Source organism: Chlorocebus sabaeus, unplaced genomic scaffold, assembly GCF_047675955.1.
Source record: "Chlorocebus sabaeus isolate Y175 unplaced genomic scaffold, mChlSab1.0.hap1 unalloc_scaffold_109, whole genome shotgun sequence".
Lineage (NCBI taxonomy): Eukaryota > Metazoa > Chordata > Mammalia > Primates > Cercopithecidae > Chlorocebus > Chlorocebus sabaeus.
The window spans coordinates 568,976-639,830 of record NW_027326846.1 but is presented as its reverse complement, the minus strand read 5'-3'; the positions used below and the strand labels follow the sequence as shown (position 1 = coordinate 639,830).

Genomic DNA, 70,855 nt, shown 5'->3' with positions numbered 1-70,855 from the left:
TAACGAAAATCTGAGCTGTGAAATAAAGCACACATTTCAATGAATCCCAAAATGACTATCCCGAAGGAAGTTGTAACTTGAAGTGAAAAATATCCTCTAAAAGACATCAGCCAGAATTAACTGCCATCATTACTGATCCCATATGATTAATGAATTCTACAGCATCCTCTCAGATATGAACTTAAAACCATGAGCTGAATGCACATGTTAGCACAACCAAAGTTCTGCTTTCATAAGCAGCACAGGCGTCTCTGGAGAGGATTTTAATTGGGACTACAATGCGCACGGTGGTGGTAAGAGGTTTCATGCCGGCTGTTCTCCAAGGTGCAACACAGAAACACCACTAACCTCGAAGACACCTTTGTAACGAGATGATGAGAGACGATGTGGACAGAATACTGGAAATATTTGAAAAGGAGAAACAATGCAAGGAAAGAATCTTATCAGTTACCCTTTAACACGCTTAGAAAAAACCGATTTCTCTTTTGGGATGATTAAAGAAGAAAACGACATTTCTGGATTTTTCTTTTTCTTGTCTTTTTTTACATTTTCCTTTCTGAGACAGGGTCTTGGCTCTGTCACCAAGACTGGAGTACAGTGGAGCAATCACAGCTCACCGTAGCCTTAAGTGTTCTTCCCACCTCGGACTCCAGAGTAGCAGGGACCACAGGCACGCACCACCATACTCAGCTAATTTTTCTGTTGTGAGAGAGATGGGGTGTCTTGCTCTGTTGTCCAGGCTGCTCTTGAACTCCTTGGCCTCACAAAGTGCTGCGATTACATTACAGGCATAAGCCAGCGTGCCCAACCAACCTTTTTCTTAATTCTATAACAATTACGCCGCATTCAGAGGAAGGATAACTATTAGTGAGAAGAGACTTGGCGAAGCAATATGTTGATACGAAAACAAAATGGTAACAATTCCTCCTTGTGACATTTGAGTTTGAAACTGTTAACATACCAAGCAAAAATGATAGCTCAAATCAGGTTTTACAAAGAAGTCCAATAGATGATGATTCCAATTGTATGTTTGTTTCTAGATCTGAGAAAGTCAGTCATAGCCAACTTCTACAGTTTTGTTGCCATAGACCCAAGATTAAATCACAATGTGCGTGCGAACGTGCCCCAGGGTGCGGCAGGGAACCCCACGCCCACCAAGCACGCATATGCAGAAATATTTTGCCCAAATCTATTTTCCAACATAGAATTAAAGAGGTCCCAGATATACTTCTCTCTCTCCCCACCAAGTATGTGAGGTCAAGTTTATCCTAGTATTCGATAAAAAGGCTCATGTGAAAAAGGGAACAGCAACGCTCAGGCGACCCACGCAGGCCCCGGCAGACGCTCTATAGCAGAAGGGACGCGGCACAGGCAGGGCTGTGGGTGCACCTGCACCCTCGCTAACCTCATGGTGCAAGCACCCGAGGCTCTACAGATTCCACTCCCAGAGTTAGTGGGAAACTCCATCCTAGCACCGGGATGCTCTGCGTTGCTAGATGTACCTGCTTTAAGATATGCATGAACTGTCCTTACTCTACACACGAGACTCACTAGGAGATACTTTCAGATTTATCGGAAAAGAGACATTCCAGCAAATGCATTTCTGTAAGATTCTCTACCTCTTTTCACTGGGGGGGGTGGGGGAAGGGGGAGGGGGAAAAGGTAACTTGCCTCCAAGGGTTGGAGACAAAGCCGTTACTGCAAGACAAGAGTGCTGCGCACCCCGGGAACCGCTGCGCCACGAGGCACGAGGCACGAGGCACGGCCGTGCACCCCGGACGCAGGAGTAGCACACGAGGCTAGCACAGGTTGACGCCAGCCCTCTCCAGAAGCAGGCCTGTCCCTTCCTCCTCCCCCTCAGCCCCCAGCTCCCTCCAGGCCTCAGTGGCTGCTGACAGGGCAGAGGCCACAACTAGAGGAGGCTCTCAACTCCACCAGGGACAGGAGCCCCGGACGCTGGGGACTCCGCTGCTGCCCTCCGCGCCCACCTCCCTCTGCTCCGCCCTATCTCAGGAGCCAGGCGTGGCCACTTTGACCCTCTCCTTCCCTTCTGTGACTCCTACAAAAACCAGTCCAGCGAGTCCAGGCTGCCTCGCACGCCACGGATGCCCGGCACAGGCCACATGTCCTCATCCAAGCTCCTGGGGCAAGAAGGCTCTTGCAGTATTTCGCTTTCTGGTTGAGCATCCCCAGCCTGAAATCCAAAGTGCCCCGAAGAGCATTTCCTGCGAGTGTCATATGAGGGAGAGCTCGGAATGTTTCAGGTTTCAGAGCATTTTGGAGTAGGGACGCTCAGCCTGAATTTGAACGTCTTTTCAAGGAGGCCACACACTGAAGCCCCCGATGTCCGCCCCACACAATCCCAGCACACCCTCTGAAGTCCCCAGCAACAAGATTTTCTTTCTTCAAAAAAAATAAAAAATAAATAAATAAATAAAAAACCCCAAGTCACATAAACTCACACGCAACCACTGAAGGGGGTTGTGGACACCTGCACAGACTGGATGAAATGGAACTGTCACATCTTTACCAGGGTAATTTCAAGTCATTCCTCAAAACACACACCTGTTTTACTGAGCTGCATTTTAAGGTGAACACACACAAATCATTTCGGGGAAACAAATGTCACTTTGGGCCGTGTGTGGTTTCTTGACTCCTGGGAATAACTCAGCGTTCACACCCTCACTTCTGGATAAGGGAGAAGATGCAAAGAAATCTGTTAAAACAAAGACATGGAAACAAGTTTAAGAAGGGTTTGAAAGGTTCCTCCTGTCCCCCTGGAGGGGAGAGGAGGACGCCTGGAAGGCTTACGGGGGACAGGAGCACAGCCTCCTCGGTGTGCCATGGACGTCGCCTCGCTGAGGGGAGAGGACGATGCCTGGAAGGCTCACGGGGGTGGGAGCACAGCCTCCTCAGTGCTTTCTACACTCAGCAGCTTCAGAGATTCCCGTAGAAGCAGAACGCGTGAGAACCGAGTCCGGAACACACCCCAAGGAAAGGGGATGAGGGGTCAACAAAAGCATTCGCTCATTACCAAGGAGCACGGGCATGACGCCGCTTCAAAGAACGTGTGAAAAAGTCACTCACGGGTGTTTCAGAAAATAAGGGTAGCGTGAGATTGCTCGATCAGTTCAAACAGGCTGCCATCCCCCAGGCCATGAAGCCCCTGAGATGAGCCTCTCACAGTGAACAGAAGTCACTCGCACCTCTGCCAGAGAAAGTCCTACAAGCCGACACGTGACCTCACGAAACCTGGCCTACAGCCCGTCGACCACAGTGAGTCTGACACGGTACATCCCTCCAGATGGTTAAGGACCCCAGCCTTCTCGGCACCAGGGATGGGTATCGCGGAAGACAATTTTTCTGAGGGGTGGTTTTGAAATGCAACTGTTCCACCTCAAGTCAGGCATTGGATCCTCATAAGGAGCACCTCCGAGATCCCTTCACATGCCGTTTACAATAGGGTCCCAGCGCCTAGGAGAATCTAAATGCTGCCGCTGATCCAAGAGGAGGCAGAGCTCAGGCGGTCATGCTCACTCCGCCCGCCACTCACCTCCGGCTATGACCCCGGTCCCTAACAGACCATGGACCAGCACCAGTCTGCAGTCCAGGACTAAGCCCTACTGGCCAGCACACACACACCAGCCCAGGTGGAGACACTACTCGTGACCCTGGCTGGGCAGGAAGGAAGCCTGAGGGCCATTTCCTGACCAGGATGCCACACCCCCGACCCAAATACAGAGGTTCCCCATAAAAACCCACTGTACACTCACCAGAAAACAGAGCCACACCTGGGCAACACAACAAGACCCCCCCATCCCTGCAACAAAGAAAAGAAAAATTAGCCAGGCATGCTGGTGCGCGCCCCAGGTCCCAGCTGCTCGGGTGACTGAGGGGGGAGGATCGCCTGAGCCAGGGATCACGCCACCGCATGCCAGCCTGGGTGACAGAGCAAGACCCTGTCTCGGAAAATATAAATAAACTAAAAACCAACAGAAACTGGCTGCATGTAGGGTGGAAGAAACGCCGCAGGAGACTAGCGAACGGCACCACAGGGTTTCTATCAGGAAGAACAGCACGTCTCCCAACCAAGTGCTCACGCCCTCATGAGACCCTGTGCTTGGGAAGCACCAGCGAGGCCACGTGGCTGGCCTCTTCCTGCTTTAAATCAAGTGGAACCAGACGCTGTGATGACACACAGGGACTATGACAAACCCTGGAGGTTCTAACTGAGAAAACAATGACATGTGTGAGTTCCTATGACAACATCTCAAAACAATGGAAGGAGGGTACCGTTTGCAGATAAGACAACTTCTGAAGTCTATTCAAGTGTTACCTCTTGGGAAAATAGGGAAGACTCATTTTCTCCATAGACAGCGCACACACAGCACTTTGCCACACATAATACAAGGCGGTTTATGGCAGTGGCCGCATATTTTCACGTGTATCACCTTTTGGGCATCTTCTAGGTTTGCTAGAGCCGGCGGCTACTTTTATTCCCCACAAAACACACAGAAATGCATGAGCATTATCTCCTCTCATGGAGCATCTACACTAATAGGAAGAAGAATGTCGTGCTCCAAGTGTACCTGCAAACACGGTTTTCTTCTGAAAACCCAAGTGCATGCAAAGCAAACACGGCATATCACTAAAGCGCACAGGAGAGCAGAGCACCTCTGAGTAGAAAGCATGTAAAGGATAGCTAGTTGGGAACATTATTTTAAAACGTTTCTATGGAATGAGTTATCCCAGGGAGCCCGTTTGGTACCTGCATTCAAAGGCAATTCATTATTCGACATCCAACCTTTAACAGAAGGTTCACAGTAAGATCCCCAGAAACGGCATTCCCCTGGTGACTTTTCAATGCTCAGATTTCAGTATCGATACAGCTTGGTAAGCAGTCAGGAGAGGGGCGGCTCAGAGGCTGAAAGCACACAGGTCAGGGCCCTCCTGTGTCCGACAGCCTCACCTGGGCCTCGCTTTCTGCACTGCCCAGGGCTGCTCATGAGATTGTGCCGAAACGGAGCTGTGCACGCCAAACAGCTCTCAGCAGGGGCTCAACAGCCAGAAGCCGTTCCACCACACCGTCATCCCCCTTCTAACCAGAGAACACCCGATACAGAAACAGGAGAAACAGGTATTAAATGAGTTGGCAAAGCCAAAATCCACCCGGATCTACCACTCCAAAACAAACATACACCACACTGCCCAATATTGATGGGAGCCAAAAACATGGAAGTCCTGAGAGCCCACACTGACCACAGCCAGACACCACTTCTGCAAGAACCAAGCACGCGCCTAGAGATCGCCCGTGATGACCCAGGAGAGCAGCTTGGAGCAGAGACAAACGTGAAGGAGAGGCACAGGGGCCAGGGTGCTGGGTGTGCCCGTCTGTGTGACCTCACTGAGATTGCTGACCTCTGGCCCTTGGTGTCCGTCCTGTGGAGGAGGTAGCCCCCAAATCCCTGCCTCCCTTCAGCGCTGACGGAGGCTGCCCTGAAGCCTCCCCAGGGCTGAGACCGCTTCGAAATCCTGTCAACTGCACACCCACATAAGCACACAAATAAACAAAGTGTCAAGTACGCAGACAGGAAAAGAAAAGTATGCCAATCCTCCCCTATCCAACAGGCATTGAAAAAGGAACAGGAAAATTGTGGTAGTCTTGAAACCACCACCAGCTATCACGTCCTGTTGAGATGTTTTAGCCAATCAGGAACATCTCTTTACCAAGCACCTGTGTGTTTAGGAAGTCCGTTGACAGATTCCAAACAACCTCGGAGCCTGCGACCTGACCCCCATTCTACGCGCATCACCTCTCCGGCGGAACAAGCCCTGGACACCATTCAGATGGTGAGGAACAGGAACAAGGGTAGCTTTCCCTGACCACCACCAAACAAGCTCGACCCCGAGGAGCCCGGAGAACAGCGACGTTTGCTTAGACGCTTTCCCACTGACCTTGTCAGAGCGAACGTTCCCATCCCACGCCACCCAGTGTTTGACTCTCCCTGGGATGCCAGCAGCCGCCAACCCTCACAACTCACAAGCTGGAAACAGAGGCCAAGCTGACAGGAGGGAGGCCTCTCTCCATCCCCTACTGAATTCGCTCAGGACACGGAGGTTCCCAAACACACACGGCCCCGGGTATTCCACACCTGGAGAACATTCTAACAACAGACGCTGCAAAGACGTTCCCCTAAAGAGAAACTCAGTTTCTAACTTCCCTTAGGGAAAAATAGGAGGCCCAGAACTTTCCAGAAAATCAAGCCTGGGAGGAAGCCCCTCACCTCTGGCACTTCCTAAACCTGCCTTCCCGCAGGTGCTCAGGGATGTCCCCGCGCCAGCCCCGTCCACCCAGGACGGCAGCAGGGCTCAGGCAGCCAGCACCTGGGCAGCAGGCGAAGCAACCCCAGGGTGAAAACGTCATCCCAGGCACCACTTCCCGGAGCCCCTCAGCAAGAAAAACAGAGGCGGGACCAGAACCGAGGGCTGACTCGAGGCTGGGGAGCCACAGACCCGCACAGCTCAATCATCGGACACGCTCTGCTGTGGACAGAGGAGCCCAGCCCAGGGAGAGGCCAGCACAGAGATCCTCGTGCCGGCTCCACGGGCCAGCGTCCCCCAGGGCTGCAAGTTTGCGATCACAGCTTCAGAATCGGGTTCCAGAATCTTCCGGAATCAAAGACACACCCAACTGTAAAGCTGCCAGGACAGCAGGGCCCAGGAGCAGGCTCAGGGGAGGAGCAGGTAGAAACCCCACACACAGCACACACGTGTGCATGCTTACTCCACACATGCCACCCCTTCACCCGATACTATACACGCAAACGCCTCTATGCACTCCATACACACCCTCAAATACACTCACCAAATGTGATGCGTGTACACACTCCACACACCCTCCAACATACACGACACACGCATGAACACGCTCACTCCACACACACCTGCTAAATACACTCACCACACACGCACAAACGTGACACACGTGCACACTCATTCCAGACCTCACGCCCCTCACCAAGTACACAGGTGCACACATCCCCAAGTCCAGCACCTGCAGACTCCACAAGCTTTGGTTTCCCCCACTGTTTCTCTCATCACATGAGATCCACACACACACGTGTCATTTACTGACATCTAACACCCGGGGAGGCCCTTAGACAGAACTGCAGTCACAAGTCGGCTTCATTCAGGCATTCATCACCAGCCCCCGGAAGCCACCTCTCCTGTCCCCACGGGGAGGGGGGGCCGAGACCGCAGGCGTCGCTGGGCTTACAGATCCCCAGGCTGGCAACCCAGCGAAATCAGGAGGGCTCGGCCACGGCCCTGGAGGGAGACGGGTACTGGCTCAGGTATGCGGCACACGGGTCCTCATTTCCATGCGGCGTCACCTACGACAGCGTCGGGTGAAAGCCAGTGGGGCTTGGCATTCCTGGGATAGACGGTCCTGGAATTACAAGGGAAGCTTTTTTACTTCTCCCCTCTGATCACATGAATAAGGTCACCTGACGCCCGCCCTTCGCACCAAACATACAAACTGTTTTTCACACAAGACTGTGATGGAGCTAGCTCTCAGCTGAAAGCAAATACGTGAAACTTTATTTTCCCCATTTTGGATGGAGTGTGAAGACTGTCAGCAATCCAGGGCCCCAGTGTGAAGCAGAGAACAGATGATCTGACTCCCGCCTGAACATTTTCTTCCCTCCCCTGTCTTGGATATTGAACACCCTGAGAGCTACTGAGTCACCCACATTTGCAGGTCATTTATCCAGCCACCAAGATAACGTAATTATGCGAGAAAAATGCTTTCTCAGGGCTTTGTCATACTCAACAAGGAAGCTCAGAAGGCTAGGGAAGGCCAAGAAAGGGGGAGCGTCCTCCAAACAGACAAAAACCGAGGAAACCTGTGCAGAGACTCTCTCAAGAGAGCAGAAACAGAGCCCGCTGTAGCCTTTTAGGCCCTGTTGGCCGCAGCCCTGCATTAGGTGACACACTTTCCACAGATGCATCCTGCTGGACCCATTTGAAAAGTCCCGCTGGCGAGACACTGACACCCACTTCCAGCTCCTGCAAGACCGGCTGCAGCCCCACTCCACCCCGGGGCCAAGTCTCATTGGTTGGGAAGGGGATCTCACTGCTCAAACACTCCCTGCAAACAAAAAATCCAAAACCCCTCTTTAAGTATGTTTACTATAACCTCAAAAGACGACTCATCCCAAGACCATGGAAGATACACACACCTGACATCTGGTGGGCATCAGTGTCCAACGCCACGGCTTCCGTGTGGCGTGTGAAGCTGGAGTCCTGTCACGGTGACTCAGGCTGGGGTCTGAATAGGGGTCTTAAAAGCAACTAAGCAACTAGGACGTACACCCCAAAACCCAAGTCCCCACACTCATGTACCTGTCAAATGCTGCGTGGCCATCACCACCAGATGTGAACCAAGATCGATCTGTATCCTGTGGCCCTCATAACCTCCGTACATGCCTGGGCCCAGCACAGGCCTGCACGGTACCCTGCTCACCTCCAGTGGGGCTCTCTCCTGCCAAGGGGGATGGCCCTGAATTAAGTTGAGATTTCCAAAGCTCTACAAAAGTCATCCTTCCTCCTGCTGGTTCAGAAGGCCTAAAGCCCTGAAGACACCAGTGAGAATTGAGCTAGCCTCTTAAGACAGCTCAAACACCTACACACAGAACGCTGGACCTCTCTGCCCTGGAGAGCAGCCGATAACCCACTGGGCTAAACAGAAGGCACAGACATCACACACCCAGAAGCAAGTGGTGCTCACGTTTGCATTCCAGGAGCCGCCCATGTGAGTCCCCCCCTCCAAGGCTTCCAAGTCCCACTTGATTGTTTTCATCATATCTCTATAACATCAGAGACATTATATCTCGTGGTATCTATGAGATCGCCTCTACTTTTACGAGCACATATGCTCCCTGAGTTACCATGGGATGAAACTGTTCCAATAAACCCAGCGTAAGCTGAAAATATCCTAAATAGAAAGTGCATTTGACATAATAGTTTCAACTTACAACGGGTTCATCCAGAGGTAGCCCATCTCGATTCGAACAATGCACCGAGTGTGACTAGTTCACACCATCACAAGGTTGAAAAACAATCACAAATGTAACCATTGTGAGCCAGGGACCATCTGTATTGTGGCTCCTGTCTTCAGAGACAACAGAAACCTCTTCTTAGACAAGAATCACGATTTATAATCCTCAAAATGTTTAACTAAAATTAGTTTAACAATCTACAGGTTCAAACAAAGCCGAAGTAGGCCCACAAGGCCGTTTGTGCCATTCACTAAGACACATGACTCTGTAGTAACCCTCACCACAGCCCCTCATGGTGGGTCCCACAGGTGGCTGAGGCTTGTGGCTACGGACACTAATGAAACCAAAATCAGTATGCAGGTGCAGTCAAGTCATATGACTTCTCCACTAGAATATGCACAAATATTCATCAGCAAATCTGATCTTTGCTTTACCTCCCCCTCCCATGACCTAAAAAGGAGTCCACCACACACACACCCCACTTGAAAAAAAATTCGTCCTTGCATTCAATTCTGGGCATTTGGAATAGACCTAATGGGGGATTAAACCTTTCCTCCAACCCATTGATTAGTCTTCTTAGAGGATGAAGGATTTTGCATAACACAAGTCAGCATGTAAAAGATCTTGTATAGAAACATACTTTCGAGTGGTCGTCATAGTGATTCAATATACAAAGGACCCAACACACAGCACAATGTCTATTAGAAGAATGATTAATTTGTTCCCCTAAAAATCCTAATATCTACATAGAAAAAATACCCTACACACATTTTATCATTCTTTACCAGTATAGTCATACAAAGGAGTATCACAAAAGCAAAAGAACACATTTGGTTTGACTCACAGTTCTAAATTTAATATAAAATTGCAAAAACCACCAAGACAAACATGACTATGAAGTATTTAACGATCTTCACCTAAATTCAAGTCACCATTCAACCACCAATACCTCTGCTCTCCTTACAGGAACTTTCCAAAAGTCAATTCTGGAATTAACAGGACAAATTTTTCTGGTGATAGAAATTAGGAAGAAATTGGTTGAAGACTGTTCCTTGGCTGTCAAATTTTTCTCAATAATATTTTGTAAAATAAAAGCGTCAAACAGGTCTTTACATTAACTTACAATCTATCAAGCAATACTGGAGCAAGCTTTAAATATTAGCCACATTCTCACAAGACAGGGATGCCCTCTCTCACCACTCCTATTCAACATAGTGTTGGAAGTTCTGGCTAGGGCAATTAGGCAAGAGAAAGAAATCAAGGGTATTCAGTTAGGAAAAGAAGAAGTCAAATTGTCCCTATTTGCAGATGACATGATTGTATATTTAGAAACCCCCATTGTCTCAGCCCAAAATCTCCTTAAGCTGATAAGCAACTTCAGCAAAGTCTCAGCATACAAAATTAATGTGCAAAAATCACAAGCATTCTTATACACCAGTAACAGACAAACAGAGAGCCAAATCAGGAATGAACTTCCATTCACAATTGCTTCAAAGAGAATAAAATACCTAGGAATCCAACTTACAAGGGATGTAAAGGACCTCTTCAAGGAGAACTACAAACCACTGCTCAGTGAAATCAAAGAGGACACAAACAAATGGAAGAACATACCATGCTCATGGATAGGAAAAATCAATATCATGAAAATGGCCATACTGCCCAAGGTAATTTATAGATTCAATGCCATCCCCATCAAGCTACCAATGACTTTCTTCACAGAATTGGAAAAAACTGCTTTAAAGTTCATATGGAACCAAAAAAGAGCCCGCATCTCCAAGACAATCCTAAGTCAAAAGAACAAAGCCAGAGGCATCACGCTACCTGACTTCAAACTATACAAGGCTACAGTAACCAAAACAGCATGGTACTGGTACCAAAACAGATATATAGACCAATGGAACGGAACAGAGTCCTCAGAAATAATACCACACATCTACAGCCATCTGATCTTTGACAAACCTGAGAGAAACAAGAAATGGGGAAAGGATTCCCTATTTAATAAATGGTGCTGGGAAAATTGGCTAGCCATAAGTAGAAAGCTGAAACTGGATCCTTTCCTTACTCCTTATACGAAAATTAATTCAAGATGGATTAGAGACTTAAATGTTAGACCTAATACCATAAAAGTCCTAGAGGAAAACCTAGGTAGTACCATTCAGGACATAGGCATGGGCAAAGACTTCATGTCTAAAACACCAAAAGCAACAGCAGCAAAAGCCAAAATTGACAAATGGGATCTCATTAAACTAAAGAGCTTCTGCACAGCAAAAGAAACTACCAGAGTGAACAGGCAACCTACAGAATGGAAGAAAATTTTTGCAATCTACTCATCTGACAAAGGGCTAATATCCAGAACCTACAAAGAACTCAAACAAATTTACAAGAAAAAAAACAACCCCATCAAAAAGTGGGCAAAGGATATGAACAGACAGTTCTCAAAAGACGACATTCATACAGCCAACAGACACACGAAAAAATGCTCATCATCACTGGCCATCAGAGAAATGCAAATCAAAACCACAATGATACACCATCTCACACCAGTCAGAATGGCAAACATTAAAAAGTCAAGAAACAACAGGTGCTGGAGAGGATGTGGAGAAATAGGAACACTTTTACACTGTTGGTGGGATTGTAAACTAGTTCAACCATTATGGAAAACAGTATGGCGATTCCTCAAGGATCTAGAACTAGATGTACCATATGACCCAGCCATCCTATTACTGGGTATATACCCAAAGGATTATAAATTATGCTGCCATAAAGACACATGCACACGTATGTTTATTGCGGCACTATTCACAATAGCAAAGACTTGGAATCAACCCAAATGTCCATCAGTGACAGATTGGATTAAGAAAATGTGGCACATATACACCATGGAATACTATGCAGCCATAAAAAAGGATGAGTTTGTGTCCTTTGTAGGGACATGGATGCAGCTGGAAACCATCATTCTTAGCAAACTATCACAAGAACAGAAAACCAAACACCACATGTTCTCACTCATAGGTGGGAACTGAACAATGAGATCACTTGGACTTGGGAAGGGGAACATCACACACCGGGGCCTATCATGGGGGAGGGGGGGAGGGATTGCATTGGGAGTTATACCTGATGTAAATGACGAGTTGATGGGTGCAGCACACCAACATGGCACGTGTATACATATGTAACAAACCTGCACGTTATGCACATGTACCCTACAACTTAAAGTATAATAAATAAATTTAAAAAATAAATAAATCATGCTGCTATAAAGACAAAAAATATATATATTAGCCACATTCTGTCAGGGCTGACATTAAATCAGCCTCAGTCTCATGTCTTGCAGCATCCACAGCTCATTTTCTCAAAACCACTTAAGATTTCAAAATTAACTCAGTTAAACAATGTAAGTCATCTCCTTGATCTTTGACATGAAGGGGTAATTTTCCCCCAAAATAGTACCTCTTTCCTTGACATGATTTAATCTGCAGTTAGAGTATTTAACAGGGTTTTTTTCCTTCATAGAAAATAAAATATACACCTTTCCAATATGAAAAACACTAACTGATAACACTTTTGACCTGGTTCAGCTATAGTTTGTTTTTTTTTTTTTTAGTTTAAAAAAGGAACCTAACTACATCTTTGGACCTTATGTGAGGTCGTGTCCAGGGTCACTGGGACCCCCGCTTGGTTAGTGCAGCCAGGTACCAATTGAAGACAGAAACCCAAGAGTTCACTCAAAGCCCCTTCCCAGTGGTTCATCCTAGTGGAATCCATGGGCACAAAGGAATACAGCATTCCACGGAGGGCTTTGGGGATAGGCTGCTTGAGAACAAAGAAGTGGCTCACGTCCCCCCAAGTATAAAAGTCAGTGACTGCTCCCAGCTTCAATGCAGCATCATCCACATCAGCCAAGGTCTGGAATCACCCGAGACCCCATCAACAGGGGATGAACGGAACGTGGCCCGAACATACACAGAAGCAATACTCCACCACACAGCAGAGAGCCCTGTCATCTGCGGCAGCATGGATGGAGCTGGAGTACATTACGTTAAGCAAATGAGCCAAGCAAAGAAACAGCGCATGTTCTCACTCAAGCAGGAGCTGAGAGATCTCATGGAGGCCAAGAGTAGGTGGTGAACAGGGCCCAGCAGAGCCCACTCATAAGCAGGATGGGCAGAGGCTGGTAACGGGCACTAACAGCCTAATGGGAGCACAAGACCTACTATTGACAAATCAGCAGGGGGATGGCAGTGGGTCATCTACTGTGTATTTCAAAACAGCTAGGAGAGAATAATTTGAACATTACCAGCACAAGGAAAAGAAAATGTTTGAAGTGAAAGACATCCCAAGTACCCAGATTTAATCAATATAGGGATGAATCAAAATATCACATGCATTCCGAAAATATGTATATATATTATGTATCAACAAAAAGAAAAACTAATGACAGAACCATTTGCGAAGCACGTGCAGGAGAAGAATGGGAAGCCTGACATGGTGGCTGTGTGTCCCCACCCAAATCTCATGCTGAACTCTAACCCTGTGTTGGAAGTGAGCCCTGGTGGGAGGTGATTGACTCATGGCGGTGGTTTCTAATGGTTTAGCAAAATCCCCCCCAAGTGCTGTCCTCGTGACAGTTCTCCTGAGATCTGGTTGTTTGGAAGTGCATGGAACCTTCCCCTTCCAGCCATGTGAAGGCATGCCTGCCTCCTCTTCACCTTCCACCCTGATTGTAAGTTTCCCCAGATGTAGAAGCCTGTACAGTCCACAGAACTGTATGCCGATTAAACCTTTTTTTCCTTATTACCCAGCCTCAGGTAGTTCTTTTATTGTAGTGGAAGAACAGTACAGTTCTCAGGACCAGCAATGTTTTCCTTCTACCCAGTGGCCAACAAGGTCCCACACCCTAGCTGGTTTTCTGAAGCCTTTGCCAGAACACTGAGGCTGTTTTGGGGATACTAACTCCCCATCTCTGGCAAACCAGATGGGGCATCCTATTTCCCTTTTACCACCTTTGAGAGAGACCCCACCTCTGAAATGACCTCTGCCAGGGGCCTCCTTCAGCAGCAGCAAAGCTGAGTATTCCTTGCACTTCCCTTCTTCTGAACAAGTGAACATTTTAAGCTTGTTTTTCCATCTTCCCAGCTCATTGGAAAAAAAAAAAAAAATCTTATGCTTTTTATACACACACACACACACACACACACACACACACACACGAGAAGTGCCATGAGGGCAGGGGCTCTTGTTTTCCCAGATCTGAGCCTGGCCCTCAAACACTAGCTGAATTCCTACTAACATGATATCCAGAGGCAGAAATGCAAATATCCCCACGACTTCAAATACCCTAAGGATCTAACAGGCCTAGTGGCCCATGTAACTATGGTTTGTGCAGGGCCATTCAACTAGTGTCCAAATCCCTGTCCAAGTGAGCTCTTTAATTTTAGGACTTTTCAGACAGCTTTTTTTGGTTGTTCTGTTTTGTTTTTGTTAAAGGGATCTATTACAGTTACAATCAAGAATATCCCAGGCCGAGTATGGTGGCTTATGCCTGTAATCCCAGCACTTTGGGAGGCCAAGGTGAGTGGATCACCTGAGGTCAGGAGTTCAAGACCAGCCTGGACAACATGTTGAAACCCCGTCTCTACTAATACAAAAATGAACCAGCCATGGTAGCAGGCACTTATCTCAGCTACTCAGGAGACTGAGGCAGGAGAATGGCGTGAACCAGGAGGTGAGGCTGCAGTGAGCCAAGATCATGCCATTGCATTCCAGCCTGGGCAACAGAGTAAGACTGTCTCAAAAAAATAAAAATAAACCAATATGCCCACTTACTTCTTCACCAATGTCAGATATATCAGTTAAAACAAAAATGTGAAACATGTTTTTAAATTTCAGTGTTGAATTTAACCATATCTTTTGAGATATGGAGATAGAAGTTCCCCAAGGATCAGGGGAGAAAAAAGTTAAGAAAATTTCAAAACCTCAGGAGAAAAACAAGTATGGGGTAAGACCTCAAGGCAAAACTTTTTCTTTGTACTTTGATTTCAAAAGAACAGAGATACCAAAAATATGAAGTCTCCCATCTGCATTTTATACTCCTCTATGTCCTTTGAAAGGCTGGAGATGGGATCCCAGGTTCCAAAGTGCCCGGCCACGGCTCACATCAGGTGGATCCCTCTACATCCTTTGAAAGGATGAAGATGGGATCCCAGGTTCCAAAGTGCCTGGCCACGGCTCACATCAGGTGGCATCTTTCACAGCCGTTTACTCCCCTGTGTCTAGAGAGCTCTGTGGCCCAATTTACACAAAAAGGTCCTAATTTACACACGTTCATCACTTTGAACAAAGTCTCAAGAAATGAGACAAATATTGATACTCCACAGAAGTATTCTCTTCCGAAAAGTCAAGTGTCAGGCTTCCATGAGCCAGGCAGCTTGGTTACAGAAAGCACTGGCTGACTTGCTGGTTTAATGTTAAATGCATTTAAAATGCTAAGTGATCCGGCCCCCCACAGTGGGTGTGTGTGTTGAGCTGGCTGTAGTAGTGATGCACACAGGACCATGTTCTTTCCTTTGGTTTTGCTTCAAGCAGAGCACCCCACACCCAGGAAGAGGCCATAGGATGGCATCGAGGTCTAGGACAGTTCTAAGGAGAGCTGCAGGCTGACTGCCTCATCCATAAATAGTCTCTCATTTCAGAGGAAATCATTGAACAGAGTTCATAACACGTGAATGTTAAAATTTCTTATTTCTAATTTCATCGCATTAGAACTTTTGAATAACAGATGTGCACCTGCTCCAAGTCAATGAGGATGCTCGGACAGTCTCTCACAGGTCCTCCGCCTCCACATCCCACCTAGAAAACGTCAGCTCAAGCCGATCACAGCGCAGTGCGATTTTCTATAATGTGCACGCCTGCATCTCAGCAGAGATGTGAATGTCTAGAATGTGCCTGACAGGCCCAGGAGGAACTGCAGCAGCTGTGGGGACACACTCCGCTTAGGAATCCGATTTGAAGGGAACTCAAGGCAACTAAAACTAGTTCCACTGTTTTTTCTTGGCAAGGCTTGACCAGGGAAACTTATCACTGTTGCTAATTCATGGTAATTGGGATGGGGACTTAACAGTAATTAGAGCAATTACAGAATTTGCTAGTCAATTACAATGGCACAGATTCCTGAGAATGGAAGAACTGTTGCCCAGGAATAGAGTTCAAGATGTCCTCCCCATGCCCCGGGAAACATGGCATTTCCATGCACCCCTGCTTTGGTCCCCCAGCCACCACCCTCCTGATCTCAGCCATCTGATGGCATCACTCCCCACAGCTGGAAACACCTGACCTCTTGTCACCCTCCCATCTCCCCTGCCTTCTTCCAGCCCGGGGTCTTCAGGGATGCCCACAGAAGGGACCAGGAAACCAGGGCCTGCATTCAAAGTCCTCCACGGCAGGACAATCACCAACGGCCAATACTCCCAGAACCTTCCACCTCTAAAACGCTGCATTCTCTTTGCTATGTACACACGGAAGCATGTCAGGTTCCACCTAAAGGTATCATCAGGTTCCACGCTGGTCAGGAGCCCAAGCCTAGTCACTCTGCGTGACTCAATTCACCATCCACCGAGAAGCCTGCAGTTTGGATGGTGGATGCATTTCCCCTGAAGACTCAGAGACGGGAGCCTGGCCAGGGAGACCCATCAACCCCAGTCCCTGCAAGGCCCGGATATCCCCTCTGCTGTCTGCACAGAGTACCACAAGTCTAGCAGTGCTGGCTCTGTGGTGGGATCCATCTGAACCTGCAGAGGACCCGGGGCAGAACCGTGCAGCCTAGCTGCAGCCAGAGGCCTAAGGGATTCCCACAAGGCTCTCCAGCCAAGGTGCCCTCACCACAGGCAAAGCCATGCAAGAGAACTGCCTGCTGAACTGGAAACGTCCCAATCTGCTCAGCCAACACAGAAAGACAACAGCCACCTACAGCTGCTGAGCCCCGAAACGTGGCCACTGGGTCTGAAGGGCTGAATCTGGAATTTAATCTGTGAAGTACTTTTCAAATGTGTTTAGCTATGTAATCAAATCTTTATTCTAATTAAATTTAAAGGAGCCTCTGGATATGGGCTCCCTTGTCAGGCATCACAGCTCCAGGGAATAATGGGAGAGAGAGGCCCAGAGCCTCTCTGCATTCTCCACGCTAATTCAACACGTCATCATAAGGAAAGGCACTCCAGCAGGAGAGGTGTGCACAGGAAGAAATGGATTGGCCCTGACACAAGCATGACCCCCATGGCATCACAGCTGCCTCAGCCAACAGGCAAAAGACAATGATGCCCACCTGGACAGGCCACCGGATGTGATGACGCAACCCAAGCCCTAGGCCCACAGCAGCCAGAGACCACCCGCTGCTCGTCCCGGGTGAAACACAAGCCCTGGTCCCACAGCAGCCAGAGACTACCCGCTGCTCATCCGGGTGAAATAGGCAGAGCTACCTGAGCCCTCAAAAGCAGGAAGAATTAAGGAGGCAATTCCCGCGATTCCCAGGACACACATGACACACCTCGGAGACAGACACAGGCTTCGCTGTGAAAGTGCAGAGGATGGTGCAGTCCCTAGGTGGGCTGCTTCTTCCAACGATCGGGGAAGAAACCAGATCCATTTCCTTGTAGGAGAACCATTTGTACCGTGATTAGACAGGAGACAGAAGGTGGCTGATGTTATCAGATCACCAAGCACCGCACGGCTGCTTCTCCAAGGAGAGCCTGGAAACTTGCAGCCACCCGTGTAGGGGCTGCAGTGTTTACAATGGAGACATGGGTGACTGAGGTCTGGCTTCCTCAGGGAAGCTAAATTTGAACTTTCACCACTGAGGAATCTGTCATTTACAGTCACTCTCCCTCAGTGCAGAAGAGGGCTCAAGACACTGCACCAGACTTCAACACTCAGGGTCAAATTCACAAGTTTTACAAAATGTCTATTTACTTGGGATGCCAGAAGAGATGTAGCTTCACACACACACACCCCCGGGTTTGCTTAGCCCCTCCACCAGTGGACCTCACCAACGGATGACACATCCACGCCTCATCCATGGCAGCACAGAAAACCACTTGGAAGACAGCCACTCCCACCAATCTTCCTGGTTTTGGTGTTTAAAACCTGCATCTCATACGTGAGATTACACTTCTCCGAACAACAGACATTGCGACTGTCATTTCACCCAAAAGGGCTTTAAGAAATGACACACGGCCCAGATGCCACAGGTCGCAGGCCACCGTACTCTAGCCTAATTCCTTTGTACCTGTATGGAGGCTTCACAGATACAGCCCCGTCACATTAATGACCGTATGAGAAGCTCAGGGCAGAAACGAACTCAATGCTGAATTTTTACATATTTATCGCCCTTTTATCCAGAAGACAATGGAGAAAGGCTGGGGCAGATCACCTCATTGAGTGTAATGACTCCAGCCACTTCTCTTCATCCCAGGTCACTCCCTCAAATCACACGCTTTTGAGAAACCAAAGCCATTCTGTTCTCTTCACTCTGGGTTCCAAGTACTAAATTCCTCCATTTTATATCTGGACTGCAATCTGATACAAAATTTAAAGCTAATTTAGGTTGCGGTAATAGCTCCTATTTACGTTATAGAAAAGGCATGAATGAAAACTTTAATCTGTTCATAGGACCAATTTTGTAAACAAACCAATTATTCAAGCAATGATTGTCTTCAGATGCAAATTAATTTGCTCCTAAAAGATTTTCCAATAGGCATTTTTAAATCCATGGTCTGTATTTCCTGAGCCTGTCTCTGCACCTTCCCGAGTGCACAGGACTTCTCAGGGCATCCCATCAGCAGGCCCACTGAAGAGAACAAGCCCACAGCCCCCAGCCCAGGAATCAAGTCCGAGCCCCAGCAGCCCCTCATCCAGCTGGGGCTTCCTCACCAGCACAGCACCCAGAGGACTCCAGGTTTAATGCCACGTGTGCATGGAAAGTCGAGTGCTGGAAAGACCACAGTGGACATTCTACAAATGCAAATTCCCTCCTCGAACAGCCCAGCAACCCTCTACCTTCCTCAAAGTACCCATGCCAGGCAGGCATAGAGTCTAATGGGGTGCCTAGGAATCAGCATTTAATATGATTCTGATGAATAAAAAAGTTTGAGAGGCCGGTCAGCGAGAGGCTGCCATGGTCTCCACTGATTTGCAGGCTCTGAAGAGACACATCCAGGTAACAGGTCAGACAGGACAAGGATGGGGAGGTGGAGGGCAAATCCCATAGGCCACCAACCACCCCACCATCCCCAGAGACTCCGTGATTTAAGGAGAGGCAAAACCAGGGAGAAAAGATGCCTGCACCACTCGAGGGACTGAGCTTTCACCTAAAGCGTGCAGCATGTGACTGAGGGTCAAAGTTGGGCAAGCCAGGAGCACAGAACGGGGTTCACAGGCCCAGAGGTGCCCCCCACACCCAGACCTCCCAAGCACTGCCTGTCTCCTGCTCCCCTCTATTGTGTTGGTTTCTCAGCTGCCCCCCACCACCTTACACCTCTCTACAAGCTTGGTGAACTGAAAATAGCACGGGGGTGTAAGAGCTGGGCTCTGGGGCCAACATCCTGCCTGAGACATTAGTTCCACCCTACCCAGCTGTGATATGAGCCCGAGATTTCTCAAATGTGAGATGGGAAGGAACTGAACCCACTTCCCAGGGCGGCTGTGGAGACTGAGATCACATATAGCCACACCTCCGCGTCCAGCACACGTGGGACCCCAGCCGCGTTGACCCTGATGGGAATCCCTCTATGCCCCCTCTGCTACCAGAGCCAACTCCCACCAGTAGCTGTGGAGGGTGCGTCCTCTATTCCCACGCCACTCACCTCCCATCACTCCACACAGTGACCTGCCGCGCAGCAGCCACCAGCAAACCCAGCCCCACTATCCAGGCTCCTGTGGATAACCGAACCCTCACCTTGGGGCGTCTTCTACTTGCGGTTCCAAAGGGGGCCGAGAAACCGCCCTCAAGGGCACTCACCTGTTCCTTATTGCACGTAATGACGTGTCACGCAGGTCCACCAGCAAACCCGGCTCCACCATCCAGGCTCCTGTGGATAACCGAACCCCCACCTTGGGGCGTCTTCCACTTGCGGTTCTGAAGGGGGCCAAGAAACCGCCCTCAAGGGCAGTCACCTGTTCCTTATTGCACGTAATGACCTGCCATGCAGGGCCACCAGCAAACCCGGCTCCACCATCCAGGTTCTGGTAGGTAACTTCCCCCACCCCGGCTTCTTCCTAGGTGTCTGGGAGGCTCAGAAACTGCCCTCCAAGGGCACTCATCTGTTCCTTATTGCACTAATACCTCGTTTACAGAAACCCACTTTGACTTCCAGCACTGCAGGTGTGACAATTTAGGAATCCTGCTTGCTTGCAAGCTCCAAGAGCTTGAGATCATGTCCACCTCACCAGCATCCCAGAGACACAGCACTGTCCCACTGTTTAAAATTCCAAAATACTCTTTCAAAATGCTAGTGGCATTTGGTTTGCACATAAAATGCTAAACACCTTCAAGTGAAACAAGTATCTTCAACAGTTTGATTCAATCATAACATGTGAGTTACACATCTGCGAAGTTGTAAAGCCTCATGCATTTATAACATTTTATGCATGGTCAAATGATTAATATAAATTATGAGAATCTCTAACAGGTTTTTTTTCTGACATTAGATGACCAAAGGAAAACTGGGTTCTGGCTGACTTGTGGGCCTGTAGAGGCAGACATCGGCTGACACAACCAAGCTCCTTCCCACTGACATGGCCTCATCCCAGGCCCCTCACCCGGACGCCCGTAGGCCCCTGGAGGAGCAAGCTGACCTGCCCACATTTCTCAAATGCACAGCTGTTGCTCACACTGCAGATGGAGCTCAAGGCACGAGCAGGCCACCACGCTAAAACTACCACGCAGCGTCCACGCCAGGTGATGGTGGTTTTCACTCCATCCCAAAGCCCCATATTTGAGTTTACAGCTATGACTACTAAATGGATTTTTAGACCCTCAAAAAACATACTTTGTTTGCTTTTATGCAACAAAGTTAAAAGTTTATCCCTCAGATACAGGCTCTGAAACTGTGGAATAATTATTTCGGAACAGAGCCTCTGCCAGATCAGGATAAGCACTTGGGACAACACCCCGTGACCTCAGCCCACACAAACCCATCCAGAGACCTCCCGCACTGCTCTGTAATTTCTGTGGATTTCTGTAAACGCGGTATTAGTGCAATAAGGAACAGATGAGTGCCCTTGGAGGGCAGTTTCTGAGCCTCCCAGCCACATGGCCATGTTCAGGCTGAAGCCGCACCACCTGCAGAAACACTGTCCCTCCCCGAGGTGTGCCTGGCTTCTCCCTTTTTCCAGAACTTAACAAAATCTGAAAGGACAGGTCTGTGTAGAAAAACACAAACTACTTGCGATTTCTTTTCCCAGTTCAGCCTGTAGGAAGCTCCTTTCAGCCCTCACCGTTTTCTGACTGTGGCTTGGTTCCCATAAGAAATAAAGTCAGAAGCCGGGCGCAGTGGCTCAAGCCTGTAATCCCAGCACTTTGGGAGGCCAAGACGGGTGGATCACGAGGTCAGGAGATCGAGACCATCCTGGCTAACACGGTGAAACCCCATCTCTACTAAAAAATACAAAATATTAGCCAAGCGTGGTGGTGGGCGTCTGTAGTCCCAGCTACTTGGGAGGCTGAGGCAGGGGAATGGTATAAACCCAAGATCCGGGCACTGCACTCCAGCCTGGGCAACAGAGCGAGACTCTATCTCAAAAAAATAAAAAAATAAAATAAAGTCAGAATTCTAGTCCCCGTCTCCTGGGCGGTGTGGCAGGCATACATACCTTCAGTTACATGAGGAAAGGCGTGGCAAGCCCCCTTCCTTCAGTAAAACTGCACAGTTCCCAGAACCCTGATGCCATCCCCCTCAAGCCACTCTGAACACCTGGACAGAGCACATTTCAATGCGTGCACCTTTGTAGGCTAGTTTTCTATTTCTCCACTAAATCACCCCAAATTTAGCGCCCTAAACACTGACTTATTTTCTCACATTTCTGGAAGCTGGAGTCCAAAACAGGTCCCACCAGCTAACGCCCAGGTGTCAGCAGGGCTGGCTCTGGGGGAAGCGAACATCTCCTTCCCTCCTGTGGCCTCTAGAGGCTTCACACATCCCCTGGTCCATATGGCACCCACCAGTCTTCAGAACCCACAACAGCCCTGATGGCCCAACAGGAAGACGCAGAACGTCAGGAACCCAGGCTCCAGTGCTATGGCCAAGCCTCCACAACCTCCCAGCATCTCACGCACTCCCGTGCGAGCTAGTATAGATTCCACTTTAACTAGTGTCACCTGTGTAAGGGGTAAGTGCCCAGCTGTGAACTGGTTAACCTCACCCACACAGACGCCGGGAATAAACTCACAGGCCATGGACCACTGCACAAGCAATGAGCGACCACCTGTTCGGGGACCTCCATGGCCCAGCAGAGCCCTCCGGTGCCTCCCCATGGGCTCAGGGACCGGCGGCCAGGGTCTGCAGAGCCAGAGGGCCCTGGATTTAAAAAAAAAAAAAAAAAAAAAAAAAAAAAAAAAAAAAAAAAAAAAGGCAGCTCCTATGTTGGGACGCACCCGCCCGTGGTTCAGTTCCCGGTACTTTAAGTAGCCCAGGTGGACAAGCCGCTCCGCGTGCAACCCCATCACCAGAATAACGTCTGCACGTGGCGACTGCACGGGTGTCCACCCCTCAGCCCAGCTGGCCGCGCTAAGCACATCGCCGCCGTGATGCCCAATCAGACTCAGCTGCTGGCACAGCCCAGGCATCGGACCCCAAGAACATTCCGGATCACAATTCACAGTAGTGATTGCGATCAGGGCCACATGTGGCTGAATGTATTTACAGGAGGACGCCACAGCCGATCTATCTGGACTGAGAGCATTTCCCACTGTACATTCTTACAACACCATTTTATTTGCACTTTATTAAACTTTTATGGCTTTTTCTGCCTATCTACTTTATGGGAGTGTTCTTGTTCTTATGACTGCAGTGATACTTCAAGCTACAGCTATCAATGTGTAAAATTAGTTTGGAAGGCGCCTTATCATTAAACATTTCACAAGCAAGCAATCAGAGGCACCTAACCTGGAGGCCCGTTTTCTTCTCTGAGCCAAACCTACCTTGGACTCAAAGAAAACAGCACACGGAGAGGGGCTGGATCTCCAGCACTCATTTCTAGGGGGCCTCCTGGGGAGCAGATATGGAGGGAGAAGCCCTGGGCTACGGCACTGTTGTACTAAAGAAAAGTCCATTTGGGTAAATGCAAGCACCAGACTTAAGAGATTAAGCAAACCATGAAAAGAAACCACTAACTACAGCTTCTCCAAAACAGAACTAAACTCCCTTTAGTTTGAATTGGAAAAGCAGAAGTGATGATCAGGATACAAAAGAAATGACACAGTATCTGAACACAGGAGAATAAACAAGGGCCACTGTCTCTTCCGGTGTCAGTGGGAGCCTCACATCTAAGCTGGATTTAGAAGGTTGCTACTTTGGACTGAAAGTTATCCCCAACCCTAGGTTGTAAGCAAGTGGAGTAGAACGCTTCAATTATTTCAAAGTTTAGAAGTAAAGTTCTGCAACTCTCACAACCATTTTAAATGGTGTGAATTTTAAAGTGACTCAATCTGTTGGCTGGAGTATCTAACGGCTTAACCACAGGGTCATGTTGGAAAATTATTCCAGTTGCTTTTGTTTTTCCTACTGAAGATGTATTTGAACGTTCTTGTAGTTTGCAGTTGGCTGGTTCTGATGTTTGGTCCTGAGGAGGCCCAAGTACCCAGAGAGGAAGAATCTGAAACCTCAAGACACTCCAGTGCTATCTGGGGAGATGGAGACCCCAACCTAAGGGCTACTGACAGACTCAGCATGGGCGCAATCCCGCCTGACGCAATGGGCCACATATTTTCCGCTTACAAAACAACATAAGCACATACCCCCAGGTGTGCACCCATGCTCTGTACACGCTCATGTCTGTCCATGCCAATACCAGTACACACCCCCAGGTGTGCACACACGCTCTGTACACATCTGTCCCCGCCAACACCAGCACACACCCCCGGGGGTGCAAACACACTCTGTACACGCTCACGTCTGTCCATGACAACAGTACACACCCCCGAGGTGTGCACACATGCTCTGTACACATCTGTCCCTGCCAATGCCAGCACACATCCCCAAGGTGTGCACACACGCTCTGTACATGCTCACACCCCTTCCTGCCAATATAAGCACGCACCCCCAGGGGTGCACACACGCTCTGCACATACTCACATCTGTCCCTGCAGTCTGAATTAAACAGTCACGGAGAGGCAGAAGAGGAGGAGGAAAGACGCAATGGGCACTGAGGTCCTGGGCCGGCTCCCCTCCCTACCTCGGGAGACACCCCTCATGTGATCCTGCTGTCACTCACCCTTCTGCCTCCATCCTCCATCCTCCCATATGGATCAGGAGGACGCCCACTGCACAGAGCTGTGATGAGCATGAACAGAAGATGGCAGGAGCTCATGCCAAGGTGCTGAGCACGGGGCCTATGGAGTGCTTCTTTCTGCTGTGGCTGATATCATTAAACAAGAGGCTGACACAGCTTCCGGAGAGAATGTCACTCACTGAGAAACTGAAACGTGTGACCTAGGAGCCTGTGAAGGTCTAAGAACCAACAAACCAAATGATTTTGTTTGTTTTTCAAACACTGTAGCCTGTTTTTTCTTTTTTTAATGCTCTACCTTGGGTATCATTTAGTTTAATTTCAAAGTAAGTCCAATAAATACACAAAATCACAGGACTGAGCATGGAGCATTGCTTCACTTCATGTCCTCCAGCCTTTAGGACACATTAAGGAAAGACATGATTCCAGGATTCCCATTAGAAAGGCTGCCCTGAGGCACCTGCTGGGACAGCCAAATTGCAGCTGTTGATGTTGCCCCCAAGCTGCTTGGATGAAGCAGAAGATTCCTGAGGTCTCTTCTCTTCTGTGCCTCACCCAGGAGAGAAGGTGGAGGGAGAAAGGTGAGAGAAGACAGGAAGAAGGAGGGGGGAGGGAGGGAGAGAGGAGGGGGGAGGGAGGGAGAGAGGAGGGGGAGGGAGAGAGAGAGGAGGGGGTAGGGAGGGAGAGAGGAGGGGTAGGGAGGGAGATAGGAAGGGAAGGGAGGGAGAAAGGGGGGGAGGGAGGGAGGGAGGGAGGGAGGGAAGAGGGGCATGTTCCATCCACCAAGGCAGCTGCACTGCAGAGAGAATGGAGGGTGTGTTGCCTCTCAGGACAGCAAGTTCAAGCTGTTTATAATTGTTAGTGTAAACAGTGACCAGCTGAGGACAGGGCTGTAATTGGAGTTGACAACATTTTATTTTCATAGTTGATATTGGGGACCTGGATCTAAAGCACCGTGCCTTGCCCTTTTGCCAGATGGGCCAATGCCTCTCTATACTTAAGTCTATTTGACTAAATACCTGATATTGACTAGGAATTATGTTGTGTAGGATACCCCTTACCACAGTAACGTCAAACTCACGTTCTCAATGCAATTTGCTCAGGGACTGGCTTCTAACTCTGGGTGGGAATGTTAAACTCAGTCCAGTTCAATTCAATAAGCATTTATCAAGAAAATCCTAGACCAAGAGCTGTGTTAGACACTGGGTAGGGGGTAATGGGGATACGAAGATGTAGAATTAGGACTCAAGAAGCTCAAATGCTCTCATTTAATTCCCTAATGCAATTACCCAGCTTCAACCTGAGGGCTGTAATGTCTAAATTCACTTTTTCTTCATTCCAGTTCTACATAACAAAGCATAAATAATAATAGAGGAATGATTCCGTGTTGGACTATTCAGTGGACAGAGAAGAGCATTCTGACCGGCGTGAGACACTGTCTCCATTTCCAGGGAGCCTGTGACGTGGCTGCACGGAGCACACGCGTGAAGATTCAGGAGCACGAGCGTCAGGTGACGGGAGGAGCACGGAGGCAGCACCAGACAGATGCCTGCCGAGGGGCCGCTGCAGCCGAGCTGGCCGGGAAGGTCACGGGAGCGGGCTCAGGCGTCTCCCTCCAGCCACACTTGGTTTTCATGAGGACGCGTGCAGGGAAGGGGATGACACCGAAATGCTGTGGTGCTGAGGGGAGGAGGGGAGGAATGCAGGGTTGAGGGCTGGCCACCACCCCTTGCGTCCCTGCCCCTATGAATGCTGCCAAAATCAGCCCCAATGGGGAGAAGTGAGGTGGCTGAAAGAGGTGGACAGACTTGGCTTCCATGGAATTCACAGATTCCAGTCATTAAAATTACCTTCTGAGTTTTCATTTGGAAAACTTTGCAAAGGTACTTAGGGACAAAAGGCAGAAGATGAAACCAACACAGTTGGGCTCAAACCGCCGCCCTTCTCCTCTCTGCATCCAACACCCACCCTGAGCCCCTGAGTGCGAGGACCCGGAGCTGCCCAACCCAAGGGCGCGGCCCCTGACCAGAGAAGGGAGCGGCACAGCGGGGCCCCCAGCATGTGGATGGCAGGATCTGTGCTATCTCAGTTCCAAGGCCCCAAGCAGAGAAGGCCTGGGGCTCCCAGCTGAAGCTTTGCTGTCTCCTCTGTCACCAAAGTCGAGAAGGACTGAGTGAGACCAACGCCGGACCTGCCGGCTCCTCAGTGGCTGCTGATGTGGCCCTCAGGCTGCGGGTGAGACTGTCTAGGGGAGCCCAGACAGCGGTGAGAATCACAGCCACGAGTGCTCCAGGGGACCCAAAACACAAGCGCAGCCTGAGGAAGGCAGCGACCGCTCAGATCCCCGTCCAGGCTTGTGTGCCACACTCCAGAGGCACACGGCATCAGAACATGGCGCTTTAAGTGGCTTTGTGGGGTGCAGGAACACAAAGTGGGGCCTCGAGTGGCTCAGAAGTCACTCCCACCAGACAGCGGGGACCTGGGCGGCCCCTCTGGACGTGGCTGGAGTCTCTCCAGGGCGGGCTCCAAAGTTCCACGGAGGAGGTGAGAGTCCGTCTTGCTCTGACCTGAGAAAGGCCCCTAATAGGTATCCTGAACATGCAGGCACACAGCTGGCTGACTCATCTGAAGGGACCTGCTGTTGCCACAAGCCAGGGAAGGCTGGAGAGAACTCGACTAACACAAGAACCTTGCCCAGGCACCCACCTGGGGCGCCCACGAGAAAACTAGGGAAGCTGTGAAGACGGAGGTCTGCACGGGGCTGGGAGAACCCAGGGAGGAGCCGCACTGGGGACCAGGTGGGACGGAGGGCTGGGCCTCACAAGCAAAGGACGGAGGCGCTCAGTGCCATGAAGATCCCGCTGCACCCACAGCTGCAGGCGTGGCTGGCAGCACGAGCTTGGTTGCAGGGGCCCAGGAGCACGTGTGTTTGGCAGGAGCTGCCCTCCTGGAGCCGCACTACGGGTACCGTCATTTTAGAGGCAGGCACCTGATATCAACGATGACAATCAACCATGCCACCCTGAATTATAGCCGTGTCCTCAGCGGGTCACTCTTTACGCTGACAATTACAAAGAGCTTGAACTCGCTGTCCCAAGAGGCGACAAGCCCTTCATTATCACGGCGGCAAGCCTCTGTGCGGCCCTCCACCCCCGCCGCTTCCCGTTGGGGGCAAGTGAAGTCCCGTGACGGTGACTCAGAGCCAGCCCAGTAGCTTCAGTGCAGGAAAAATCACAAACACTCAAACACATCCTAAACATGGGCAGTTGGTAGGAGCCGATTCCTCAATTCAACCTGTTCGGAGGCTTTCTGGGCTAGCACAGCTCTGATCACAGGCTTGCGCTTTCTGCTCCCTGTGAAGGGCGGCGAGGAGGCCGGGCTCTGCCATTCTGCAGGCTCCACTACGTGAAGTCTGCCCGGTGGCCTGTGCCAGACAGTGTGACCGTTGCCCGCAGCGAATACTCGGCACAGCAGAGCCGGCGTGGGGAAGAACAGAAAGTGCCCTGTAAACCCTCAGAAGACGCTAAGCCACGCACGGCCTCACGTGCACTGCGTGTCAATCACGGGAAGCAGGAAGGAGCTCTTAATAGTTCCAGTAAATGCAAAGGCCGCCCTGGAAAACTGCGTGAAACTTTCTGATGACTCACAGGTGAGGAGCCACTGCCTGAGACACAAAGGTAAAGAATTAATCTGAAACTGCATATTATAAAACTTATTTTTAAATGACGGTGCTTAATTGAAAAGACTCCCAAAGAGTACTGCATTAGAAAGTGACAGAGTGAAACCGTGAGGCTGACCACAGGAGTCCCTGGAAAATTCACCAATGGGGACATTGTTTCCCAGTGTCAAAACTAGGAAACAGAAGAACCGCACCTGATAAAACATTCAATTAATCACTTGAGTCCTCCCCACATACGAAGCTATGTTAAAAAGTGTTCCCAGAAGCTAAAGTGAGCAGGAGGGCTGTGAACACACAAAGAAAGAGCCACTTCGTCTGCGGACCACGACAAAAGAAACGCTAATGAGTGCCTATGACATGCTGGAGTCCAGGGCTCTGGGTACAGCTGTGACGGGGACACTCAGGGTTCCACTGTCCAGATGGGAAAACAGGGTGGAAACACCAGGGAGCCTGTCCCAAGGTGCAGAGCCAGTGAACGGTGGTTCATACTGGGCCAATCCCAGCTGCCAGGCTCTGGGGCTCCTGGGGACAGAAGCCTGTTGACTTCGCTCTGGTGTGTGAGAGGCGGCAGCATCCCCCAAAGGAGCCTGGAGAAGTGGTGTTACCCTCCATCCCTCCATCCCCTGTCCCCGGTGTTACCCTCCGCCCTGTTCCCAGAGTTACCCTCCGTCCCCCCATCCCTGGTGCTACCCTCTGTCCCCTGTCCCCAGTGTTGCTCACCATCCTCCTCACCTCCGGGCCCCTCTCCCTGTCCTCCCTCATTTTCCTGTTCACCCAGAGCACGTCACATGACTCTTCCCTTTTCAAGAGGCTCAGCTATACCCAGAGGCATTCCAGCCTATTCAGGACAGGACACACACCCTGGGGAAATGCTAACACAGGGTCGGAAGGGCCTGAGACCCTCACTGTCACCCAGGAAGGATGGAAGAGCCCACGGTCATGCTGCTTGTGAGGCAGGATGAAAACATCTGTGTCCAAAATATTATTTTCACTAGAACTGTTCAGACCATCCGTGAACAAATCAGTTAAATACCAGCAAGGGCCATTCCCACTTATTCTCTGGCTACAGTTTTCCACCCACCAGCAACCACACTTCTAGGAATTATCCCTAATGCAGTATCAGCGCCTTGTGCCTTTAGGAAAACCTCTTTCTCTCCAGCTTTGTCCTCCTTCCACAAAAGGTGCCTCTGACTGCCTCACTCACCGTACCAGGATTTCGCTCGGCTACAGAGGAAAATCTGCATGGGGCTCAGAGGTGGGTGGTCCCCTCATGGGCAGCAGCTCTGTGACATCCTCCGAGGAGCCTGGCCCAGGCCTGCCCCACACACCAGGACTCTGCCTTCTGGCCCTCGGGCCCCCGAAGCTGCTTTCCCTACAGGGGTCATGCCTCGGGCAAGAAGGCCGGACAAGAGTCCAGGGCTGCTGTGGGTCGGGAAAGCCTCCTGACACCTCCCACTCCAGGACCCCCCATCAGCATCCCAGCATCTGGACCTGTGTCACCAGCCGCTCTGCCGTGCAAGAGAATTGGATTTTCAGCTGGGTGTGCTGCTTCCCTAAACAAAGTAGGGTGTTGTTACTGAGGAAAAAGGAAAAAGCTAGCATCTTCCTGGCAACCCCACGACATCCAGCCACTGGTTCTCACCACCCCAGAGATGTCCATCCAGGGCAGATAGTGTCTTCAACCAAGCGCCACTGACCCAGAAGTGCAGTAATTAGTACACTTTCACCAGAATCACCCACTCCTTCACCTTTACACCCAAGAAAAACATGTTTGCCAGGCAAATTAGATGTCCAGGAGGTGTAAGGAAACCCCAAGCCTGCTTTAAGCCTCAGACTTTTGAGACCGTTGAGGGCTGTGCGCACAAGAGCAAGGCTGCACCCGAAAGCTCTGCTCCTGCCGGACGTCATGGACAGACCACACGGCTCAGCCACATGGACCCTTCCAGGACTTCACGAGAGGGACCTCCGTGGTACATGCAATGATGTGCACTTCGTTCAGCCTCGAACAGACCACGCCCTCGTTACAGGGTCAGTGATCCACCTCCTGCCATCAGCTCCCCACCTCACCGAGGGTCTGCATCTGCATCTGTCATAACTTTGCTGTTTTACCCGGGTACTAAAATGCAGCATCGGAATGTTTAAAGATCTTTAAATATCAACCCTCCGGGTGCAGTTCTTGGCACTTTAATGCGGTCACTCGATGCAGGCCTCACTCACAACTCTGAGGTAGCTCATACCTTTCCTACCGAACCAAGGAAGAAACGAAGGCATGGAAGGTGCAGCTCCTAAGGAGCAGATTAGGATTCAAACCAGTGATCTTCGTCACATGCTGAGCTACCTCCCAGGCTGAGATAACATTCAAAATTAACCAGGTAGAACAGCGTTCCATAAATCAGCCAGAAATGGTCCTTGTGGATGGGCCTCTGTTTATTCCCTGAAGAACAAGACCATTCGCCCAAAAATCCACCTGTGTCACACTCAAATGTTTACATATCCAATTATTTTTAAAATACCCCAATCAAGCATGTTCACAGCCATTTAGAGCCATACAAATTGTCTGCTTTGCTGACAATCAACCCAAGACCTCTGTCGGCAAAGGGCACGGTGCCAGGTCCAGAGAAGGTGGGACAGAGACACAAACAGGAACCGCTCCGTTTCTTTGGGAGCCTCGCTCTGATGGGCCCGCGAAGACATGGCGCAGATGGCGGGGCACAGGCAGAGGGCAGGCCAGGAGAAGGGGCTGCATTGCCGGGAGGCAGTGCTTTGAGCTCTAATGGATGGAACACTGCTAACCAGCGAAGGTGGAGAGAGGGCAGCCGTCTGACAGGATGAAGAGGCAGCAAAGCACAGTTGGCCTCGGGGAACCGGAAGCCACAGGGACATCAGGCTGGGTGCTGCTGTCTGCTGGCCACCGGCTGGGAGACTGTACTGGGCCTGGAGGGACATCCCTGACACTCCCCACTGGATGCCAGGGGCACCCCCAGCCCCAGGTGAGAACCACGGATCCCATGGTGAATGAGGACAGCCTGTGGGAAGTAGGGCTGGGACAGCTCTGCACGGCTTAATAGGAAAGTTGGGTTCTATTTTGTGGGGTTTTGGTCACGCCAATGGCCGGTCAGTGCTGTCCATCAGGAAGTGATTTGAGGATAGATTAGAGAAGGGGCTGCCAAGGCCAGCTGGGCATTCGCTGCCTGGGTCCAAGGAAAAGGAAATAAAGGCTGGCGATGTGACAGTGTGGGGGAGCACAGAGGGAAGGAACTGGTGGAGACACAGGACTGGCTCCGCACAGGGCCACGAGCAGCTACCTGGGGGTCGTCCTATTAATTCTCCTTAGGGTCCAAGAGGCGGCTGTGAGGATCCCTCTCCTGAGGACAGAACTGCTCCAGAGCCACACAGCGAGGATCCAAAGAACCAAGATCCCGGCCAGCTCCAAAGTGGGCGATCTTGACCCCTCACCCGTGGTCCTGAGGCAGGGATCAGAGCCCCCTGGACACACAGACCCTCCCAGGAACTGCAGGAAGGGGAAGCAGACGCCCCGGACCAGCGGCAGGACCCAGGGTTTCTGCCCTCCAGGGCACATTTGGACCAGCCACTGCACAGGTGGACACACGGTGCTTTAACCCGCGCTGGGGAAAGGAGCCCTCGCTGTCAGGATGGAAGGGTGGAGACCCCACCCTCGATGGGGACCGGCCTCCCTACTTTAACCCGCGCTGGGGGAAGGAGCCCTCACTCTCAGGGTGCAGACGGCAGCTCGATCGGGCTGGCCTCCCTGCTAGGCACAGCCTGAGCCACATGACGAAGTCCAGAGAGGATTACCATTGTACACCTGGCCCAGCTTCCGGCAGCCCCCGACCAGGCCACTACCCTCACTCCAACAGCCCGGTCCATCACCAAGCCCCACCCTCTTCTGCCAGCCCTGCCCCCACAAGGCCCCTCCTCTCGCTGCAAGTCCCGCCCCCAAGGCTCAGCTTGCCTGCAGCCCCGCCCCACTGGCTCCACCCCATCGCCTGCAAGCCCCATCCCCAAGGCCCAGCTCATCCCCGCCTACGAGGCTTCACTCCTCACCTGCAAAGAGCCACCCCTTACTAAGCTCCTCCCATCACTTGCACAGCCCCGCGCAACATAGCACTACGCCCTCCAGGAGCCCCTCTTTTCACCCGCGCAGCCCCGCCCTTCACCAGGCCCCACTCATCTGCATAGACACGCCTCTCGCCACGTCCCACTTCTCCCTTGCCCACTTCCCCCTCCTTCTACTGTCCACATCCTGCTGCTGGCCCCACCCCGCCCCTTTCGTCAAGCCGGCCGCGCCCCTTTTACCCGTGAGCACGCTTCTCCCCTTGCCGCCTCCTTCGGCATGTCGGCCCCGCTCCTCCCGCCCATCGCCCTCTGCACCGCCCTCCCGCCCGTCCCAGAGCAGTGGAGGCCCGCCCTTTTCATCTACAGCCTATCGCAGAGGACGTTGCCGTTCGCGCTGACCAATAGGAGTGGTGGCCGTCACGGCAAGCCCCGCCCCACGCCCTACGTCGCGTTAAGTGGGGTCCCTCGCCAGCCCCGAGCTGGTCTTACGCCATGTGGCGCTGTGGCGCGCGGAGGGGGTTGAGTTCTCTGAGGCGGCTGAGCGGCGGGTGAGGCGCTGCGGTCGGCGGCTAGAAGTGCTCGGCGTGCTGGCTCCCGGGAGAGGAAGGTCCAGGGCGGGCCGGAGACGTAGGGGTCCCTGCGCCCAAGCCTTGCAGCTCCCCGCACTGTGGGCGCCCCGCACCCCGAGGCCCTGCCGGGGCCTTCCTTGGGCTCCCACATCCGGGATTCTGAGGCCGGAGGACCCCGGGGCCGATGCCCCGGGCTGGGGGCCGGGTCTGCCCGTGGCGCTCCCGGCAGGGCCCTCCTTTGGAGTGGGCTTTAATGGGGGTAGTAAATGGGGCCGGCAGTTGCGGTTCTCGCTGGTGTCTTTGCTCCTAGTTCATTTTTGTTGGAGGCCGAGTCCTTAAGAGACCCGAGGCGCCCACAGCCCACTCTTAAAGTCCGGCTGTGTTCAGAGAACTGAAGCCTCCCGGAATTTAACTTTTTTTGGTTTTTTAACGACTCAGTTTATGGGGGAAAAAACTGACGAAGCGGTTTAGTGCTCATGGTAATCCACGAGCCCGTATTTAATGTAACAGTTCAGCGCTGCCGGCCCAGGCCGGGGGGAGACACGGGGCGTCCGTGGCGTGAGTTTGGCAGCAGGTTACTGGAAAGTTCGGGGGAGACCCTGGCCTTACCGCTCATGGGTTTCCTATCATGTCCTTGCTCATAAGTAACTTCTTAAAATGCGTCTCTGTCCCATAATTCTGAAATTTGCTAAATCAGTAAGCAAATGTTGACTACAGCATATCTTCATAATGTTGACAGTGACTGAATAGGTGTTTTCTTTTCCCCTGTATATATCTTTAAAATATTTTGGTGGGATATATTAATGTAGAAAAGCCCGTAAGACATATAGTACAATTTGAGAAAATAAAGTGTTTTTTTTTTTTTTTTTTTTTTTTTTGAAGAGACGGGATCTTGCTCTGTTGCCCAGGCTGGTTTAGAACTCCTGGGCTCAAGTGATCCCCCTCCTCAGCCTCTCACATTGCTGGGCTTACAGGCGTAAGCCATCTCATCCAGGTGAGAATAATTAGAAAAGAAGTAGGTTGGGCGCGGTGGCTCACGCCGGTAACCGCAGCATGTTGAGAGGCCAAGGCGGGCGGACCACTTGAAGTCAGGAGTTTAAGACCAGCCTGGCCAACATGGTGAAACCGCGTCCCTACTAAAAATACAAAAATTAGCTGGGCGTGGTGGTGAGCACTTGTCGTCCCAGCCACTCAGGAGGCTGAGGCAGGAGAATTGCTTGAACCCAGGAGGTGGAGGTTGCAGTGAGCCGAGATTGCACCACTGCACTCTAGCCTGGGCAACAGAGCAAGACTCTTGTCTCAAAAAAAAAAAAAAAAAAGTGTCCGCATGACCAAGCTGAAGATTTCCCCTAACTGCTCATAACCCTCTCCCTCCCGCTTAGATTAGCACTATCATACAGAAATGTCCTTGCTTTTTAAAAATATTTTACCATCTCTATGCATTCTGACAGTATCTTGTTACCTGTTTGAATAATACCTGTTTAGGATAATACTGTATCGTGTGTATCTTTTGTTTAACATTATGTGACCTTCATCTTTGTTATATGCAGTTGTAGGCACTTTTGTTGGTTAGTTTTTTTTTTAATTGAATGATTAGTCTGCAGTTTATCCATTCGCTGTCGTTACACCTCCAGGTGAGTTGAGTTTGGGACTATCAGAGTTTGTGCTGACAATCTTGTCTGTGAGTGCTGGTGCAGCAGTGTAAGGTGTGGAGGATGTAGACCAAGAGGTGAACGGATTTCCAGTATTCAGATTTTTTTTTTTTTTTTTTTTTTGACGCCCAGGCTGGAGTGTAGTGGCGTGATCTCGGCCCACTGCAACCTCTGCTTCCCGGTTTCAACGATTCTCCTGCCTCAGCCTCCCAAGTATCTGGGACTACAGGCACCTGCCACCACGCCTGGCTAATTTTTGTATTTTTAGTAGAGACTGGGTTTCACCATATTGGCCAGGCTGGTCTGGAACTCTTCGGCTTCCCAAAGTGCTGGGATTACAGGTGTGAACCACCATGCCCTGCCTGCTTAGCTTTCTAAAGAATGCCAAGTGTTTTTCCAAAGTTGTTCCACTTTGTACTCCCTGTGGGACAGGTAGCAGTGTACGTAGCAGTATAAGAGCAGTATGACTAGCAGTGTGTGAGAGCTCCTGGTAATATTAGGCTTTTTAAAAAGTTTTCACCAATTCGGTAGGCATGTAATGGGATTTAACTGTAGTGTGAATTTCTTCCAATATTTTGAAGGCTTGTGAGGATTCTGTGAGGAAAAGAAGCCCTTTTGTTTAAGAGTTTCTTAAGGGGAATTTAAACCATAATTGTATTATAGTTATTTTTGAACATGTATAAAGAAAAGGTTTCCAACACTGAAGCTTTAGGTAAGATAAAAGGTCATTAAAATGGGAAGGGTCTTACCAGAAATTAGTTTTCTGGAATGTGCAAGATTTTGGAAGATGCAGTATTTAATTTTTATCTAATTAATGATCTTTATCATGTAAGAGTATTTTCACTATGTGGCTGAATAATGTTAGCCAGATAATTTTCCTGCAGCTCATCTAACTTAGATGACCTTTAGTCTAGACATGCACACCACAGAGCGTGGCGATGGAACAGTAACCGGGCTTGTGAGAGGGCTCTACACTATCAACTAGGAGACAAGATCCACGGATTCACCATAAACCAGGTATGGGTCCTTCTCGGCACCTCCTCATAAATCCACATACATTGCAGGTGTGGTTTCTGGCATAGGTACGGGCCCTTTAGGGTGGAGACTAGCCTTGTCCTCGTGTCCCAAGGCCCTGGCCCAGCTCCTGTTGCATGATGGCTACTCGGCTGAACAAAGCTTGTAAGAGAAATGACCCCCGGTCCCTTCCTGGAATCCCGCGAAGCCTGATTCTTGTCAGATTTGAGAGAGTAACACTTCCAGCTGGGTCTGTCATCAGACACACTCAGGTTTCTGCAGCCAAACCTGATGATTCGCTGAGTGTGAGCACGAAGACTCAGTGCCCTGATCTGTTCAGTCAGGTTTTGCCATCAAATAGTTTGCTCTAAACTTCTGCAGAATCTTTCAGTTTTCTGAGCCTTTTGGGTTTCAAAATTATAAAGAAGAAATTGTGGACTTATACTTACTTGGGTTTATATTAAAATGGATTCATTTTTGTTTTGTTATTTGCTTAAGTCTTTTCCTTTTTTTTTTTTTTTTTTTTTTTTTAGCATAGTAACTAAAAATGACCACACTTCACATATTTGGCCAGCTGTTGGCTCTGTGCTATGCTTGATGTTGTAGCAAATTTAAAAAACAACTTACCATCTAGAAAGACTGATGCAGCTGTGACTGGAAGCACATGGTGGATGCCATGCGGAGGGCCAAGGACAAGGGTGGGAGCTGCTGCTGCTGCTGCTGCTGCTGCTGGGGGGAAAGGGAAGAGCTCCTGGAGAGGGTGGTGTAAGAAAGCAGCTGCCTCTGGGCAGGGCTCCAGCAAGGGAACCAGCGCAGTGACTAGGGGGTCCCAGGCAAGGTCCAGGCATGGGAGTCCTGACAACAGACTCAGAGCATTTGTGAAATCCTGCAAAGTGAGGGCAAAGACACCTCACTCTGGGTGAGGTCCTTATTAATAGTAGCCAGTACTATAAACTCACTCCTTTATTTTTCAAATTTTATAGAAATGTACTTATTTTTGAGACTGGTACTCACCATGTCACCCAGGCTGGAGTGCAGTGGGATGATCTGGGCTCACTGCAGCCTCAAACTTCTGGGCTCAAGCGATCCTCTCACCTCAGTCTCCCAAGTAACTGGGACAAGGTGCCCCCACGCCTGGCTCATTGTGTGTGTGTGTGTGTGTGTGTAGGTGGAAACTTGCTTTGTTGTCTAGGCTGGTCTCAAACTCCTGGGTTCAAGTAATCCTCTTGTCTTGTGTATTAGTCTAATCTCACACTGCTATGAAGAAATACCCAAGACTGGGTAATTTATAAAGAATGACCTAAAGAGTAAAGAGGTTTAATTGACTCACAGTTCTGCATGGCTGGGGAGGCCTCAGGAAACTTACAATCGTGGTGGAAGGCACCTCTTCACAGGGTGGCAGGGAAGAGAATGACAAGTGAAGGGGAAAGCCCCTTATAAAACTGTCAGATCTCGTGAGAGCGTACTCACTGTCACGAGAATAATATGGGGGGAACCGCTCTCATGATTCAATCACCTCCTACCAGGTCCCTCCCACAACATGTGGGGATTATGGGAACTACAATTCAAGATGAGATTTGGGTGGGGACGCAGCCAAACCATATCACCTTGGTTTTCCAAAGTGCTGGGATTAAAGGTGTGAGCCACTGTGTCCAGCCATAGAAACTTATGATAAGTCATGTTTCTTGTTTGAGAAATAGCTACCATGAGCGCTATTATTATTAAAGCTATATATTGTTAGAAAGCAGACATCTCACTGTATCTGCTGATTTTAAATGCATTGATCATCTGTTACAAAGTACGGTAAGCTTGGAAACGAGTAATTTAACAGCGGTAGATGATGCAGGTCGTAGTGGGCCACTTATGCATGGTGGTTGGATGGCAGGCTCCCTAGATTGGGCTGAGGAGACCCGAGGTCTCACCTCTGCCAGCGACTTGCTGTGTGTGCTTGGCCAGGTGACTCATGGCACCCGGACGGAGTGGGTGGCAAGTGTTGTGATCACAGGGACGTGGTATGTGATTGAGGGAGAGGGCCGGCTGGCATGACTGAAAGAGAAGACAGTTTCTTTCATACCGAAAAGTATGGACACTTACCAGGAGGCTTACCTAAAGTAAGGTCGGGGGCCAGAGTATGGAGCCACTGCCTCATCTCAAGAATAGCTACAACTTACTGTCCTAGGACAAAGGGGAAATGAGGCTTGAGACTCAATAATTTTAGTAGAAATCTGTTATATTTTACAATTTCACTTTTCATTTGTACCCAGCTAGTGATTATACTCTGTATCCATTTTCCACACAAAATCCCAAGGACCTTCAGAATCTCCTCTCGGTGTATTTGGACGCCACCTTTTTCCCATGTTTACACGAGCTGGATTTCTGGTATGTCATGAGTGATTAACTAGTTGATGCAGACTTTAGTATTTGAGTCACTGTCAGCTTATAATTATTTGTCCTCAGGCAGGAAGGATGGCGGCTGGAACACGAGAATCCTAGCGACCCCAGACACCCTTGGTCTTTAAAGGAGTCGTCTTTAGTGAGATGAAGGGAGGGTTTGTAAGTTTTCTTTCTTTTTAATGTTGTGTTCAGCTTACCTTACCCATGTACAGAACCATGATACAGACACATCTGGAAGGTGGTTGATTTTTATATAATATTCTCATTATAGGTGACATGTTCTTGGATTAGCTAGGTCAGTGCTGTGAGCAGAAGCCAGGGGATTAGCAGGGCCAGGATGCTGTCTCAGACCATGTCTGACGACCCCCGTGTATGATCTGCAGCGAGAGAAAAGCTCTTTTCATACCACTATCAACACATTGTCTTTTTCACTCATTCTTGCCCAAGTACATGGTGTACTTTCTAGAGGCTGCGTGGCGAGGTGTGTGACACGCACCAAGCTGCATACAGAGCAGATGGGGGAGTCCAGCTTCACCTCTGACCCAGACACTACAGAGGTTTGCAAAAAAGGCAACACAGCATCACTCTAAGTAGTCAGTTTTTTACTTTGTTATGAGAAATATTTTTCAAACATATTTATATTATCATGTAATGATGGCTTACCTTAATGCATAAGTAGTTTTTAAATGTCTCAGCTTTAATTTAGAATATAGAAAAATTATATAAACACACACAGGCACCTACACAGGCAAAAAAGCCCACATAAACAAAAGCTGCTTGGGTCCTCATTAAAACCCATTTATGCCTCGTGTTCCATTATTGGAATCCTAAGCTTGTGGGAGTTATTTATATCCTACAGCTCAAGGTCATTGCCAAGGTCTGAATTTTTACCAAAAAAATTGCAACCTCAGGCATAAATGGGTTAATTTTTCAGAGTGTAAAGGAGCCTTGAGACGATTTTGGATTAAGAGCTGCTGTCCTGGGCCCGTGTCTTCATGTCCCCTTGTGACTTTGACAACCTGCCTGTGCTGGTGTCCCTGGGGCTTGTGGGTGGCCTGCTCTCTGACTCCCGTAGCCCCCCTCAGCTGGTGAACTATTTCTTACCTTTCATTCTCAATTTGGTGGTCTTTTCTTCCAAGGAGCCTTCTTAAAACTCAAGTTAGGGTGAGAGCTTCTCCCCACTTCCCTCCTGGCTGGTGGGCAGACCTGGTGATCCCTCCAATTTGCAACACACATCAAAAAGTCCATTGTTCTCAATCCTTGGGTCCTGTGCATGGGTGATGAGTGATTGAATACGGTGTTAAACAATGCCTGCAGGGGTGTCTTTTTTTTTTTTTTTGTTACCATTAGAACAGTTTTATTTGCAAAGTATTACAGGCATATGCACCAGAATGTGATCAATTGGCTATATTGTAAGTAATGTATGTGTGTATTATTTTAAATGTATATATTCTTATTTATTTCACATTTCAAGACAGACAATGAGAGGATATTCCCCCAGCACCTTCAAAATAGACTTCTTCCCGACCACACGTACTCAGTGGTCTCCAGGGGTGACCCACTGTGCATCCCGGAGCTTATGTGGGAGAAGCTTAAGCAATTTCATACCACTCACTATCACCCAAGCAATGCTAGGTAATATTTTGTTGGAAAAGTTTGATGGTGGATTGTGGAAAGTTAACTTGTGTGTGTTCTTCCAATTTCATGACATGGTGTCTCTCACATTTAGCAATGCTTAGCTTCGAGCCTCTCCTTGGCATGGAGAAGTGCTCTTCCGATAGTGGATGCAGTCACAGAACCTTCATCACATCCTCACTTTCTGATCTATCGCTTGTTTCTTATGTCACTAGTATAAGGTCATTATAGTAATAATATAGTTATACGTATCCTATAAAACACTAATAATTTACATATAAATGCTAATGTAAAAACATATTTGCAAGGTTAGTTTATATAAAAACAATTATGAAAACTTTCAAGTATACAGAAAAGTAGACTAGGATAATGAGCCCCTAAACACTTATCACATAATAGATATCCTTTTCCTTGTGAAGTTTTTGGAAGTAAATTATAAATGTCATCATTTACCACTAAATATTTGAATTTGTGACCTGAAAACATGATTTTTTCTTACATGAGCTAATGCCATTTTCAGTTTTAATAGAATAAAACATACTTTCATAAAACTGCCTATTTCTTATTCCATATTCACATTTTCTAGTTGGCCCCAAAGTGTTTGCTGCACAGGGTCCCACAGATCACACCTGATCAGCCCGGGTCTCTCCTGGACACCCTCTCGGGGACGGCAGAGGAGTGTGCAGGCCGGGTTTCCTCCAGGCGCTCTCACTTTCCAGGTGTCCTGGCTGCTCCTGTGTGGTGTTGGGTGCCATGTTCCTGTGTTTCCTGAGAACTGGAACTTAGATCCAAAGCCTTAGTTTGAGTCAGGCTGCGCCTTTTTAAGCAGAGTCCCTCGTGGGGAGTTCTGCATTGATGGCCACATCCTACCATCGTGTGAGGCCTGCTTGCCTCCACCGGGGGTCTCACACCAGCAGGGTGCATGCTGAGAGTCGGCCACTGTCTTGTGAAGATCTGCTTTCTCCCTTCAGCCACAGACCATCTGGTGCACTTGAGTTTCTGGTGTCCTGTGATAATTCCTCATCAACCTATTAATGGTTTTCATATTCATTGAGGATTATTGCCTGAATCATTTATTAGAGTTTGTGAAGTTTTCAAATTCTGTAATTCTTCATTCGTTTGCTGGACTTCTTCAAAGAAGAGTTCCACATCAGCTGGGGCTCTTGGGTTATCTTGAAATATGGTTCTGTGGAAAAGGCAGGGGCGGCTGCTCTCCCTGGGAAGTCCAGTTTGAGGAGGAGGGGTGGTGCAGGAACTACCTCTAATGTTGACAGAAGAAGCTGTCTTTTTTTTTTTTAAAGACAGGGTCTGGTTCTGTCCCCCAGGCTGGACTACAATAGCATGGTCTTAGCTTACTGCAGCCTCAGCCTCCTGGGCCACCTCAGCCACCTGAGTAGCTGGGACTACAGATGTGCACCCCCATGCCCAGCTAGTGCTTATGTTTTTTTGTAGAGACAGAGTCTCGCCGTGGTGCCCAGGCTGGTCTCGATCTCCTGAGTTCAAACAGTCTGCCCACCTTGACCTCCCAAAGTGCTGGGATTACAGGTGTGAGCCACTGCACCCAACATGGAGAAAAGAGTTCTTTCTTTTCTTCTTTTTTTCCCCCCAGTCGTCTTTGTTTTGTTTTTTAGTACCACTGTGACCTCACAAATATTTCTGTATATGTATATATTTGAGACCATGTGATCAGATGGAATTTATTTATTTTTATGCCGACATTTGCCACAGCTGTTGGCCCATTTTGGTCTCACTTCTTTGGTTTGTATGCCCCCATCCCCACCTCCCTAACGCAGGCACAGCCAGGCCTTCCTCCTCCAGAGGCTCAACTGTCTGTTTCCCAGGGAGCTCTGATTTCTGTGGCTAGTGGGGAAGGGCCTTTGGAGAGTAGCATCGGGACACTAGGGGTGGTGATTGCTCCTGGATTCTCTCAACCCCGAGAGTGTAAAATTTGTTTCTAAATTCTAGAATGAGAAATTTCTGAAGGTTCTTTAAGATACTAGTTCCCCAAACCTTAACCATAGCTCAGACAACATAGTAAAGAAAAAGATAAATTCTGTCATTGTAACCTTTTTCTTCTGGTTGAATAAATGTGTTATCTTTATTAACATGTATAACCTTGAACTTGTTGCCAAAAATTGACTTTTGTGAAATTGTCAGTTGGATTACTCTATTACTGTACCTAGGGTTATAAAGTATTTTAACAAATACTTCGTTTGGTTTTTGTCACATCTCTAGATGAAGTTTAAAATGAAAGATCAATTTCTGGCTAGGTGTGTTGGCTCATGCCTGCAAATTCAAGCACTTTGGGAGGCTAAGATGGGAGAATTGCTTGAGGCCAGGAGTTTGAGACCAGCAAGAGTAACCGTGAGAACCCATCTCTAAAACTTAAAAATTAGCCCACTGGGCATGGTAGCTCAAACCTGTAATTCTAGCACTTTGGGAGGCCGAGGCGGGGAGATCACCTGAGGTCAGGAGTTCAAGACCAGCCTAACCAACGTGGTGAAACCCTATCTCTACTAAAAGTACAAAAATTAGCTGGGTGTGGTGGCAGGCGCCTGTAGTCCCAGCGACTCAGGAGGCTGAGGCAGGAGAATGCTGTGAACCCGGGAGGAGGAGCTTGCAGTGAGTGGAGATGGCGCCATCGCACTCCAGCCTGGGCGATAGAGCGAGACACTGTCTCAAAAAAAAAAAAAAAAAAAAAGCTGGACATGATACACAAGGTGACCCCAGGAGACTCCTGTGCAGAGTAGAAACACACCCCAGCACTAAACTCAGTCCCTGAAGTCCCTGTGGGATTCTCCCCACCCCCCACCCCTGGGTCCACCTGTACCCACCTGGAAAGAACAGTGACACCGCCCCACAGCAGGAGCACCATCAGCGGCCGCGGCACCCCAGGTAGCTGGGCCACCCCCAGGGTTTCACAGGTGGAGAGGGAGCCTGGGAACCTGCATTTCTAGCAATTTCCAGGTGATGGGGCACCACACTTTTAAAAATACACAATACTAGGTCTTGAAAGGACTTCTATTCACTTGCACGTTGGTGGGATGGAGCCCTACATTGCAAAGGGCTTTTCTTCACGTGTCCTCCTTGAGCTCAGGGGCTGGCAGCACTTGGTGGGACCTAGTAGGGCGTCCCTTGCTGACTGCACACCCACAGCTAGAGCCCAGGCCCGGATGATTCTCACAGGAAGCCCGCAGAGCTCCTGACACCTCCCTGGAGGTATGAGAAAGCTGAGGCTCTGAGGGGGATAAACTGATTACTGGAAGGTAACGACCTTAGTGAAGTGGTGAAGCTACAGGGTAAACCCTAGTTTTATTTCCTTTTAACTTTCAAGACTTCCTGATTTCCTCTATTATGATACCTGTGCCTTAGAGTCACCAATGGGAACTTGAAGGAAAATAATGCCTGCTGAGGCCAGATGCTCATTTAATTGCCTGGGGGTGGAGCCTGTTTGGTTCTAAGCCCTCCCTCTGAACTTCTGAATGGTGAGGACTGCAAATCAGCTGCCTCCTGCTGGGCCCTGCAGGGTGAAACCTGATGAAGCCCCAGGAACATTCAGTGAGGGGTTAGGAGGGAGGAGAACACGGGTGGATGAAAAGCAAGAAGGAAATGCACCAGCATTCACTGGCAGGCTCTGTCACCCACAGGACAGGGATAAAGACGTGCACACCTGCAGTGCGGACTTTCACAGCCTGGCAATGAGGGCTTTCAGCCTCACAGGTAAATGTCACCTGTTTCACCACCTCCTTAGGGCTGTTCTAGGGCCCCGGCACACAGCCATTTGGGACAAAGGGCAGTTTCAGTGTCTTTCACTCCACGCTCAAGCTACAGATTGTCCTTATAGCTCAGGTATCCTGGGGATAATCCATCTTGTTTTGTTTTGGTTTTGGGAGCCCAACCCAAGAATCAAATAACTTTCCTAAGGATTTCCAGGAGAAAACATCTTCCCACCAAAGAAGAACCTTACCATTTGGAAAAACACCTCCTGGTAATTTGCAAAAAAACCCAGTTTTCTGGGAAGTGATAATCTTGTCATGAGAACCAAAGATAAAGTTGGAGATAATGAAGGAGTGGTTACATAGGAAATATGTGGTTATTACTCTGATCAATTAGTAAATCACTTTCTTCATATGATATACTTTTTAACAGCTTCTTACTAAACGACAGTGCAGGTAAGAGAGTCACAAGACAGCTTCTTCCTTGAGTCAGTCATCCCCGGCCCACACCAGGGCCTAGCAAGAATGACTTAGGTCACCTGGCTTATTTCCTGGCTACTTGGAGGAGATGGATTTCCCAGTTTACAAATCTCAGCTTCCTAGGATTCTATTCTGATAAAATCTAAATTGTATTTTTTTAAAAAAAGGAATAGGCTGGACACGATGGCTCACGCCTGTAATCCCAGCGCTTTAGGAGGCCAAGGCAGGCAGATCACGAGGTCAGGAGATTGAGACCATCCTGGCTAACAGGGTGAAACTCCTCTCTGCTGAAAATACAAAGAAAACTGAGCTGGCCGTGGTGGCATGCGCCTGTAGTCCTAGCTACTTGGGAGGCTGAGGCAAGAGAATCGCTTGAACCCGGGAGGCGGAGGTTGCAGTGAGCCGAGATTGCGCCACTGCACTCCAGCCTGGGTAACAGAGCGAGATTCCCTCTCAAAAAAAAAAAAAAAAAAAGAATAGATGAACTCTAGTGAAATAATCTAGATCTATCCTTTTACCTCCTCCGTTGTCTGGAGTAATAAAGCTCCCTGCCTCGCCCTCTCTCACAGCACTGAACTGCTTTTCCTGAATTTTCCCACACTGCTGATCATTCACTTGCTAATTTCGATGCATACATTCTTTTTGAGAAAGTCAGTTTGCCAACTCCTCCCACTGGTTTGTCAGAAAATGAGCTTACACTGCGCTGATCTCACTCCTGCTGCCAAACCTCCTTCTAGGGGTCTCTCCTTTGATAATGCAGGGATTATGTAGGCATGGGGAGGTGGGATACCAAGGGGGGATTCTGTCGACGGTGCTGTTCCCCCCTCCCCAGCCCCGCCGGTTCAAAGTCATCGAGCCGGGGGGCCTCTCTGACTATCTGGACTGTGCAGACCACCGTGTCTTCCGGTAGGGTCAGGGGAGGGCTTGAGATAAATCTGTAGGGCTCAACCACCAGCCACTGTCCACCTCAGGTGCCCCAAGCGCCATCTCTGCCGGGAGCTATGTGGATGCATCGGTGACAAAATGGAAAGCCTCTGGTCCTGGCGGAGCTTGTTCCAATCAGGAGAGACCCGAAAGCAAGAAACACAGTGAACAAATGCATGATGCCCAGGGGTGGATGGCCGTAAGCACTGAGGAGAAAAATAGCAAGTGGGGTGGGGGGTGTTAAGAGGGTGGAGGATGGAGATGGGCTGCCATTGACAATCGGAGAGCCTGCAGACCTGCCTGAGAGTGACGTTTGGGGAAAGAAGGAAAGGGAAGAAGGTGAGGGAGGTTAGCTAAGTGGACATCTGGGAAAGAGCTCAGGCAGCAGAGGGGCTGGGGTGGGGGCGCGCTGGCAGCCTGCTGCATTCCAGGGTCCTCTGTGTGGCTGGGACGGTGTTGGCCCTCCCCTGCCCATCCCTCAGGGCCTTCGCAGAAACACTCACACGGGGACCTTCTATGTACAGGCAGCACACGCCACCCATCGCCGTGACCACACTGTCCCTCAGAGGAGCCGCTGGCCACGTGTGTCCCGTCCACATGGAGATGTACTTGAAGATTCTTTACACACTGGGTTTCAAAGACTTAAGTATGGAAAACAGTGTAAAATATTAATAACACAATAACTGATTGTTATCAAAATAGTGGGCTGAATAGAAAATATAGTTTGTTTATTTATAGATAGGGTCTCACTTTATTTATTTATTTATTTATTTATTTATTTATTTATTTATTTATTTATAGGGTCTCACTCTGTTGCCCAGGCTGGAGTGAACCGGTGCAGTCACAGCTCACTGAAGCCTCCAACTCCTGGGCTCAGGCAATCCTCCCACCTCAATGTCCCACGGGGCTGGGACTGTAGGTGTGCACTGCCACATCCAACTAATTGTTTTGTATTTTTTGTAGAGACTGGGTCTCGCCATGCTGCCCAGGCTGGCCTCAAACTCCTGGGCTCAAGTGATCCACCTGCCTTGGGCTCCCAAAGTGCTGGGATTACAGGCGTGAGTCATGGCACCCAGCGTCCCCCCCTCCGGACCTGCCTTTCTTTAATGTGGCAACTAGATCATTTAAAATTGCATATATAACACAGGCCACCCATGCAAGCCTCAATCCTGGGAGATGCTCCCGTTGGAGAAACCTTCAAGAAGCGGATCTGCTTGGATTTGCAAACGGCCCCTCTGGCCCCAGGGGGATCTGCTGTGCAGAGCTGCTCTGGACTCAGCTCTTCAATACTGCCCTTGAGTGTACTGGGCACCTCCTGACTTTCGACCAGCACAAAGCTCCTTATTAAACGCTGACAAAAATTCCTTCCATTCCAGGTGCCATAATGGATTCATTAATCTCCTATTGATAGTTTTTTGCTGGTTTTCCCACTTTTTGCTATTCTAAGCACTGCTGCGAAGACTCTCCTTTTACCCCACCTGCCTGTGTCTGCTGCAGCTCACATGCTCCGCCTTCCAGCTGTCATAGCTGAGTCCCTGGGTCTCCTCGGCGGGGTGTGTCTGTTGGCACAAGGCTGCCCTGCCACATGCCCCACCCCATAACCTTCCATCTGTGGCCGCTCCTTGTGAGACCCTAAACTCACGACCTCCCCTCCTGTCCTCTCCTCTCCACAAAGCCACCCTTATCGGAGACAGTCAGTCTGCTTCCCAGTTCCCCCAAGGCGAATCCAAAGTCCTCCACTGGCCCACCCACCTCTACCGACTCCTCCCTCACCCTCCGGTCAGGTCAAACGGCCCCAACCAGAGGCTCCCCGGGCCCTTTCATAAGACAGGAGCTTTTCTTCTCAGGTCCGGCTACAGGTACATTGTACCCGCACCTCACCGCAGGAGTGAGAGCCGCAGGGGCGGAGATGGCTTAGTTCTTTTGCCTAAAGCCTGCCCTGACTCACCGAAGGCGGTCGTTAATGTGCGCAATGATTACAGAAACACAGAAATAAGGCTGGGGGTGGTGGCTCAAGCCTGTTATCCCAGCACTTTGGGAGGCCGAGGCAGGTGGAGCGCTTGAGGTCAGGAGTTCGAGACCAACCTGACCAACATGGTGAAACCCCATCTCTACTAAAGATACAAAAAAAAAAAAAAAAAAATCAGGTGGGCATGGCGGCACATGTCTATAATCCCAACTACTTGGGAGACTGGGACAGGAAAATCACTTGAACCCGGGAGGCAGAGGTTGCAGTGAGCCCAGATCAAGCCACTGCACTCCAGGCTGGGCAACAGAGCGAGACTCCATCTCAACGTCCCCCACCCGCCCCGCCACACACACAAACAAAATCTTAATCGTAGTAAGACACAGCTGAAAAGATATGACGGAATGACTCCCCGAGGCTACTGGATGCCACTCCTTCAATCATTTTCCATTCAGAAAACTTCAGATCAGATCATTTACATATGTACATTAAGACAAGGGGTCCTATATTAATGAATCTTCTCCGTCAAAATCCTGGTCAAAGTCAGAAAACAATCCCACCGGACTCCTGGGAGCATCTGATGTTGGAGAAACCTGGAGAAGTGGAGAAGCTGATCTGCAGGATTTGCAAACCGCGGCACTGCCCCCAGGGGGACCCGCAGCACCGGCGCCTCCCCGTGAGAGTCGGAGCCTCACTGAGACCCACACAGTCAGGATCTGCACCTCCAAAGGCTCCCCCAGGCGGCTCTGGGCACACGGAAGCTGGGAAGACAGCAAATGGGCCCCGGGGTTGGGGGGGCCCAGCACAGTCCAGCCTTTTCTCTTTTGCCTCCTGAAGACTTTCACTGTGGATGTGTGTTAGGGAAGGGGGGAGTGAAGAAAGAGACAGGGAGAGAAGATAGAGACTGAGTGATGCCTCCATTCTGCAGAGAAAAACACCGAGGCCCTATCTCAGCACTCGAGACAGTGGGGCCACGGCGGGACTTATTAAGTCTCTGCCTCTCAGTGCTCTGATCTGCCATGTGTCTGGCTGCCTCTTCCATCCTGACAAGCACAATGACTGTAATTCCAAAGTACTGGGAGTTGGGGGTGAAGATGCAGAGAACGGAGGAGTGGGGAGGGAAACGGCAGCCTCTGGGCAGCTACTCTCTAATAAACACGAACACAACACCAGAAAGGGCTTGTAGAAAAGAAACATAAAATGCAACCCAACTACTGACACATGGCCCTCTGTTCCATATTCACCCGCACGTTCTTACCAGAAACGCAACTGTGAACATGCAATCTGGTATCCTGACATTTGCCCTGACCAGGTTGTTACCGCATCTTCATCTTTCTAATTTTAATTGCTTCTGACGGCCCATCCGACTGGTCGAGCTTATTTAAAGAGCCCTGATTCTCCCTGATAAAAGGTTGGAGTCCTGTATCAAAAGCTTTTAGTTTTCTGTAACCAAGGGGGAAAACATGCTTCTTTTGAAAGATGACAAAATGTCTAGCTTCGAAGGGTCATCCGAGTATGGCACACAAGGTGGTCTGCATTCATAGAAAATGATGCCATCATATAAATCTCCCACTGTGTGACGGGGTGACACCATCACTCATCATCTGCCTCCCAGACCCAGTAAGTTTTGCAAAATTAATTACTGCACTTTACACTGAAAAGATCCCATCAAAGAATGTGTGTGCACAGGATGGTGAGGGGCGCCGGAGCTGTGTGAGGAGAAATGGCACTGTTCTCAGTTTCCTCTTCCATCCTACTGGGCTCTGAAGCATTGCTTCGGAGATTTTCAATTTTATCTTATAATTAAATAATATGAACTCTACTGGGGGAAGAAAAGCAGCCCATCACATTGGTATTAAGCCTTAATATCATTTTTGCCATCTTGACTCCTATCGCTATAAAAAGTCATTTTCTGTTCCCCTCACAAAACCACCCAAGGAATATTGCTTCAGATACCAAAGGTGCCCATGTGGGGCTCAAGCCTGGTGTCCAATAAATATGTGTGTCATTGACCTAATGCATGTCCAGTCAATTGAAACCTCACACTTCTGACTTCGGTTTTTAGGTTGTAATCTTGAAGTCTTAACAGTTTATACGCATTGACCTGAGGATATTGGAAACTTTTGATTAGAGAAGGTTGAATTCCTCTAAAGGACTTCATGAATGAAGAAGACAGCTAGAACCCCTGGTTTCCTGCTCCTCAGTGGAGATTCCAGGCGGGAGGCAGGCAGCAAACGCTTGCGTTCCTGTCAAGCGCCAGGCGTGGTGCTGGGCGCAGGATGGACACCAGTGAAGACACAGCTACACGCAGCCCTGAACATCCCTGCAGCAGCCACAGGGCCTGGCCACACCAGGGAGCTCTGTGAACTCAGGGAAGCCGGTACACCTCGGGCATCCCTTGCTCATGTGTAAAGTGGGGATAAGTCAGTGCCCAGGATCACTGAGGGCCTGCCACATAACAGAGTCACTAAACGCTAGCTATTCTCACTAGGATTGGAAAGGTTGAAGCTTACTACATTTCTGTGAACTTTCTATAAATACTGTATTGATGTTCACGTCACCACAGGCAAAAAGGACGCCGCTTTCGCATCCAGCCCACCCTAAGAATGCCCCTGGACTTCCCAGTACACTCAGCTCCACCAGGTACCAGGCCCTGCAGAAGCCACAACCTGTGACGAAGACAATGAGTCACTCTTGGTGTGTGGCACAGCGTGATGTGGCGGTGGGTACTTAGTCATGGTCAGTCCGCGATCCAGAGCTGTGGAGCTTATTTTAAGTTGGGTGAAAATCAATTTAAGTTTCCAGATATGTCTTGGGACAACAGAAGATACCCAAAGAAGCAGGGAAAAAAAAAAATAAAAAACAAAAACCCAGAGCCTGAGACAGAAGATACCCAAAGAAGAAGGAAAAAACAAAAACAAAAACAAAAACAAAAAACCCAGCCTGAGAAATACTTTCTTCATTCAAGGCCTGGGGAGTCAGGAATACAGGAAAGATATTTTCAATTTTATATTATAATTAAATAATATGAACTCTACTGGGAGGAGAAAAGCAGCCCATCGCGTTGGTATTAAGCCTTAATATCATTTTTGCCACCTTGACTCCTATCGCTATAAAAAGTTATTTTCTGTTCCCCTTACAAAACCACCCAAAGAATATCTGCGTAATTTTGAGCAAGTTGGGTTTTGCTCACTTTTGAGCATTAACTAGAATAAGGAGCTTCACCAAGAAAGGCCCCTGAAAAGCATGGTGGAGGCCTGACATGACGGCTCAGGTCTGTAATTCTAGCTCTTTGGGAGGCCAAGGCAGGAGGCTCACTAGAGGAGGCCAGGAGTTCAAGACCAGTCTCAGCAGCATAGTGAGATCCTGTCTCTACAAATAATAATAACAATTAGCCGGTCATGATGCTGCATTCCTGTCTTCCCTGCTACTCAGAAGGCTGAGGCAGGAGGATCACTTGAGCCCAGGAGTTTGAGGCTGCAGTGAGCTGTAACGGCACCACTACACTCCAGCCTGGGTGACAGAGCCAGACATAAGTACTCTTCGTGGTCTAAGGGAGAGTACAATATTTGGAATTAGGATCTGTTTTGCTCCTACCACAATCGCGTATGCACCTCACTCCCTTACCTAAGTTATTTTTCTTTGTGAGTCTTTCTCCCCACTTCCAAAATGAGGGCATGCCTCTCTTGGGACCATGTATCTAGGCTTGGAGATAAGAATTGTGAAGCTCCTAGTATACAAAATATTTTCAACAAATGGTAGCTATGGTCATTTTAATATATTGAATTGTACCATAATTTCACATCTGACAGATAATTCCCCTGAAATTGATACTTGAATGTGAATGTGTTCTCTGACCTCCAGCTACAGGCAATAGTCTTCTATGTCAGGGAAAATCAAGTACTAATATAGAATCAGAATAAAATGGCAAAAAGAATGGGGGCACAACAGATAAATTCTCGAGGAATAACTTACTTAAAGGATTTGTAAATCTGTGGCAGCTAAGACCAGGCCCTCTAAGCACATCTGGAGGTGAACTTCCTTAAAAGAAATGGGTCCAAATGCTCCAACAGGTTCAAGATCATACCTCGGAAGGGTAAAGCTCTTTACAGAGTTTACAAAAAAATTTTGACTTCGGCTCTGCCAGGGAAAGAAAGCCCAGGCGACCCGCCATGGCGGGCTTTCCCAGGGACAGCCCAGGTGTGACCCACGTGGGCTCAAGGCCACCGTATTTGATGCCATCTGCAGAGCTGAGAGCAGCTGTCTCCCATTAACCCGAGGCTGTACCAACCAAGCCACGTTCCCACATAATACTGGTTTCCAAAGTACCTTTTTCCCCAGAAGAGAAGAGGCGTGGACTTACTAACCTCCAATATGTGTAACTCCTCCCAGGTGGCAAAACCAGGGCAACAGAGAACACGGAGATTCTGCCAATGTATCCTAATTTCACGTACCTGTACACAAACTCCCAAGCATTTTAGCAAGCTTTTGGACATGGAGCTCAAAAGAATGACCCATAAATACTTTCCAATACATACAGCATCTTAATGTGTTTTTCTTTCTTTTTTATTTTTTGTAGACACAGAGTCTCATTATGTGGTCCAGGCTGCTCTGGAACTCCTGGGCTCAAGTGACCCTCCTGCCTCAGCCTCCGAAAGCACTCGCATGACAAGCATGAGCCACTGTGCAGGACCCACAGCACTTAAATTCCAAAATCACCTTGAAACCCTGACCTTCCACCTGCCCTGGTGGCTTCCAGAGGTCAGTTCCTCTTCCCGTGCCGAAGGTTTCTTGTCTTTCGCGGCCCAGGTAAGGTCACTGCAGGTGCTCCCTCTGCTTCTGAAGGCCTTTGACTGAGAAGCCACTCTGGGTCCTATTAGGACCCCAAGGCGGCTCCATTCGTACTCGCACATCTCCCGGCCGGTTTAAGTCACGCTGGCTAGGCTACTTCCACTTCACTCTCCTAATTTCTCCAATCCCATCCTCTGCTGCATCACCTTTTCTTTCTCTGAGAACCCAACCCTGCAGGAGGAACGCTGATGCTGGGGTCCTTTAACTAGAACGCTAACGCCAGAGCACTTCCCCGGGCGCTGGGGGGCGGGCTGCCGGGCGGGGCCTGGCGCTGCCACCGGGGTGTCCCGCGGGGAGGGGGGCGCTGGGCCTAGGGAGGCTGCGCTGCTGGCTCGGGGAGCGCGCGGCGTACGGATGTCAGGGCCAGGGCGCATGGAGACGACGGGCCGGGCATCACGTAGGCGCTCGCGGCGGGCGGGGCGGCGCTGACAGCGCCCCAACATGCAGCACCCGTGCCGCCCCGAGCGCTCAAGGGCGAAGGGAAGGTCACCGGGACCGAGGGCGGGGGCCCATTCCCGCTCCATCCTTGTGCAGTGCGCGGTCCCGAAACGGGAGGAAATCCGCCATCCGCGCCTTTCCACGCATCTGCGGCAGGAGGAACCGGGAAAATAAAAATCAAAACCCAGCCCCGGGCGCGTCGCGTCTCCAGCCCGCGCTATCACTAAGGCTCCCAGGTGGCGTTCGCCTGGGAAGCGCCGATCTACCCGCCAGGGGCTGCGCGGCCTGGGGCGCTCCACCGTCCGGTCACCGGCGCCCTCACGTGCACCCGGGGCCTGGGGCGCGCAGTCTCCACCACCTCCGGCTCTTCAATGTTAAATGTCCTCCTGGCGCGCCCGCGTCGTGGACCCAGACTCGGGTCCCTCCTGGAGAGCCGCTTCCACATTGCAGGGCAGGGGAAACCCAGAACCCGCGCCGCGGCGCCGCTGACGTCCCGGAGTCCCCGCTTCCTGGTCCTTCTCGTCCGCGGAGGTCTGCGGGGAGGGCCTGGGACCCATTTTAGTTTTCGGTTTTCTCACGAGCCGAAAGGCAACAGCACATGCGAGCGCAGGAAACCCATTTTTAAAATCTCCCAGCGGAAACGCGAGGGGCTGCCGGACCGCCTCGGAGACGCCAGGCGGGAACCCAGAGCACTCCCTCCGCGTCCCGCATTGCAGCAGCCAGGACCCCGCCCACGCCGCGCGGGGCACGAGGCGACAGGAGGCGCGCGGGGACCCGGCCATTTCTTCCTCGACATGCTGGGGGGCGGCGTGGGGCGGAGTTGAAGGGCGGGGGGCCACTTAGGAAGTGATCGCGCTGTACCCACGCTTCGGAGGGGAAGCCCGGCCGGGTCCTACAGCTCAGAGGCAGAACGACTCCCGAGGGTCCTCCAGGCGACCCCCTCTGTCAGGCTCAATTTAAAACATAAACCGGAGGGGGTGGAAAGCTCACTATCTTCCGGATGGAGGTTCCTACCGCCATGTCCCTTCCTCCTCCGCCCCACCCGGCAAGGACCCGGGGGCTGCCTTGCTGGCTCATGCCGCCCCGCAGGTACCCCTGCCGCTGCCGGGCACGGGCTTCTCCCCAGTTCTCCCCATCGCTTCCCCGCTCTTCTCCCTGGTTCTTCCCATCGCTCCTCCACCTTTCCCCGCGTCCTCCCGTCGCTTCCCCCCTCTTCTGCCCCATCCCCCAAATCCCCTTCGCCTTGTTCTCCTCGGCTCCGTCCGCCCCTCCCTCGCCGCCGGGAGGGAGGTGCGCACCTTGAGCATCCTCGCCTCTGGTCAGCACGCCGACTGCCTTGCCGGCCCCGGAGAGGTGCTCCAGGAACTTCCGCAAGGAGCCCTTAGGGGCCTGGGAGTCGTCAGTGTCCATGGCGAGGAGGTCGAGAGGAGCCGCTAGTCCCGGTGCGCAGTAGGCAATGTGGACCCTGCCCGCGCCCGCGGGAGTCGGAACTGCTGCCCCGCCCCGCCCCAGGGCCAATGGGCGGTGACGGGCGGGGCCCGAGCGCACGGGAGGGGCTGCGGGAGCGGGGGCGTGGCTAGGTGCAGGGAAAGGGGCAGGTGCGGGCGGGGTGCGGGAGTGGGCAGGAGCACCTACGCCGGGGTCGTCGTAGGTGGGGGCCGTGCTAGCGGTGAGGTGGGCCGCAGACGTGGGGATAGCGCCACAGGTAGGCGGGGTCCCTGCGGGTGGGGCCGCGTCTCTGGTGCTCGAGACTCGCGGGTGGGCTGGAAGGCTCTGGTTGGGGACTTCAGAGATGCCCGGAGTGCCACAGGTGGGGGCAGGGGAAGCGTCCGGGGGAGGGGAGACCACAGGGGGGCGGGGGTCACATCGTTTGGGGGGCGCGCCAGGGTGGGGCGGGATAGAACGCGGGGAGCATCTCCCGGGCCGGGTGAGGGAGACCTTGAGTGGGCGCGAACGTCTGGGCGGGGGGAAGCCCTGCACTTGCGGGGAGCGCCGATGGCGGGGCGGGGTGGAATTGGGGCGTGGAGACCCCACCTGGATGCGGAAGTTCGCAGCAGGCCCGGCCGCTCCGGCGGTTGTTGGCGCAGAGCCCCGCTGCGCGCACAGCTTCTAGTTGCCGGCAGGATTCCTCCTGGGGCTGCGCTGGGAGCCTCCGGGCGCGGCTTCCTCGACCTTCGCCCCCAGGTATTCTCTGTAGTCTGAGGTCGGGAAGGACGAACGGAGAGTAGATCCTCCAGGTGGTGGGAAAAACTGAGCGCGGCGGGCTTAGCTATGACGAAGCTGCGATTTCCCGGGCCCACGGGGGCTGTGGCGTCCACTCGGTTCCTGCTAATCCCACTGTATTATAAGGTGGGGAGAGTCAGCTTGCATAGTGAAACCAAAGAGAGCTGCGAGATGGAGAGTGAGAGTGAGAAACCAAGAGAGTGAGACACACACACACACACACACACACACACAAACAAACACACAGAGAGAGAGAGGGAAAGAGAGGGAGAGTGAGAGAGACAGAGAGAGAGACAGAAAAAGTCAGAGAAGCAGAGACACAGAGAGACATAGAAAGATAGAGAAAGATGAGGGGAAGAGAGAAACAGAGACACACAGAGTCTTAAAAAGAGACACAGAGAGACAGAGCAACCAGGAGAGAGACACAGAGAGGGAGAAACAGAGACAATTTAAACCAAAAGAGAAAAACAGACCAGAAAAGAAAAACAACTAGTAGAGCTCGGAACTGCGAAGGTGGCATCATTCCGTTAGTCTCGGGTTTTGCTTCCTGGGTTTGTGACATGGTCAGAGTCCTTGTCTTTGATTTCCTAACACAAGTTGTTAAAGTTGGAAGTGAGTGTGAAATTGAGTTAGTCTAGCTTTATTCTTTCACGGATGAGAAGTGAATTATCTTCAGCAAGGTGGGTGCAGGCGTGGTCCCCGGGGGTCACTGTGGTGAACAGGCTGCCCTTGTGGGCAGCCAAGTTCGTCATCACTGGGACAGAGCCCAGGACACTTCCCTGGCTGGCCAGCCTTTTCCTAGAACCCCACACATTGCAAATGATGGAGTCCAGATCTATACCATAAAGAAACGAGGGTGGTTACAGAAAGCACCACGATCTCAGCTGAGTGGCTCTGAGCACCCCAACGTTGGGGCACCTCGGTACAGGTTGGGGCAGCTCAGGCTGTGCCCAGCAGGGAGGCCGGCCCGATCAAGCTGCGGTCTCCACCCTGAGAGTGTGGGCTCCTTCCCCCAGCGCGGGTTAAAGCATCGTGTGTCCACCTGTGCAGTGACTGGTCCCAGTGGCCCTGGAGGGCTGAAACCCTGGGTCCCGCCACTGGTTCAGGGCATCCGTTTCCCCTTCCTGCAGTTCCTGTGTCTGTGTGTCCAGGGGGCTCTGATCCGTGTCTTAGGACCATGGCTGAGGGGACAAGTTCACCCGCTTTGGAGCTGGCCCGGATCTTGGTTCTGTGGATCCTCGCTGTGTGGCTCTGGAGCAGTTCTGTCCTCAGGAGATGGATCTTCACAGCCGCCTCTTGGGGCCATGAGGAGAATTAATAGGACGACCCCCGGGTAGCTGCTCAAAGCCCTGTGTGGGGCCACCCCTGTGTCTCCACCAGTTCCTTTGCTCTGTGCTCCCCCCCACTGTCACATCGCCAGCCTTTATTTCCTTTTCCTTGGACCCAGACAGCGAATGCTCCGCTGGTCTTGGCAGCCCCTTCTCTAGTCTGTCCTCAAATCACTTCCTGACGGACAGCCCTGACTAGCCATCAACGTGACCAAAACCCCACAAAATAGAACCCAACTTTCCTATTAAGCTGTACAGAGCTGTCCCAGCCCCACTTCCCACAGGCTGGCCTCATTCGCCATGGGATCCATGGTTCTCACCTGGGGCTGGGGGTGCCCCTGGCATCTGGTGGGGAGTGTCAGGGATGTCCCTCCAGGCCCAGTACAGTCCCCCAGCTGGTGGCCGGCAGACAGCAGCACCCAACCTGATGTCCCTGTGGCTTCTGGTTCCCCGAGGCTGGCTGTGCTTTGCTGCCTCTACATGCTCTCAGACGGGTGCCCTCTCTCCACCTTCACTGGTTAGCAGTGTTCCATCCATTAGAGCTCAAAGCACTGCCTCCCGGCAATGCAGCCCCTTCTCCTGGCCTGCCGTCTGCCTGTGCCCCGCGGTCTGTACCGTGTCCTCACGGACCGATCAGAGCGAGGCTCCCAGGAATGGAGAGGTTCCTGCTTGTGTCTGCTTGTGTCTCTGTCCCGCCTTCTCTGGACCTGGCACCGTGGCCTTTGCCGACAGAGGTCTTGGGTTGATTGTCAGTGAAGCAGACAATCTATATGGCTCTAAATGGCTGTGAACATGCTTGATTGGGTTATTTTTAAAATAATTGTATATGTAAACATTTGAGTGTGACACAGGTGGATTTTTGGGCTAATGGTCTTGTTCTTCAGGGAGTAACCACAGGCCCATCCACAAGGACCATTTCCAGCTAATTTATGGAACGCTGTTCTACCTGGTTAATTTTCAACGTTATCTCAGCCTGAGAGGTAGGTCAGCATGTGACGAAGTTCACTGGTTTGAATCCTAATCTGCTCCTTATGAGCTGCACCTTCCACGCCTTCGTTTCTTCCTTGGTTAGGTAGGGAAGGTATGAGCTACCTCAGAGTTGTGAGTGAGGCCTGCATCGAGTGACCGCATTAAAGTGACAAGGACTGCACCCGGAGTGTTGATATTTAAAGACCTTTAAACATCGCGATGCCGCATTTTGGTACCCAGGTAAAACAGCAAAGTTATTTCAGATGCAGACACAGACCCTCGGTGAGGCGGGGGGCTGATGGCAGGAGGTGGACCACCGACCCTGTAACGAGGGCGTGGTCTGTTCGAGGCTGAACGAAGTGCACATCATTGCATGTACCACGGAGGTCCCTCTCGTGAAGTCCTGGAAGGGTCCATGTGGCTGAGCCGTGTGGTCTGTCCATGACGTCCGGCAGGAGCAGAGCTTTCGGGTGCAGCCTTGCTCTTGTGCGCACAGCCCTCAACGGTCTCAAAAGTCTGAGGCTTAAAGCAGGCTTGGGGTTTCCTTACACCTCCTAGACATCTAATTTGCCTGGCAAACATGTTTTTCTTGGGTGTAAAGGTGAAGGAGTGGGTGATTCTGGTGAAAGTGTACTAATTACTGCACTTCTGGGTCAGTGGCGCTGGGTTGAAGACACTATCTGCCCTGGATGGACATCTCTGGGGTGGTGAGAACCGGTGGCTGGATGTCGCGGGGTTGCCAAGAAGATGCCAATTTTTTCCTTTTTCCTCAGTAACAACACCCTACTTTGTTTAGGGAAGCAGCACACCCAGCTGAAAATCCAATTCTCTTGCACGGCAGAGCGGCTGGTGACACAGGTCCAGATGCTGGGATGCTGATGGGGGGTCCTGGAGTGGGAGGTGTCAGGAGGCTTTCCCGACCCACAGCAGCCCTGGGCCCTTGTCCGGCCTTCTTGTCTGGGGCATGACACCAGGAAGGAAAGCAGCTTCGGGGGCCCGAGGGCCAGAAGGCAGAGTCCTGGCGTGTGAGGCAGGCCTGGGCCAGGCTCCTCGGAGGATGTCACAGACCTGCTGCCCATGCAAGGACCACCCACCTCTGAGCCCCACGCAGATTTTCCTCCGTAGCCAAGTGAAATCCTGGTACGGCGAGTGAGGCAGTCAGAGGCACCTTTTGTGGAAGGAGGACAAAGCTGGAGAGAAAGAGGTTTTCCTAAAGGCACAAGGCGCTGATTCTGCGTTAGGGATAATTCCTAGGAGTGTGGTTGCTGGTGGGTGGAAAACTGTAGCCAGAGAATAAGTGGGAGTGGCACTTGCTGGTATTTAACTGATTCGTTCACGAATGGTCCAAACAGTTCCAGAGAAAAGAACATTTCGGACACAGAAGTTTTCACCCTGCCTGACAATCAGCCTGACCGTGGGCTGTTCCATCCTTCCTGGGCGACACTGAGAGGGTCTCAGGCCCTTCCGGCCCTGTGCTGGCATTTCCCCAGGGTGTGTGCCCCATCCCGAATAGGCTGGAATGCCTCTGGGTGCAGCTGAGCCTCTTGAAAAGGGAAGAGACATGTGATGTGCTCTGGCTGAACAGGAAAATGAGGGAGGACAGGGAGAGGGGCCTGGAGGTGAGGAGGATGGTGAGCAACACTGGGGACAGAGGACGTAGGGTAACACCAGGGACAGGGGGATGGAGGGTAACGCCGGGGACAGGGGCATGGAGGGTAATGCCGGGGACAGGGGATGGAGGGTAACACCACTTCTCCAGGTGCCTTTGGGGGATGCTGCCGCCTCTCGCACCCCAGAGTGAAGTCAACAGGATTCTGTCCCGTGGAGCCCCACAGCCTGGCAGCTGGGATTGTCGCAGTATGAACCACTGTTCACTAGCTCTGCACCCTGGGACAGGCTCCCTGGTGTTTCCACCCTGGTTTCCCATCTGGACAGTGGGACCCTGATGTCCCAGCTGCGCCCAGAGCCCTGGACTCCAGCGTGTCGTCGGCACTCATTAGCGTTTCTCTTGTTGTGGTCCGTGGATGAAGTGGCTCTCTCTTTGTGTGTTCACAGCCCTCCTGCTCACTTTACCTTCTGGGAACACTTTTTACATAGCTTCGTATGTGGGGAGGACTCGAGTGATTAATTGAATGTTTCATCAGGTGCAGTTCTTCTGTTTCCCAGTTTTGACACAACATTTGGTGAAATTTCCAGGGACTCCTGTGGTCAGCCTCACGGTTTCACTCTGTCACTTTCTAATGCAGTATTCTTTGGGAGTCTTTTCAATTAAGCGCCATCATTTAAAAATAAGTTTTATAATATGCAGTTTCAGGTTAATTCTTTACCTTTGGGTCTCAGGCAGTAGCTACCTACCTGTGAGTAGTCACAAAGGTTCACGCAGTTTTCTCTAGCCGTCCCTGGCTCGTAGCTCAGCAGATCCCTTCAGATGAGTCAGCCAGCTGTGTACCTGCATGTTCAGGATACTTGTCAGGGGCCTTCCTCAGAGCAAGACCGACGCTTACCTCATCCTTGGGACTTTGGAGCCCGCCCTGGAGAGACTCCAGCCACATCCTAAGGGGCCGTCCGGGTCCCACAGGCTGGTGGGAGTGACTTCTGAGCCACTCCAGACCACACTTTGTGTTCCTACACCCCACAAAGCCACTTAAAGTGCCGTGTTCTGGTGCTGTGTGCCTCACCAGTGTGCCACACAAGCCTGCACGGGGATCTGAGCGGGCGCTGCCTTCCTCAGGCTATGCTTGAGTTTTGGGGCAACTGGAGCACTCGTGGCTGTGATTCTCGCCACTGTCTGGGCTTCCCTAGAGGGTCTCACCCGCAGCCTGAGGACCACATCGGCAGCCACCGAGGAGCCGCCAGGTGCGGCCTTGGTCCCACTCAGTGCTTCTCGACTTTGGTGAGAGAGGAGACAGCAAAACTTCAGCTGGGAGCCCCAGGCCTTCTCTGCTTGGGGCCCTGGGACTGACATAGCACAGATCCTGCCATCCACGTGCTGGGGGCCCCGCCGTGCGGCTCCCTCCTCTGGTTAGGGACTGCACCCTTGGGCTGTGCACCTCCTGGTTCTCACACTCAGGGGCCCAGGGAGGGTGGTGGATGAAGAGAGAAGGAGAAGGGTGGCAGTTTGAGCCCAATTGTGTTGGCTTCGTCTTCCGCCTCTTGTCCCTAAGTACATTGGCAAAGTTTTCCAGATGAAAACTCAGAAGGGATTTTTAATGACTGGAATCTGTGAATTCCATGGAAGCCAAGTCTGTCCACCTCTTTCACCCGCCTCATTTCTCCCCGTTGGGGCTGATTTTGGCAGCGTTCATAGGGGCAGGGACGGAAGGGGTGGGGGTCAGCCGTTGGCCCTGTGTCCCTCCCCTCCTCCCCTCAGCGCCACAGCATTTCGGTGTCATCCCCTTCCGTGCACGCGTCCTCATGAAAACCAGGTGCGGCTGGAAGGAGATGCCTGTGCCCACTCCCGTGACCTTCCCGGCCACCCTGGCTGCAGCGGCCTCTCGGCAGACATCTTTCTGGTACTGCCTTCGTGCCCCTCCCATCACCTGACGCTCGTGTTCCTGAATCTTCACGCGTGTGCTCTGTGCAGCCACCTCACGGGTTCCCTGGGAACGGAGACAGTGTCTCACGCCGGTCAGAATGCTCTTCTCTGTCCACTGAATAGTCCAACACAGAATCATTCCTCTGTGATTATTTATGCTTTGTTATGTAGAACTGGAATAAAGAAAAAGTGAATTTAGACATTACAGCCATCAGGTTGAAGCTTAGTAATTGCATTAGGGAATTAAATGGAAGCATTTGAGCTTCTCGAGTTCTAATTCCACATCTTCGTATCCCCATCACCCCATACCCAGTGTCTAACACAGCTCTTGGTCTAGGAGTTTCTTGATAAATGCTTACTGAATTGAACTGTACTGAGCTTAACATTCCCACCCAGAGTTAGAAGCCAGTCCCTGAACAAATTGCATTTAGAATATGAGTTTGACGTTACTGTGGTAAGGGGTATCCTACACGTCATAATTCCTAGTCAATGTCGGGTATTTAGTCAAATAGACTCAAGTATAGAGAAGCATAGGCCCATCTGGCAAAAGGGCAAGGCATGGTGCTTTAGGTCCAGGTCCCCAATATCAACTATGAAAATAAAACGTCAACTCCAATGACAGCCCTGTCCTAAGCTGGTCACTGTTTACGCTAACAATTATAAACAGCTCGAACTTACTGTCCTGAGAGGCAACGTACCCTCCATTCTCTCTGCAGTGTAGCTGCCTTGGTGGATGGAACATGCCCCTCCTCCCTCCCTCTCCCTATCCCTCCCTCCCCCCTCCTCTCTCCCTCCCTCTCCCCTCCTCTCTCCCTCCTTCCCCTCTCCTTCTTCCTATCTTCTCTCACCTTTCTCCCCCCACCTTCTCTCCTGGACAAGGGGTAGAAGAGAGGAGACCTCTGGAATCTTCTGCTTCATCCAAGCAGCTTGGGGGCAGCATCAACAGCTGCAATTTGGCTGCCCCAGCAGGTGCCTCAGGGCAGCCTTTCTAATGGGAATCCTAGAATCGTGTCTTTCCTTAATGTGTCCTAAAGGCTGGAGGACATGAAGTGAAACAATGCTCCATGCTCAGTCCTGTGATTTTGTGTAATTATTGGACTTACTTTGAAATTAAACTAAATGATACCCAAGGTAGAGCATGAAAAAAAAAGAAAAAACAGGCTATGGTGTTTGAAAAACAAACAAAACCGTTTGGTTTGTTGGTTTGTTCTTAGACCTTCACAGGCTCCTAGGTCACACGTTTCAGTTTCTCAGCAAGTGACATTCTCTGCAGAAGCTGTGTCAGTCTCTTGTTTGATGATGTCAGCCACAGCAGAAAGAAGCACTCCGTAGGCCCCATGCTCAGCACCTTGGCGTGAGCTCCTGCCATCTTTCGTTCATGCTCATCACAGCTCTGTGCAGTGGGCATCCTCCTGATCCCTGTGGGAGGATGGGGGATGGAGGCGGAAGGGTGAGTGATGGCAGGATCACATGAGGGGTCTCTCCCGAGGTAGGGAGGGGAACCGGCCCAGGACCTTAGTGCCCATCGAATCCTTCCTCCTCCTCCTCTGCCTCTCTGTGACTGTTTGACTCAGGCTGCAGGGACGGACATGAGTATGTGCAGAGCCTGTGTGCACCCCTGGGAATGTGTGCTCATATTGGCAGGGAGGGATGTGAGGTTGTACAGAGCGTGTGTGCATACCTTGGCGGTGTATGCTGGCATTGGCAGGGACAGATGTGAGCACGTATGGAATGTGTGTGCACACCTTGGGGATGTGTGCTGGCATTGGTAGGGACAGATGTGTACAGAGCGTGTGTACACACCTCGGGGTGTATGCTGTTGTTGGCATGGACAGATGTGAGCGTGTACAGAGCGTGTGTGCACACCTCGGGGTGTGTGCTGGTGTTGATAGGGACAGATGTGTACAGAGCGTGTGTGCACACCTGGGGGTGTGTGCTTATGTTGCTTTGTAACCGGCAAATACGTGGCCCGTTGCGTCGGGCGGCCCTGCGCCCATGCTGAGTCCGTCAGTGGCCCTCGGGTTGGGGTCTCCGTCTGCCCAGACAGCACTCGAGTGGCTTGAGGTTTCAGATTCTTCCTCTACGGATACTTGGGCCTGCTCAGGACCAAACATCAGAACCAGCCAACTGCAAACTACAAGAACGTTCAAATGCATCTTCAGTAGGAAAAACAAAAGCAATTGGAAAAATTTTCCAACGTGACCCCGTGGTTAAGCCGTTAGATACTCCAGCCAACAGATTGAGTCACTTTAAAATTCACACCAATTAAAATGGTTGTGAGAGTTGCAGAGCTTTACCGCTAAACCTTGAAATAATTGAAGCATTCTGCTCCACTTGCTTACAAACTAGGGTTGGGGATACCTTTCAGTCCAAAGTAGCAACCTTCTAAATCCAGCTTAGATGCGAGGCTCCCACTGACACAGGAAGAGACAGTGGCCCTTGATTATTCTCCTGTGTTCAGATACTGTGTCATTTCCTTTTTTTTTTTTTTTTTTTTTGTATACTGATCATCACTTCTGCTTTTCCAATTCAAACTAAAGGGAGTTTAGTTCTGTTTTGGAGAAGCTGTGGTTAGTGGTTTCTTTTCATGGTTTGCTTAATCTCTTAAGTCTGGTGCTTACATTACCCAAATAGACTTTTCTTTAGTACCACAGTGCCATAACCAGGGCTTCTCCCTCCATATCTGCTCCCCAGGAGGCTCCCTAGGAATGGGAGCTGGAGATCCAGCCCCTCTCCATGTGCCGTTTTCTTTGAGTCCAAGGCAGGTTTGGCTCAGAGAAGAAAAGAGGCCTCCGGGCTAGCTGCCTCTGACTGCTTGCTTGTGAAATGTTTAATGATAAGGCGACTTCAAAACTAATTTACACATTGATAGTTGTAGCTTGAAGTATCACCGCAGTCATAAGAACAAGAAACACTCCCATAAAGTAGATAAGCAGAAAAAAAGCCATAGAAGTTTAATAGAGCACAAATAAAATGGTGTTGTAAGAATGTACAGTGGGAAATGCTCTCAGTCCAGCCAGATCCAGCTGTGACGTCAGTCCAGCTGTGGTGTCCTCCTGTAAAAACATTCAGCCACATGTGGCCCTGATTGCAATCACTAGTCTGAATTTTGATCCAGAATGTTCTTGGGGGCCGATGCTGGGACTGTTCCAGCAGTTGAGTCTGATTGGGCGTCACGGTGGTGATGTGCTTATCGCAGACAGCTGGGCTGAGTGGTGGCCACCCGTGCACTCGCCACGTGCAGCCGTTATTCTGGTGATGGGGTTGCATGCGGTGCGGCTTGTCCACCTGGGCTATTAAAGTACAGGGAACCCAACCGCGGGCGGGTGCCTCCCGACATGAGAGCTGTCTTTTTTATCCAGGGCCCTCTGGCGCTGCAGACCCCTGCCGCCAGTCTGAGCTCACAAGGAGGTACCGGAGGGCTCTGCTGGGGCATGGAGGTCCCTGAGCAGGTGGTCACTTATTGCTTGTGGAGTGGTCCGTGGCCTGTGAGTTTATTCTCGGGGTTTGTGTGGGCGAGGTTAACCAGTTCACAGCTGGGCACTTACCCCTTACACAGGTGACACTAGTTAAAGTGGAATCTATATTAGCTCACACAGGCGTGTCTGAGGAACTGGGAGGGTGGGGAGGTTTGGCCCTAGCACTAGAGCCTGGGCTCCTGACATTCTGCGTCTTCCTGTTGGGGGGCCGTCAGGGCCGCTGTGAGTCCTGAAGACAGTAGGTGCCATATGGACCAGGGGATGCAGAAGCCTCTAGAGGCTGTGGGGGGCAAGGAGACGGTCGCTTACCCAGAGCCAGCCCTGCCGACACCTCGACGTTAGATGGTGGGAACTGTTTTGGACTCCAGCTTCCAGAAATGTGAGAAAATAAGTCAGTGTTTAGGGTGCTAAATTTGGGGTGATTTAGTGGAGAAATAGAAAACTAGCCCACAAAGGTGCACGCATTGAAATGTGCTCTGTCCAGGTGTTCACAGTGGTGTGAAGGGGATGGCATCAGCGTTCTGGGAACTGTGCAGTTTCACTGAAGGAAGGGGGTTCGCCACTCCTTTCCTCATGTAACTGAAGGTATGTATGCCTGCCACACTGCCCAGGAGACAGGGACTGGAATTCTGACTTTATTTCTTATGGTAACTAAGCCACAGTCAGAACACAGTGAGGGCTGAAATGAGCTTCCTACAGCCTGAACTGGGAAGAGGAATCGCAAGTAGCGTGTTTTTTTCTACACAGACCTGTCCTTTCAGGTTTTGTTAAGTTCTGGAAAAAGGGAGAAGCCAGGCACACCTCAGCGAGGGACAGTGTTTCTGGAGGTGGCACGGCTTCAGCCTTAATGTGGCTGTGTGGTTGGGAGGCTCAGAAACTGCCCTCCAAGGGCACTCATCTGTTCCTTATTGCAGTAATACTTCGTTTACAGAAATCCACAGAAATTACAGTGCGGGAGGCCTCTGGTCTGGATGGGTTTGTGTGGACCGAGGTCACGGGGTGTTGTCCCAAGTGCTTATCCTGATCTGGCAGAGGCTCTGTTTCCAAATAATTATTCTTCAGTTTCAGAGCCTATACCTGAGTGATAGTCTTTTAACTTTGTTGCATAAAAGTAAAGTATGTCTTGAGGGTCTAAAAACCTATTTAGTAGTCATGGCTTTAAACTCATACATGGGGCTTTGGGATGGAGTGAAAACCACTGTCACCTGCGTGGATGCTGCGTGGTATTTTTAGCGTGGTGGCCTGCTCATGCCTTGAGCTCCATCTGCAGTGTGAGCAACAGCTGTGCATTTGAGAAATGTAGGCAGGTCTGCTTGCTCCTCCAGGGGCCTGCGGGCATCCGGGTGAGGGGCCTGGGATGAGGCCACATCAGTGGGAAGGAGCTTGATTGTGTCAGCAGATATGTCTGCTTCTACAGGCCTGAAAGCCAGCCAGAACCCAGTTTTCCTTTGGTCATCTAATGCCAAAAGAAAAAACCGTTTCTTGGAGATTCTTGTAATTTATATTAATGAACCATTTGACCATAAATAAAATGTTATAAATGCATGAGGCTTTACAATTTGGCAGATGTGTAACTCACATGTCATTATATCAAACTGTTGAAGATATTTGTTTCACTTGAAGGCTTTTAGCATTTTATGCGCAAACCAAATGCCAGTAGCATTTTGAAGGAGTATTTTGGAATTTTAAACACAGTGGGACAGTGCTGGGTCTCTGGGATGCTGGTGAGGTGGACGTGACCTCAAGCTCTTGGAGCTTGCAAGCAGGATTCCTAAATTGTCACACCTGCAGTGCTGGAAGTCAAAGTGGGTTTCTGTAAATGAGGTATTAGTGCAATAAGGAACAGATAAGTGCCCTTGGAGGGCAGTTTCTGAGCCTCCCAGACACCCCAGGAGGAAGCGGGGTGGGAGGCAGTTACCCACCAGAACCTGGACGGTGGATCGTGTTTGCTGGTGGCCCTGCTTGGCAGGCCATTACGTGCAATAAGAAACAGGTGAGTGCCCTTGAGAGGTTTCTCAGCCCCCTTCAGAACCGCAAGTGGAAGACGCTCCAAGGTGGGGGGTGGGGGTTCGGTTATCCACAGGAGCCTGGTTGGTGGAGCTGGGTTTGCTGGTGGTCCTGCGTGGCAGGTCATTACGTGCAATAAGGTACAGGTGACTGCCCTTGAGGGCGGTTTCTCAGTCTGCTTCGGAACTGCAAGTGGAAGACGCCCCAAAGTGAGGGGAGGCTGGTGGTCGGTTATCCAGTGGGGCCGGGTTTGCTGGTGGCCGCTGCATGGCAGGTCACTGCGTGGAGCGATGGGAGGTGAGTGGAGTGGGAATAGAGGATACACCCTCCACAGCTACTGCTGGCAGTTGGCTCTGGTAGCAGAAGGGGCATAGATAGAGGGATTCCCATCAGGGGCAACACGACTGGGGTCCCACGTGTGGTGGATGCCGAGGTGTGGCTATATGTAATCTCAGTCTGCACAGCCGTCCTGGTGAGTGGGTTCAGTTACCTTCCCATCTCACATTTGAGAAATCTCGGGGGCTCACATCACAGCTAGGTGGGTTGGAACTAATGTCTCAGGCAGGACGTTGGCCCCAGAGCCCAGATCTTACCCGCCCCCACTCTTTTCAGTCCACCCAGCTTGTAGAGAGGGTTGTGTGGTGGTGGGTGGTGGCTGAGAAACCAACACAGTAGAAGGGGGGGAGGAAATAAACCAGGCAGGAGACACAGGCAGTGCTTGGGAGATCTGCACGGGGTGTGGGTGTGGGAAGCACCTCTGGGCCTGTGAACCCCGTTCTGTGCTCCTGGCTTGCCCAACCTTGGCCCTCAGCCACATGCTGCGTGCTTTAGGTGAAATCTCAGTCCCTCATGTGGTGCGGGCATCTTTTCTCCCTGGCTTTGCCTCTCTTTAAATCACGGAGTCTCAGTGGGGATGGCGGGGTGGTTGGTGGTTCACGGAATTTGCCCTCCACTTCCCCATCCTTGTCCTGTCCTGTCTGGCCTGTTACCTGAATCTGTGTCTCTTCAGAGCCTGCAAATGAGTGGAGGCCACGGCAGCCTCTTGCTGACCGACCTCTCAAACTCTCTTATTCATCAGAATCGTGTTAAATGCTGATTCCTAGGCACCGCATTAGACTCTACGCCTGTCTGGCATGGGTACTTTGGGGAAGGTACAGAAGGTTGCTGGGCTGTTCCAGGAGGGAATTTGCATTTGTAGAATGTCCACTGTGGTCTTTCCAGCACTCTACTTTCCACACACACATGGCATTAAACCTGGAAGATCCCTGGGTGCTGTGCTGGTGAGGAAGCCTCGGCTGGATGAGGGGTTGCTGGGGCTCAGACTTGATTCCTGGGCTGGGGGCTGCGGGCTTATTCTCTTCAGTGGGCCTGCTGATGGGATGCCCTGAGAAGTCCTGCTGTGCGCTCAGGGGAAGGTGCAGAGACAGGCTCAGAAAAGACAGACCATGGATTTAAAAATTCCTACTGGAAAATCTTTTATGAGCAAAGTAATTTGCATCTAACTGAAGACAATCATTGCTTGAATAATTGGTTTGTTGACAAAGTTGGTCCTATGAACAGATTAAAGTTTTCATTCATGCCTTATCTATAATGTAAATAGGAGCTATTACCACAACTTATATTAGCTTTAAATTTCGTATCAGATTGCAGTCCAGATTACAAACGGCTGCTTGATAACCTAATTGATAAAATGGAGGAATTTAGTGCTTGGAACCCAGAGTGAAGGGAACAGAATTGCTTTGGTTTCTCAAAAGCGTGTTGACTGAGTGGTGACCTGGGGTGAAGAGAAGTGGCTAGAGTCATTACACTCGAGGAGATGATCTGCTCCCGCCTTTCTCAGCTGTCTTCTGGACAAAACAAAAGGGTGATAAATGGAAAAATTCAGCACTGAGTTCGTCTATGCCCTGAGCTTCTCATACGGTCATTAATGGGCTGTATCTGTGAAGCCTCCATACAGGCACAAAGGAATTAGGCTAGAGTAAGGCGGCCGGCGACCTCTGGTGTCTGGACCGCGTGTCATTTCCTAAAGCCCTTTTGGATGAAATGACAGTCGCAATGTCTGTTCGGAGAAGTGTAATCTCACGTATGAGATGCAGATTTTAAATGATGCAGATTTTAAACACCAAAGTCAGGAAGCTTGGTGGGAGTGGCTGTCTTCCAAGTGGTTTTCTGTGCTGCCATGGATGAGGTGTGGATGTGTCATCTGTTGGTGAGATCCACTGGTGAAGGGGCTAAGTAAACCATGGAGGTGGGGGGGTGTGAAGCTGCATCTCTTCTGGCATCCCAAGGAAATACATTTTGTAAAACTTGTGAATTTGACCCTGACCCTAACCCTGAGTGTTGAAGTCTGGTGCAGTGTCTTGAGCCCTCTTCTGCATTGAGGGTGAGTGACTGTAAATGACTGATTCCTCAGTGGTGAAAGTTCAAATTTAGCTTCCCTGAGGAAGCCAGACCTCAGTCACCCGTATCTCCATTGTAAACACTGCGGCCCCTACGCGGGTGGCTGCAAGTATCCAGGCCTTCCTTGGAGAAGCAGCCGTGAGGTGCTTGATGATTTGATAACATTAGCCACCTTCTGTCTTCTGTCTAATCACGGTACAAATCATTCTCCTACAAGGAAATGGATCTGGTTTCTTCCCGATCGTTGGAAGAAGCAGCCCGCCTAGGGACTGCACCGTCCTCTGCACTTTCACAGCGAAGCCTGTGTCCGTCTCCAAGGAGTATCACGTGTGTCGTGGGAGTCGCCTCCTTAATTCTTCCTACTTTAGAGGGCTCGGGTAGCTCTGCCTGTTTCACCCGGGATGAGCAGCGGGTGGTCTCTGGCTGCTGTGGGACCAGGGCTTGTGTTTTACCCGGGGCGAGCAGCAGGTGATCTCTGGCTGCTGTGGGACTAGGGCTTGGGGGTGCATCATCACATCCGGTGGCCCGTCCAGGTGGGCATCATTGTCTTTTGCCTGTTGCCTGAGGGAGCTGTGATGCCATGGGGGTCATGCTTGTCAGGGCCAACCCAGTTCTTCCCGTGTACACCTCTCCTGCTGGAGTGCCTTTCCTTATGATGACTTGTTGAATTAACATGGAGAATGCAGAGAGGCTCTGGGCCTCTCTCTCCCGTTCTTACTCCCTGGAGCTGTGAGGCCCAACAAGGGAGCCCATAGCCAGGGGCTTCTTTAAATTTAATTAGAATAAAGATTTGATTACATAGCTAAACACATTTGAAAAGAACTTCACAGATTAAATTCCAGATTCAACCCTTCAGGCCCAGTGGCCATGTTTTGGGGCTCAGCAGGTGTAGGTGGCTGTTGTCTTTCTGTGTTGGCTGAGCAGATTGGGGCGTTTCCAGTTCAGCAGGCAACTCTCTTGCATGGCTCTGCCTGTGGTGAGGGCACCTAGGCTGGAGAGCCTCGTGGGAATCCCTTAGGCCTCTGGCTGCAGCCAGGCTGCATGGTTCCTGTGCCCCAGGTCCTCTGCAGACCCAGATGGATCCCACCACAGAGCCAGCACTGCTAGACTTGGGTACGGTGTGCAGACAGCAGAGGGTCACATCCGGGCCTTGCAGGGGATGGGGTGACTGGCCTCCTTGGCCAGGCTCCTGTCTCCGAGTCTTCAGGGGAAATGCTTCTACCATCCACCATCCACACCGTACACCAGAGGAAAACTGCAGGCTTCTCTGTGGATGGTGAATTGAGATCATGCAGAGTGACTAGGTTTGGGCTTCTGACCAGCGTGGAACCTGATACCTTTAGGTGGAACCTGACATGCCTCCATGTGTACAATGCAAAGAGAAGGCAGCATTGTCAGCTTGAATCCAGATGTGCTCCCGTTTTGAGGTGGAAGGTTCTGGGAGTATTGGCCATTGGTGATTGTGCTGCCATGGAGGACTTTGAATGCAGGCACTGGTTTGGGATAACCCTGGTTTCCTGGTCCTGTATGTGGGCATCCCTGAATATCCCGGACTGGAGGAAGGCAGGGCAGATGGGAGGGTGACAAGAGGTTTCAGGTGTTTCCAGCTTTGGGGACTGATGCCATCAGATGGCCGAGATCAGGATGGTGGTGGCCAGGGACCAAAGCAGGGGTGCGTGGAAATGCCATGTTCCTCAGAGCATGGGGAGGACCTCTTGAACTCTATTCCTGGGCAACAGTTCTTCCATTCTCAGGAATCTGTGCCATTGTAATTGAGTAGCAAATTCTGTAGTTGCTCTAATTACTTACTGTTAAGTCCCCATTCCAATTACCATAAATTAGCAACAGTGATAACAGTTTGCCTGGTCAAACCTTACCAAGAAAAACCAGTGGACCTAGTTTTAGTTGCCTCCAGTTCCCTCCAAATCAGATTCCTTAGCGGCTTGTGTCCCCACACTTGCTGCAGTTCCTCCTGGGCCTGGCAGGCACATTCCAGACATTCACATCTCCGCTCAGATGCAGGCGTGCGCATTATTTATAGAAAATCGCAATGCGCTGTGATCGGCTTGAGCTGACGTTCTCTAGGTGGGAGGTGGAGGTTCAAAAGTTCTAATGGGATGAAATTAGAAATACAAATTTTAAAAATTCACGTGTTATGAACTCTGTTCAGTGATTTTCTCTGAAATGAGAGACTATTTGCAGATGAGGCAGTCAGCCTGCAGCTCTCCTTAGATCTGTCCTAGACCTCGATGCTGTCCTTTGCCCTCTTCCTGGGTGTGGGGTGCTCTGCTTGAAGCAAAACCAAAGGAAAGAACGTGGTCTGCATCACTACTGCAGCCAGCTCAACGCGTACACCCACTAGGAGGGGGGTTTGTTCACTTAACATTTTAAATGCATTTAACATTAAACCAGCAAGTCAGCCAGTGCTTTCTGTAAGCAAGCTGCCTGGCTCATGGGAACCTGGCACTTGACTTTTTGGAAGAGAGTACTTGCTTCTGTGGAGTGTCAATATTTGTCTCATTTCTTGAGACTGCTCAAAGTGATGAATGTGAGTAAATTAGGACCTTTTTTTTTGTAAATTGGGCCACAGAGCTCTCTAGGCACAGTGAGGGGAGTAAACGGCTGTGAAAGATGCCGCCTGATGTGAGCCATGGCCAGGCACTTTGGAACCCGGGATCCCATCTCCAGCCTTTCAAAGGACACAGGAATATAAAATGCAGATGGGAGAGTTCATAATTTGGGCATCTCTGTTCTTTTGAAATCAAAGTGCAAAGAAAAAGTTTTGCCTTGAGGTCTTAACCCATATTTGCTTTTCTCCTGTGGTTTTAAAATTTTCTTAACTGCTTTTTTCTCCCCTGATCCTTAGGGAACTTCTATCTTCATATCTTCTTAAAAGATATGGTTAAATTCAACACTGAAATTTAAAAACATGCTTTCATATTTTTCTTGAAACTGATGTATC

General features: G+C 50.6%; 1 protein-coding gene, 2 long non-coding RNA genes and 1 pseudogene across 6 annotated transcripts; 1 reads left to right on the top strand and 3 right to left on the bottom strand.

Moving 5' to 3' along the window:
* Nucleotides 1-25,811: 25,811 nt before the first annotated feature.
* Nucleotides 25,812-30,461, bottom strand: LOC140710960 (uncharacterized; annotated as a pseudogene).
* A 1,564-nt stretch (nt 30,462-32,025) lies between these two features.
* LOC140710956 (uncharacterized) lies at nt 32,026-41,784 on the top strand. 4 transcript variants are annotated; one of them, XR_012092124.1, is made up of 4 exons: nt 32,026-32,861; nt 34,667-35,551; nt 36,082-38,101; nt 39,417-41,784. It is a non-coding gene; the product is annotated as an uncharacterized lncRNA (long non-coding RNA). The 4 variants fall into 4 exon arrangements; XR_012092123.1 differs by lacking the exon at nt 39,417-41,784 and having other exon boundaries at nt 32,027-32,861; nt 37,813-38,496; XR_012092121.1 differs by lacking the exon at nt 39,417-41,784 and having other exon boundaries at nt 32,027-32,861; nt 36,082-38,496.
* Nucleotides 39,084-54,087, bottom strand: LOC140710957 (uncharacterized). Its single transcript, XR_012092125.1, has 2 exons — nt 53,987-54,087; nt 39,084-39,209 (listed from the first exon to the last, which is right to left on the bottom strand). It is a non-coding gene; the product is annotated as an uncharacterized lncRNA (long non-coding RNA).
* Nucleotides 51,214-53,979, bottom strand: LOC140710954 (uncharacterized). The gene is made up of 3 exons (XM_073013951.1): nt 53,251-53,979; nt 52,219-52,498; nt 51,214-52,099 (listed from the first exon to the last, which is right to left on the bottom strand). The coding sequence occupies exons 1-3, from the start codon at nt 53,360-53,362 to the stop codon at nt 51,619-51,621; spliced, it is 873 nt and encodes a 290-aa protein (XP_072870052.1). The 5' UTR covers nt 53,363-53,979; the 3' UTR covers nt 51,214-51,618.
* Nucleotides 54,088-70,855: the final 16,768 nt, after the last annotated feature.

What these genes read in the sequence shown, in the direction of transcription:
- LOC140710954 (XM_073013951.1), bottom strand. Translation starts at nt 53,362, where the DNA reads ATGGACACTGACGACTCCCAGGCCCCTAAGGGCTCCTTGCGGAAGTTC. An exon ending in CAGAGGCGAGGATGCTCAAG is followed by an intron (nt 52,499 to 53,250) that starts GTGCGCACCTCC and finishes AATGGGTCCCAG; the next exon opens with GCCCTCCCCGCAGACCTCCG. An exon ending in GGCCGCGCAGCCCCTGGCGG is followed by an intron (nt 52,100 to 52,218) that starts GTAGATCGGCGC and finishes CTCCTGCCGCAG; the next exon opens with ATGCGTGGAAAGGCGCGGAT.